Here is a 69,353-nt window from a genome sequence, read left to right on the forward strand (position 1 = left end):
AGGATCACCTCCTGTGCTGCTGTCTTGGGTGCAATCTTGAGCAGTCCCGTGGAGTAGAGATGTTGACGGATGGCAACACTTCACCCCTGGGTACCTGGTTTATCCTAGAGAGATTCTCAAACAGGCCCAGAAAGGACTTGGTTGCGAGTCTTCACCAGGGCTCGTGGAGCGACAGGCTGGGCAAGCATGCCCGGGAGGACAGGGCGCCCAGCCGATGCACACTGCTTACCAGCCCAAGCCGCGTGTGCACCACGACTGGGACCTGAGAGCCAGGAGCCATGGCTAAGGACAGGAAGAGGCCTATGCTGTGCAGGTCCAGCCTGCAACGTGGAGATGACTGTGGGTGTTTGCAAAGAGGGTCCCATGGGGCATAAGGGACACACACGTTAGAATCCCTGAGAAAGGAAGACTGGGAAGGGGAGGCCACCTGCGGGAGGAACCTGCCCCAGCACTCCCAGCTGCAGCTGCCACCAAGGCCACCACTGCTGCAGAGGGGCCATTAGCTGTCCCACCTAAGGCTCCTCCCACCCCCCCCACTTCCAATCCCACTAGAGCCTCATCCACAGAACAGTGTGTGGAGGGCAGTGGTCAGACTTGCAGCGTAGCCACGGGCAGGCTGGCATGAACAGCAAGGGAGAGACCACTGGCGACCCGTGCAGTCCGCCGCTTGGACTTCTGGATACCCACCGCCCATTCTTCCACTCGCTCTGACCCCGGCTCCTGCCCTGGAGGATGCAACAGCTGCTCACATGAACAGAGACACACCTGTCCATCAAGGACCAGCCACACATCCAACTGGCCCCTGCCTCTATCTCTGAGCAACGTGACTCCTCTTCTGATTCAGTGACCCTCCAGAACCTCCTGCTACCTAAAGACCGTGCAGCACACTAAACACCACCAGCGTTACAGGATTTGGGGACACACGGCAATGAGATGCAGCCTGCTCAGCCAGAAAGACATCATGTAGCTCCCACGACTCATACCTGCAGCTGCCCACACCTGAGTGGTATCAGAGGTGTCACAGGCTCGTAGGACACAGCATGGGGTCAGGACCGGGCACCCAGCGTCCTGCTTACCCATTCCTGTTGAGTCCCAAGTGGCCGGACAGGAGGGGCTGCTGAGGAGGCCACACTCACAGCACAGGGGTCCTGGAGCTGACCCCCTAAGGAAACCAAGCGTACAGGTGAGGGAAATGCCATCCCAACCCCAGGCCTCAACCTGGGCCGGGAACCAGGAGCCACAGACCACCCAGCCGGTTGACAGGGGAGCCCTGGAGTCAGAGCCAGCTCAGCCCCTTCACCCCTCCTGCTGCGCAGCTGGAGCAGGTCACTGTCTCCACTGTCCCCCGGCAATGGCAGGTGACCAGCATCCCTCACCACAGTGGAAGGCGAAATGAACTGTCAGATAAAGCTCACTGGAAGGTGACTGTGAGCATTAGTGGCTGACCCTGTGACCGTGTCCTCTGTCTGGGGGCTGTCCAGAGAGAACCACTGCAGCTACTCGGGCACAACCTGCCTGTCCTGAGTGATCCAAATCCCTGAGTGATTGTCGGGGAGCAGGCAGCGGGCCGGGGGAGGAGAAGAGGCTGGAGAGAACAGGGTATGGCCAGGGACAGCAGAGCTGGGGTAGGGGCAGCTGCTTTGGCCTTGGCAGGAAGCTGCCTGGGCTCCAGGAGGCTGGGACAGAGCACGCTGCAGATTTCCACCCTCGCCCACCTGCTGCAGCCTCTGGTCAGGCTCTGGAGCTCTTGCGCAGCCTCGGGAAGAGGGGCCGCCACTCCCCCTCCAGAAGCAAGGAAGAAGCACTTTCCTGCAGCCTGGTGCCAGGGCAGCTGGTGGAAGTTGACTTTGGGGAAGTTTTTGAAGTGCTCCTCCTGGCACCTCTGATCCTTTCTGGGGTGGAAGAGGCTGGCTCTGGCTTGGCCACTGGAGGGGACCTGAGCAGCTCCCTTCAATTCTCTGACCCTTGTTTTCTGGGGCTGCTGGGAGGGTCCCAGCGGGTGGAGGGTGCAGGGGAGCGGGTGTTGGGGCAGGGGAGAGATGGTTAGTCCTGGTTCTCTGCTGAGCCTTGGCCAGGCTCAGCCCAGCCTGGTCAGCAGAGGGCGCTGCCATGCCATATAGCTGCAGGCTCCAAGGCCACCATTCTTGAGAGCTGAGCAAGATGTGGCATTCAGCACCCATCCCCACTCCTAATGGTGAAGTCCAGACCCCTGGCCCTTGGGTCTACCCATGTGTAGGCATCAGTGACTCACTCCTGCCCCTCTGTCCCCTGGGGCTCCCACTCACAGGTCCTCAGCTCCCAGGATTGTGCCCTTTGGAAACCCCCCCCCCCACAGAGGTTGAATGTGGTCACAGGCCAGCAGCACCTCCAGATCCAGTGCAGTTCTGTCAGGCTTCCAGGGGTCCCACACAGCACCCCACACTCTCAGCGTCCTCCTGGGCCCTGCCCCTCCTCCAGGGGCCAAAACTACAAAAAGGTTGGGCAGAGAACACCCTGCTCTCCTGGAGGGGTACTCAGCCTGCAGCCTGCAGGGACCCTCACCATCCCCTCTTCTCACGCTGGGACCAAACTCCAAGTCACCTGCCACCTGGAGCACAGCTCCCCTGCCTGCTAGAGGGGCTGCACCCTGACCATGGAACCACCAACTCCCTGGCTGCCCAGGTACCAGGTGCCCCCTGGCCCCTCATGGCACCCCCATGGGGAAACCAAGGCTCAGGAGGGGTCAGGTGACTCTCCAGAGAACTTGTGGAGCCTAGTGCCAGGACTTGAACCCAGATCTCTGGTCCCAAGAGCTGTGTTATAACCATGACACTGTGAGCCTCTTGGTGGAGGCACTGGGGCTTCCAGCTGTGGGGTGGGGGACAGAATGGTGGCACTGCCCAGGGGAGTTGTCATGAGGACCATGGCAGCCTGGAGCCTTGCAATCCCAGAAGGGATGTCCATGGCAAAACACTGGTCTGGGCTGCCCGGCCAAGGAGCTTGGGGCCTGCAGGTGTCTGCCCTCCGCTGCGACAGAGGACAGCCTCCTGGGGGCCCTGATGAGGGGCGGGGCAGGCTGCTCACTTCATCTCCGCCTCCTGTGTGAGCCTGCCCTGCCCCTCTCTGCCACACCTGAGGGCAGAAACCCATCACAGACCGAGGCAAAGGGGCGGGGGGCTGGGGGCACCAGGCGGCCAGAGTCGGCCTCAGAGGGGAGCCAGGAAGGGGCTGGACAATGGCAGGCAGCAGAGGTGCTTTGGGCGGCCCATAGAGGAGGGATCCTGGCGGAGGTGCTTGGGGGTACTGGGGGGACATGTGGAGCTTCGCACCAGGCTGAGGGCAGGCAGCTCTGGCTACCGCTTCTCCAGTTACAGCTCCAGGGCCATCCACCTGGGCTGTGAAAAAGAGTATGGGTGTTTGTGCCGCGGACTATATCACTCACCTGGTGTGTGGCCTCCAGGGGTGGGGGGTCAGCTCTAAGGCCTCAGCGGGAGAGGACTGCCTCGCGGGTGCTGGGAGGAGAGCTGACAGTGGGACCCACAGAGCACCACGCCTTCCCTGAGCCACCGTGGTGCCGGCACTGAGCTGACCTTCTTGCAGGAAGCCCCCAAAGCCTCCATTTGGCCACTTCCCAGAGGAGGCAGTCGAGGCCCTGCTGCCATCACACCTGCAGGGCGCCCAGGGATCCGGGCCTCTGGACCAGAGCAGGAGAGGCCCAGGCCACAGGGTGTGTGGCTTAGGGACAGCACACCCAGCACACCTCAGGGCAGCTGGCTCAGCATGGCCAGCACACCCAGCGTGGGCTCCCCAGGCGTCCCAGGCAGGACACAGGCTGCCTGTCAAGCAGAGCGGGAGGGAGTCCTCCCGCCAGCTCCTGGAACCCGAGCACAGACAGAAGTTGTGTACACAGGATTTTAGTATTTCCTCTCCGGCTCCAGCCCCAATTTGAGGGCCTGTAAAAGCTTGAATGGCGTCCAGTGCCGAGTGGTCTGCCCGAGCCGCCCGGCTGAGTCAAAGCAGCCCACACAGGGATGGCGCCTGGGGCGGGAGGGGGCTGCAGGGAGGGGTAGGGAACCCCTGCGTGGGGGAGGGGAGGGGCCTGTTAGATGGGTGAGGGCGGGGCGGGAGACTGAGGAGAGGTGGGAGGAGAGCCAGGCGTCAGCTGTGGAGGGGGTGCTGGGACCATGGGACTCGGGGTACAGGAGCGTCAGGCGCCACACCCACATCCAGGCTGTGCCTGGCCTTCCAGTACCTTGGCCCAACTGTCCCTCTGCCACCACTGAGCCAACTTCAGGAACCAGGGTGCAATCCTGGGGAGGGGAGAAGGCGTCGTGGAGGGAACCTTCCTACCCTGAGCCTGGGAACCTCTCCCACTTCCTTGGGGTGGGGTGGGGTGGGGACACTCCCTGCAGCTGGGAGGTTGGTCCATATGCTCCCCTGAGGTCAGGAGGCTTCTAGCCCTGAGTTTGACTTACGCCCCCAGCACCACCCTCCCTGATGGAATCCTGGTTCAGTGAGCTGTGTGAGTCTGAGAGCTCCGTCACCCTCTCTGGTTTGTAAAACTCAGGATGCCCTGGGGCTGCATCTTTCCGCCTGCCAGTTCCAGCTCTTGGAGTCTGAGTTGCCAGAAGCCAGGCAGCTGCAGCAAGGTGCACAGCTGGGTGGAGGAAGGAAGGCCAGCCCTCTCTGGGACACAGCGGCCAGTTAAAGTGGAATGTCCCTCTCTGGGTCACTGCAGCCAGTGAAGGTGGAATGCTTCAGGGCTCACCTGAGCCGGGTTTGGGGGAGCTGGGTGTGAGGGATGGCCATGGGCCTCCAGGGGCTGCTCCGACTCAGCACAGAGGCCTCTGTGGACCTGGCCCAAGAGGCCCTGGGGCTCAGGTGGAGCCCCTGCAGCTGCTGGTCACACAGCTGCTCCTCAGCTTGGAAACCAGCTGTGTGTGCTTTCCTGCATGTGTGCCCCTGGGACCAGCTCTGACCCCCTCAACTCATCAGTGGCTTGAAGTGACACAGACATGTGAGCCTGTCTCTGTCCCCAGGAGAATGGATGTGCTTGAAGTTAATACTGATACTGGTGTGTTTAATGATGGAGGCGCCTGGTCCCTGCTGGAAGCGGGCTGTGTAATCAACCCACGGCCCAATGACTTTTCAACCTTCCTTAAGTAAAACCAAACTCCAGCATCCTGGCCCCAGGGGTCTCCAAAGACAGCTGTAAGCCAGCAGGAACCATGGAGTGGCGAAGCTCAGGAGGTCCTGCCTGCATCCCCCACAGGTAGGGGACCTGCAGCCTCTCAGCCCAGTTTCTGGAGGACTACCTGGGAGCACTGACCATGCTGGGAGCACTTGCAGGACCAAGACTGCAGCTGGTGTCTGGACATGTCTGCTGACATGCAGGCTGATGACCGGGCACATTTCTTTATGGGTGACCCGAGGGATTTGTTGTTGTCTTATTTTGAAATAATTATAGATTCACAGGAAGGTGCAAAGAAATGAGCAGGGAGGGCCCGGTGTGCTCCTCATTCCTCCTGGAGTCCTACAGCGCCAAGGCACAGGGTCAAAACCAGGGAAGGGGCGTGAGTGCAATCCTGGGGTTGCATCTTGATGTCCACTCTAAGGATCCAGGTTACCTGTGTTTCCTTTGTGGCTTGTGCTTTTGGAATCAAGCATAAGGGCTTTGCTGAGCACCAGGCTCCATAGACTTTCCTCTAATGCTTTTTCAAGTTGTTAGCTTTGCATCTAAGCCCATTTAAATCCCTGATTCATTTTGAGTGAATTTTGGTGTTGAGGTTTTGGGGTTTTCTTGCCTCTGAGTATCCCGTGGCTGCAGAGATTCTGAGCCATTTTTGCCCATTCCCAGTTTTGGCCCTTGGGTGCTGCTGGTGGAGGGAAAGGAGGCCTGCGGAACGGCCCCTTCCCCACAGTTACTGTGCTGTCCTCAGCGCCTTGCATGTCACATTTTGGGGTGGGGCATCTGGATGGCATAGTGAGATGCTCCAGGATTCTGTCACAACAGCAAGGGGCAGGGCGTCCCAGAGTAGGGAGGGAGGGAGAAGTATCTGTGCCCCCCTCCTGACTCAGGATGCATATTACAAGGAACAAGCACCTGGCATTAAAGCCATGGCCCTCTGAGGGCCTGTTTAGGATGGGAAAGCACCATGTGTCTCTCCTCCTCTCACAGCTGCTTCACAGAGCGCTTCTGACCCCAGACGTGGTGGTGCAGGGGCCCACACACGGACACCAGCTGGGTGCCACTTCAGCTGAGGTCTGCAGATGTCCCCACCTCAGGCGCCTGGCCCCACCCCGGGTGCTCTGCCTGGACTGCAAGCCCAATTCCCACCACGACTAATCTGGAGCTCAGGAAAGCACTTTGCCTACATCCACCCACCAGTTACAGGGCCACTAGGAAGGGTCTGGATGCACAGCCAGAGAGATCATAGGGCAAAGCCTGTGGAAGGGGCCAGCACTCTTGTGCCCAGCCTGGGCACCACACTTCAACCAGGGGCTCTACTACCTGAAGCTCTCTGAACTTTGAACCTGTCCTTTCAGGGTCCGGTGGAGGCTTCACCCTGCAGCATGACGGAGTCCATCATTGGCTGAGGCAATCAACTCAGCTTCAGAAACTGAGTGGGCTAAAGCCCCCACCCTCTCCTGCCTGGCCTTCCTAGTGGGCATCCTCATCCTGTGGCTCCAGGCTCCAGCTGTTAGTCCTCTCCTTAGCACACTTAAGACCCCCTACCACGGGGAGACCCCACAGTTTAGGAGCTGGTGCCAGGAAACAGCACCATTTGCTACCACAGAGTCCCCTGTCCTGACTGATGTAGACACCAAGTGGGATATTGGAAGAATCCAGGTCCCCAGGCTTGGATGGGCAGCACCATGCTAGACTCTTCCCATCACCTTCCTGCCTGTTCTCACTACCCTTGCCAAGAGAGCAGGACAGCAGGGGCCATAGCTGGCTCTACCTGAGCCCTCTGCTCCAGCAGCAGCTCGCCAGGCCCTGTACCCATGCATCTGGGAAAGGCCACCAAGGCCTGCATCAGTGCACCTGAGAGAGGCCACCAGGGCCTGCACCTGTGCCCTTGGGAAAGGCCATCAGGGCCTGCAGGCACACCTGGGAAAGGCCACCAGGGCCTGCAGGCCACCCTGAGCTGGTCTACAGGAGGTGGGCATCCCAGGCCACGGCACAGAGAGCCTGATGGCCAGCTCTGAGGCCTGTCACATGCAGGATGGCAGGAAGGCCAGGGCCAAGGCCAAGGCCAGGGCCAGAGCCTGGTCAGCAGGTCGAGCTGCAGGCCAGAGGAAGGGGACTCCAGGAAGCAGTTCTCGGTCTCAGGGTAGCCATGCAGAGAGCATTTCCCAGGGACCACAGGGCAGGGGCCACCCGTGTGCTACAACCCGGGGGCCTGGATGGCACCAGGCTGCCTGTGCTGGCTCCTGTCAGGAAGGGTGGCCGGGATCCGACCTTGAGTGGCATCTCCGACCTGTGAGTGGCAGCTCCCTGAAGACTGCACTTGCAGGGGACAGAGTGGTGTGTGGCCAGGCCCAGATGAGGGTGGCCCCTCGCCACTGGCCCCGCTGCCCTCCCACAGAGAGGGAGAATTGCCACAACCCCACCCTTCCTTGGCAGGTTGCAGCCATCTCCTAATGCGGCTGCAATCAGAAGAACTTCCTAACTCTAAGTGCTTTTCCACCTGGCATCCAGCACAAGGGTTTTCCTAAGATTGTTTCTCAATATCCTTAAAAAAAAAAAAAAAAAAGTCACACAATTTCATTGTAGAAAATACAGAAAACCAACCAGAAAAAGAAAGAAAAACTTTAATTCCAAAACCCACGGGGGACCCTGGAGCTCAGCAGCAGCAGACCGGGAGGGCACGGGTGCCGGCGCCACCGCACCAGCCTCGCCCTCAGAGCCAAAACAGCCTGGACGCTCTTGGAGACCACCCGCCTTGGTGCCCTCCGTGCCCTCGTGAGCTCATCAGGAGAGGTCAGCCCCCCTCCCACCCCAGGACCCAGGAGTGGCAGAGGCACTGAACGAGGCCATTCACAGAAACTCAGGGGCCAATAAAGGCGTGGAAAGTGCGCTCCATCCGCCAGGAAGATGGGAATCCAAACAATGACCCCCACCAGGAGGCTGGCAGAGAGTCAATAGAGACCATGGCAGGCAGGGAACCGGGCTGGGAACCGGGCAGGGTCTCCCGCGGCGGCTGACTAAAGTCAAAACGCTCCTGTCACTTGTGGCAGCCCCCCTTTCTGGCTCCCCCTACAGCACCAGGAGGTAAAGGGACACACAGGACATGTCCCCAGCACCCTCTCTGTTCATCCAATATTTAAGGGCCGTGGACCAGGCGTCCACACACAAGCCCTAAGTCCCCCTCCCAAAGGTGCCATCCAGAAGGAGGCAGAGGCCTAGCTGTTCACATGGTGATGAGGACCAGGAGAAGGTCAAGCAGAGGAGGGGACCCATGCAGGGGGCCTGTGGGGTTCAACTATGGGTGCTAGGGAGGGCCCCAGGGAAGGTGGCACTGGGTCAAATCAGGAAAGGTAAGGCTGAGAGCTCTGGGATGTTCCCGGAAGAGCGTCCCAGGCAGGAACAGCCGGGGCAGAGGCCCCGGGGCAGCTGGGTCAGAGGCATTGAAGAACCAGGAAAGGCTGCGGAGGCAGGGGTGGGCGGGGGGAAGGGGCAGGGACAGGAACGGGCAGGGGTAGGGGTGGGCAGGGCAGGGGCGGGGTTGGGCAAGGAGAAGGGCAGGAGCTGGGAGAGAAGGGCAGGGGCCAGGACAGGAGTGAGCAGGGGCAGAGTGGGCAGGGGCAGGGGCAGGGGCCTGGGGCCCCGGGGGCCTCTCCGAGGACTTGACAATACCCAGTCAGGTCCAGCTGCATGTGGGCAGCAGGTAGGCATTGGAGGCCATCATGCCGCAAGGGGTGTGGCCCCCAGGATACAGGCAGAGAACCCCCAGGACCTCAGGATAGCCAAGCAGCTAGGAGGAGCCGCAGGGTGTCCAAGGCAAAGCAGGGACAGGCCCCAGGGCCCAGGGTCCACGGACCCTAGGAGGTGCCTGTAACCACCATCTATGAGGACATGCTGAAGGAGAATGCCGAGCCCTGGCCCTGGAGAAGGACTTCCGATCCCTGAGGGTGGGCGTGCAGGACTCGAGGGCCAGGAGGAGCCAGAGGGTGTGATGGGCCCCAGCAGCTGCGATGGCAGCTGTTTCTCAGGGAACAATGGGCTGCCCTGACTCACACTCCCAAGCAGGCCTCTCACGGGGCTGGGAGAGCTGAGGGACCCCTGTGTTAATCGATTACTCCACAGCGTCCAGTCCTGCCAGGGCCTGCCTGCCTGAGGACGCCCAGGCCACAGGGCTGGAGTGGGCTCCTTGGAACAGCACTCGGCCCAGGGAGGAAGCCAGGCCTGGCCAAGGGCCCGGCCAGAGGAAGGCCACAGCCCTGGGAGGCGCCCAAGGGCCTGGGGAGAGGACAGGCCAGCTGAGGCCAGTGCGGAGCGAGAAAAGCAGATGGCACGGAGTGTCTCCTCCTGTGCCCTGTGCGGGTGACGCCTGGGAGGAGAGAGAGCATGTAGATTTCTGACTCGGCCTGCGGTGGGGACAGAGGCCTCTAGAGACAGAACCCTACAGCGGGGACCTGACACTCTCCCTTCCTCCCACAGCCTTACAGAAGGACAGACTGAGGCCCTGCCCCCTGGTCAGTGAGTGGCCTCGGCACCAGCGACAGCTGTGTCCATAGGGCTCCCAGGCTGTTCCCTGGAATCCACACGTGGAGGCCAGGCTGGGAGGGCAGGCAGGAGAGGTGAGGCAGGGTGGCCCAGGATGGAGGAGGAGGAGAATAGAGGGCTTGGGCAGAGGAGAAGACCAGCCAGGTGGGCCAGGAGGACGGCTCTATGGGAGGCAGGCCTCAGGTGGGCCCAGGACCCTATCACCTGTGCCTGGGACATTCTGCTGTAATGCTCCAAGGGCTGCAGCTGGAGGGCGCAGACCCAGGCCACATGGTGTGCTGAGCCAGCTCCAGCTCCTAGCTCCTGCCCCAGCCCGCTGCCCTCCTGGCTCCCTGTGCAGGACCACCCAGGAGTAGGAGGACAGGACCCTGGGGGCTTGCCCTGGGCAGAGGCTGGGAGGCCTCAGAGCCTAGGTATCAGATGCCAGGGTCCTACCCTGGGGGACAGGCTGAGCCCTGAGGGAGAAGGGGCACCCGGAGCCCTCGGGAATGGAGGTGAGGCCAGGGCCTGGGAAGTGGGCTTCGGGCAGATGTGAGGGAGCACTTGTCTGTGACTTCTCTGGGGATACTGTGTTGCTTTTGTTTTTTTAACGATTCTGGAATGTCCCTGCTCCTCAAATATTTCCCAGGCTCACAAGCCAGTCTCTCAGGAGGAGAGTGAGGCCCTCTCTGTGGGGACAAGGTGGCCTCGGGCTCAGTGGAGCAGTCTGCGCGCAGTTTTACTCTGAACTTGGGTGCTCAGGCAGCACAAGGCAGTCTGGGGACTCAGGGGGACACTGCCAGCCGGGGGCCTCGGGGTCACAGGGCCATTGCTTGTACTCCCAGGACTGACGCCCTCCCAGCTGAAGCCTAGTGGGGTCCCCTGCTTGCGTGACACTGGAGGCTCTGTCTGGGTGTTTCCTCGCCAGCCTGGGTTGGGCGTCCAGCCAGGGAGCATCACTTAGCCTGCTGCCCCTACCTGCCTGTCCCTAGGAAGGAGCTCTAAGGGAGGTTCGGAGGGTGGGTGGGGAGGGCTTCATCAGAACAGCCCGTCAGGTCCTCCTGGGACCAGGACCTCTGAGCCTGCCAGAAGGGGGCCAGGGCCTCCAGCCAGCTGCTGCCCTCAGGCTTGGCTCCCGTCCAGGTCTGTCCTCAAAGGCAGGGACGGCAGCCCCAACAGATGGCACCAGCGCAGAGCTGCGGGTCTGCCGGGGTGGGGGGGCATGCCTGGTGGGATTCGGAGGACGTCCTGCCCTGCTGCCCCGCGGGTGGCCACACAGCCCTTGCCCTCTCAGGGCACTAGCCTCCGCCTTGAGTTTGAAGACACCGCAGCCCTCTGTGAGCTGGGCAACCCCGAATCCAAACATGCTGCCGGCTCCAGGAGCCAGTGGTCCCACTGCGTGTTCCAGGAACCCCCTTGGTGGTCCACGAGAGGTCCGTGGTGACATTAAGAATAAGCACTGGCCATTTACAGGGTGAACAGACAAGGTTTGTCCACTCAGAAAAACACAGGCTGTAAAAGGGATGAATTTGTGATGCCTGCCACACCAGAGTGGACCTTGTCCTTGTGCCCAACAGAGAAGGACACACGCATCGCACAGTCCACGCACAGGTGTCTAGAAGAGGCACAATTAGGGGCAGAGGGCAGTGTGGCCTTGCTGGGGTGGAGGGAGAAGGGGACCACTATTGAGCGGGCACAGTTCTTGTTTCTGATGACCAGGGTTGGAGAGGAGATGATCACACGCCACGTGAATGTCCTGACTGCTCCTGAGACACAGTTACAGATGGCTGAATTGGGGCTGCTTGGAGCTCTGCGGTGAGCACTTGCCCAGCACTTGGGGGGCACTGGGATCCGTCCTCAGCACCACATAAAGGCAAAGAAATAAACAAAGGTGTTGTGTCCATCTACAACGAAAAATATATATTTTTTAAAACAAATGGCTCGACTGACATGTGTATTTATTTTACCATGATAGAAGTTTTTAAAAAAGACTATGCACCCTAATAAATTTGAGAGACACTGAGTCACAAAGTTAAGTAAGCGTCCTGTGGTGGGAATTTTTGGGGCCTTACAAAGGGGATGCTTTGCTCTGTGGGACCCCATGAGAGAGCGCGGAACCCTGTGTTCTCAGCAGGCGTCCCCCTCAGTGCTCCTCCCCAGAGCTCCGGGGGGCCTCCTGGGCACCTGGACGAGGCACCGAAACTTCATCCGACACTTGCACTGATTCTAAATGTTAGAATAAAGGTCATAGCTATCCCAAAGTGTTCCTAAAAACTTGCTTTTTTGTTCTGTCTTCTCCAAAAATAGGAATTTCTCCATTTGGGGACTTGGCAATATTTTTAGTTCTTTATTTAAAAAAAGAAAAAGTGTGTGATAATGTGTGTGTGTGTGTGTGTGTGTGTGTGTGTGTGTGTGAGTGAGAGAGAGAGAGAGAGAGAGAGAGAGAGAGAAAGAGAGTCTCTGTGTGTGTGTGAGCATACACATGTGTACAAGAGGACTTCTCCAGAAGCTTCTGGTTTCAAGGCTGGAGGTGAAGCCCGTCTGCTGCCTGCCCAGGGGCTGTGGAGGTGCCAGGCAGGGACCTGGCCTGCGGGTGTGGCCCGAGGCACACTCTGCTCCTCCTTCCCGAGGCTGCCCCTCTGCTGCTCTGGATCACTGCTGATGCTACTTGTTGCCCAGGACGCCCAACTTTCCCGGAGCCCCAGCAGCTTGCCCGGCTGGCCGTTCTGGCTGCTCCTCACCTGTCCACTGGCCACCACCGCTCTCAGGCCTGGATTCAGTGGTGACTAGGGAGGGTGTCAGAATGAAGGACAGGCTTTGAACACCAACTGGGGGCCAACTTGGGACTGGGTGCTGCCCAGAAGTGAGCTCAGGGATGGGAACATGCCACGAGCCCCAGGTTCCCTGCTCTGTGGGTGTGGACGCTTATCAAGTGTGTCAGAAGAACCCTCCACACACCTCTGTCCTGTGCTGGGTGCTTCGGCAGAGAGCTTCGGGTCCCCTCAAGTAGACAGGGCAGAGAGGGATGGTCACCAGCAGAGGGGCGGTGACACTCTGGAAGTCCAAGCCAGAGCTGTGGGAGGCCAGTCCCCAGTCCTGAGGGCTCTGGGTGGGTGCTCACCTGCTTCCCTCGGGAGTGGAGTGGGGTAGACATGTTTTTGTTTATATGAGAAAAGAAAGGATGATACTTAGGTCCTGGGCCTCGGTCACTGCTGTGGGGTCAGGCAGGGCTTTTCTGTCCTCCCCAGAGCCAGGGAGCTGGTTGGGCCGGAGGCTGAGGCACTGGGCCGGGCCAGGGGCCTCGTAAACAACTTGCCCTGGCCTGGGGGACCAGGGACAGAGACAGAAGGCAGCCCCATAGCTGCCCGTGGGCCTTTGACCACGTCCCTATGGTGGTACCTCAGGAGCCATGAGACCAGCTCAAGGCCACGCTGAGCAGCGGCCTACAGCATGGGAGGGTCCAGCAGCAGGGGCCCCTGGAAGAGCTACCGCAGGGAGCTGCAGGACACAGCTGCAGGGGCAGGGCCTGAGCCCATCCCGCACTCTGGATATCCAGGAGGCTCCTGAGCAGGGTGACTGTCCCCTGTAGAGATCAGTTCTCAAAGCCCAGCTGCGGGCGGAAAGCAGAGCGTCCCTCCCACACGTCTCCCTCCCACTTCTACAAGGCCACCTGCTGGGCTCCTCTCTCTCAGGGTCTGGATGAATGAAGCATTTGGTGATATTTGTGGAAGAAAGGAAACCCCCAAGTGAGTGAGCTCCATAGTTTCCATCCTTTAATTCACCATCCAAGAGCAAAAACCCAAGCCGCTTCCCAAGGTCCGCTGGAGGGCCGGGAATGCAGCTCAGTGGTCTCGTCCAAGTTCCAGCCCCAGTCCCCAGACAAAACCAGACACGAGGTCCTTCCGAGAACTTGGAGATGAATGGACCCATCTTTTCCCTTAGGACTTCTTACTACATCCGGGATCAGACCTGCGTCCATGGGTCTCTGAAAGTCAGTACTTGCCCATAGGGGTTCCCTGGGGAGGCTGGCTCAGGGGAGGCAGTCTGTTGGTTTCCAGGGACCAGCAGGGGGACCCAGAGGAGGGTGAGACCTGCAGGGCACTGGGCAGGGCCCTCTGTGCCTCCCTGGGGCCAGGCTGCAGAAGGCACCAGGATGTGGGCATGTGCGAGGACCTGGAAACAATCCCCTGGGTCTGGCTCTGAGAGACCAGGCTGCGGGTCACCTGGCTGCTGGCAATGGCCCTCTGTGGTCAGGAAGCTGCCTAGGAGGAGGGAGGCCGGTGGAGCCTTTGTCCAGCCCCTGGCAGGTGAGTGTGGCTGACCACTGCAGTCGCCTGTCCTGACCACTGCAGTCACCTGACTGGAGTCTGCCCAGGACCAGCCCAGCCCTGGGGCAAGAAGTGAGTGGCTACAGCTCCCTGAAAAGCCCTGTGGCCCCTGGGACTCACCCAGGAGCACCCCCCTCCCCGACCTGGGGGAGGGCAAACAGTGAGAGTGGAGTCACCTGGGTAAGACTGGGACACAGCGGGTGGCAAGGTACGGGCACAGAGCACGCAGAGACAGCCACCTGCTCCCAGACACAGCCCTCTCTCTAGGACCTCCCAAGGCCCAAGGTGAGAAGCAGCCCAGGGCAGCCCAGCATTGGGGGCTGTGAAGCTGGCCTTCAGGGGCAGCTCACTCCCAAGGCGCTCCTTCCTGGCCTTGGGGTTGGGGGCAGGAGGCTGGTGTGTACACAGGTGGGCTGCTCGTGGACATACCCACAAAGGCCCTGTGGGCTCCAGAGACGGCCCTCGACCCCATGGCCTGTGCCTGATGACCCAGAGCAAATGTGCACACACACACCACAGATGCTGAGGCCAAGTCCTCAGCCAACTGGAAATGCCCCTGGAGGCCCAGGGAGTAGCTGGACTTCAGTGAGGGTCAGCCAGCGTGGCTGCATGCCACTGCCCCTGGCCCCACCTCCCCTGGGCAGTCCTTTCCTATATCGCACCTGGTTCCCTCCTTGCGGTGGGCTTTCACTGTCCGGTCTCAGGCCACCCAAGGAGAGTGGACTGGGTCTGGCAATAGGACCAGGAACGGTTTTCGAGTACAGGGTCCTAAGTGAGGCCATCCTGATCTGAGGACGGGCACTGTCACGGATTGGCTGGTCTCCTGGGCTCAGTCTCTAGCAAAGGTCCCTCTGAAGGTTGCGAGGCAGAAGCGTGGGGCTCCTCACCCAGGTCAGGCCTCCTGCCCTCCTGACACTCCTGGCCAAGGCCACGTGGGTCCTCTGCCCTCATGCTCCCCACCCTCGGGCCCTCTGCCTTCAGGTGAGGCCACCCTGTCCCCAGCTTCCCAGCCACAGAATCCGCTGGGCACAGCAGGAGTGTGCTTTACACGTCGGGCTTTTACTTCAATTTGAAGCAGATGGTTGAACACATGTGAGCAGCTTTGGCCTGTGAGCTCAAGAGGGCGCTGGCCCCGGCCTAAGTGCCCTCTGCACGCGGCCATCGCCTGGTCCCGTTGTCCTCCCCCTCCCACCTGGCCTGCCACAGACCACCGGCCTCTGCAGGCCACCACTCGTTGCATCAGGGAAGCCTGGGGAGATGGCAGGGCCGCCAGCGTGCATGTCCCCTGGGCAGGTGGCCTTGGGCGAGTGCCCGGCTAGAGCATGCCACCTCTCCCCAGCCACTCCTCAGGGCCAGAGTCTGGGTGGCCAGGGTGGGGAAGCAAGGGAAGGGACCTTGGCCCCTTCCCTGCCTCCCTCCCAGGCCCAAGAAGGCTTCTCCTGAACTCGCCAGCCCAGGGCCCTGTGTGGACGGCACTGGCTCTGAGAGCCAAGTGCTCGCGAGGGTCACCCTGTCCCTCTGTTTCTCAGGCTCCCGGTGGAATTGCTGGCTCATCTTTGGCTTGAGACAGGTGGGCTCTGGCAACAGGAGGGACGAAGGCCACAGAGCCACGATGTGGCCTTTGGCTGCTGGGCTTCAGCCCCGTGTGCTCGGTGTCTCTGTTGAATCTTTGGCAATGAACTTCTGCAGCCGCGAAGAGCCTCCAGACTTGAGCGGGAGGAAGACTGGGCCTCCCACAGGCAGAGGGCAAAGTGCACTGTGACCACCAGGCAGAGGGCAGGAGGGCGGGGCAGGCTGCCCAGCCTGGACAGCCCCGAGGGGCGTGGGGGCCGACCCGGAGCATCCTGCAGAGGGACGAGGTTGGCTCGGTGTATCCACCTTCTCCTCACTCTGGGAAGAGGCCACCACGGTGTCCCAGCTGGTCTGCAGCCAGTCACTCCTGGAAAACACAACCAGCGGTCAGAAGCGCCTCCCTGACCCCACGCTAGGTGCTCAGGCCTCGGCTGACTGGGAACTCAGGCCTCCCGTGGCTGGGCCAGGGACTGCTCCATGGGGTAAATGGGGAGCCTCCAGCACCCACCTCGTGCTCTCTCCACTCTGGCCTGGCAGCCCTGAATGCAGCATGCTGGTCTGGGTGAAGGGAGTCAGAGCCCAGAGCCCCAGGGATCAGGCTGTGCTGACCAGGATCCCCAGGACACGCCTCCACGGTGCCTGAGTGGGGCCGTGCCTGCTGCCTGGTGGGGCTCCCCTGCAGGCCCCACGGGAATGGCCAGGGGCTCCTCCCACACTGATCATGCAGGAGCCCCCACAGGAGTCAGAAGATCCACCAGGGGTGGTCAGCTTATGACCTCACACACTTCCTATCTCAGAGCACGTCTCTCCCTCTGTCAGACGGCACAGCTGGGGCAGATCAATAGCCCCCAGCTTTCTTCTGAGCAGGAGAAATGAGGTCTAGCCTGTGGAGCCCTAACCCAGGGACAGGCCCAGAGCCCATGGGCCCTCCAGGGAGGAGCCAGGGGCACCTGAGAGCCGGCAGCCCTGACCTCCGGCTCTCCTCTCTGCAGCTGGACTTAGCACTGTCAGGTGCCTCATTACCAAGAAGGGACAGGAGGAGGGGTCCGGGCTGCAGGCCTCTGGGGAGGCCAGGGACAGCAGGAGGCTCTGCCAGGCTCCAAATCCACCCAGAACCCAGAAAGAACACCCTGTGTCCCTCAGGGCACAGCATGCCCAGGCAGAGCTGCACGGAGACGGCTTGCCACAGCCCTGAGCACAGGCCACATGCCTGTGGGCAGAGCCTCTGCACAGCCACGTGGCCACTTCTCAGGGCCCTCAGGTGGCACCGCAGGCTCTGGCGGAGGTGCCTGCCTGGCAGCACCAGGACTCGAACCTGATGGGTACTTGGGCTGCCCTGCTGCAAGAAGGCCGTGAGCACAGGAGTAGCCGCTTACCACAGACCCTGGACAGCCTCACGGAACCTGCAGGCCACAGCCAAGCCTGGGTCCAGGAGCCACGCGAGGCTGGGCCAGGCGAGAGCCAGCGGGTGGAGGGGCAGCGGGAGGGAAGCGGTGGCTGAGGCTCCTGGCTGGCCCCGCAGGACTCTGCTTTCTGATTCCCTGTCTGAGGGGGAGGATCAGGAAGTAGAAGGGAGACCCGTGGGGATGGCCCTGGTCTGTGCTCCACGGGAGATTCGCAGCTGGCTGCCTGGGCGGGCTCCCCTGCGTGCGGTTCCAGCTGCCTGTGGTCTGGGGAGGAGTGGAAGGCTGGCCGGCTGGAGCCGGGCGCCAGCCGCAAGCCCTGGTGGCGCAGACCCCGCTGCAGCCAGGCTCCACCCGTGAGGGAAGGCGGCCAGCCTCGGCTGTCCGCCCAGGGCCCACCCTCTCTCTGGTGTCTGCGTTGGACCTGCCTGGCCAGCTCCTGCTTCCACCAGGAACCAGCACAATGTCCACCCAGGGAGTCTGAGGTCAACTGAGGCATGACAGCAAGAGCACACGAGGCCTCAACCCCAGGACCTTCTCTGCAATTAACAATTAACCTGCTGCGTGACCTCGGGTAACCCACTCCCCTTCTCTGTGCATTAACGCCCTTCTTGCACAGCTAGAGCGGGTGGGAGGGTGAACTGCAGATCGCCAGCCAGGGGGCATCCCATGCGTCTGGGCACCACAGACGCTGGCCCATCTTGGGCGGTCACAGGCATAATATCACAGGGAAGGCTCTGGAAAGTCCTGCAGTGAGGACAGGCAGGAAGGTGCTCTTCAGGACACCGTCCTGCTGCTAAAGTCAACTGTCAGCCACCACATGGCTGAGCATGGACCCCGGCCAGCCAAGCGATGGGTCTTCACCCGGGAAGCCTGGACCCGCCTGTGCACTGGAGCATTCTGCACGTTGTGCGCTGTCCCTGTCCTGCTGATCCCTCTCCACCGTGGGCTCGCTCAGGTGGGGCGTAGATGTGCTGCTCCCCTCCACCTGGTCTGTGCATCGCAGGCAATTCCACCATTTTGTGGGCATTTAAAAACTAGTTGTCCTGTCTCCCATGTGATGTGACCTGTCCCCTGTCCGCTCCACCCACCTCAATCTAGAGTCAACCTGTGTATGCTGGAAAATACCCGGGGCCAGAAACCCTGAGTCGTCTTCTTCTTTTTAATTGGTCTATCCCAAAAGAGCAGTCAGATCTCAAAGGAGGTCTTACAACTAAAACCCAATAGAAAAGCAGAGAGGGCGTGGGGACAGCTCGGGAGCACTGAAGGTCCTTCCACCTCCACCTCAGCACAGCCACAAGTGGGCCACAGAGAGGTTCAGGTTGGTGCTGAATGCCGCTCTGGTCCACGAGGCAGCTGCGGGGCCCTGGGCAGGCTGCTGGCCTCTCCAACCAAGCCTGGTTTCTCATGTTTAAAACAGGCCGGCAGGAGTGCTCCCCAGTCAGCGGCAAATACATCTACGATGGTCAAGTCACACCCTGGTGTGACTTGGTGTGGGGGCCTGGTGTGCCGTGAAGCAGAGAACTGGACCCTCCTCCACCAGTTGGCTTTCAACCAAGTCTTTTTAAAAACAGGAATACAGCTTTAACCCAGGTGCGGTGGCCACACCTTTAATCCCAGCAGCTCAGGAGGCTGAGGCAGGAGGATTGAGAGTTCAAAGCCAGCCTTGGCAACTCAGCGAGGAGACCCTGTCTCAAAATAAAAATATAAAAAGGGCCAGGGACGTGGCTCAGTGATTAAGCACCTCTGAGTTCAATCCCAAGTACCAAATAAATAAAACACAGTTTTAAAAAGGACGCAGGTGGTACCCAGGAACCCACAAGTGGGTAAGCAAGATGTGGCACGGTCACCCCAGGGAAGTGCTGAGATGCACCTCAGCGTGGGTGAGCTGTAAACAGTGTGCAGAGCAGAGGCAGCCCCGTTCCCATGGAGGGTCCCCACCCGGGATGTGCCCAGCAGTGAAACTCCTCACTTACTGAGGCCAAGGCATGTGGCCAAAGCTCAGGGTCAGGTGACAGAGGAGCAACCCTAGCTGGAGGTCCAAATGCCACTCAGATGGGGCTGGGGCTGAGGGTCAGTAGCTGCAACCTCCTGTGCTGAGATGTGGCCACTGAGCACCCACACTTCCCATGCTGTCCCTGAGCCTGACTGGAGGCCCTGCCCACAGGCATGTGATGAGGTCTCTGCTGTTCCCAGCCAGGATGGTGAGGGCCTGCTCCAGCCCAACCCCCAGCTCCTGCTGGAGAGCACTGTCCTGGTCCCTCCCATGGTCCCCCCTGCTGAAGTACTGTGCTGTGACTAGCGGTCCTCCCGCCTGCCCCCCACCACCCCGTGCCCCCAAGGTCCTCCCAGGGCCCAGGGACAGAGCGAGTGGGTAGTGCTCAGAATTGCCACTTCTTGAGGACGCCACGCTCACTTGCTGGCTCACGCTGACCTACAGGGTCCCTTGGCAGGCTGCAGAGGCAGGCCCTGCCCTCTGCTGGCCACATAGGCAGCCAAGGGGTGAGGGCAAGTCTGGTATCTGCTGTGTAGGTCACCAGGGGGGAGGGTACGTCCCCCCACCCCCACAACCCCTCTCCAGGGCTGGCCAGCAGCTGTTCCTGGAACCTCCTCTACCCGGAAGGCTGCACCTGAGGCCACCAGACCCCGACAAGACAGCCCAGAGGCTCGGGCGGGGCCTTCAAGAGAGGAGACAAGGGGTGGCCATGCCCAGCCTTGTGACTCTGGTGACCTCAACACTTCTCCTGCCCCTGGTAACTAGCATGCCCAGGAAGTGTTGCCCGAGAAAAAGACAGGCGTGGGCACTCTGCAGTCTGTAAAGCACAGTGCAGAGGCCAGACCTGGCCACCTGATCCTGTGACCTTGACACAGGCAATGAGAGAAGGCTGGTGGGGTCTGAGCGGCTGGCAGAGGGGAAAGATCACCACCTGTTGTATCAGGGCCACCTCGGGGGTGAGCTTCGTGGCTGCTTTACCTGCTCTCCTGGGCTGTTTCTCTCAGGTTCAAGGGCAGCATCCCTTCTTCAGGGAAGACCAGGAATATCTGTGGAGGACTCATGCCCTGGAGAAAGGAAATGCTCCTCCCAGCAAGGCCCCACCCTGACTCTGGATGTCCCTGGAGGACGAAGGCCCCAGTGTGCAGTCACGAGGCAGAGCAGGAGAGGCCTGAGGCCTCAGAGCTCAGGGTGAAGCCTCTCCCTTCAGGTTTCTGAACTATGAGGACTGTGGGCCCCCAGTAGTTTCAGGTGGTGCTCTGGGTTTGTTATTTGAAACATAGGCTTTTCTTGCTAATTCAAAGGAACAAGGGACAAGCAGGGGGCCTGGGGACTTTTCGGCTGGGTGACCCCCCTAACAATCCCCTACAGCCTTGCCTTCAGCACAGGGACTGGGCTGCAGTGGGAGGACAGGGGTCACTGGTGCACTGAGCCACCAGCAGGCAGTACCGTGGAACAGGCCACAAGAGGATCCCAGGACAACGTCAGGACCCACAGCGAGCTCCGGGAGAGAGGGTCTCATAGCACACACACGTCACCCCACACGTCCCTCCTACTGGGGCCCGCCGGACCCTGTGCCCATCCCAGGTCCCCCCACTGGACGCCTGTGCTGACCTCAAGTCCCCCTGCTGGACCCTGCACACCCCTGTGCCAACCCCAAGTCCCCCTGCTGGACCCCTGTGCCAACCCCAAGTTCCCCCACTGAACCCTGTGCCAACCCCAAGTCCTCCTGCTGGATGCCTGTGCTAACCCCAAGTCCTCCCTAGTGGACCCACACACCCATGTGCTGACCCTAAATCCCCCTGTTGGACCCCTGTGCTGACCCCAAGTCCCCCTGTTGGACCCCATACACCCTTATGATGACCCCAAGTCCCCCCTGATGGACCCCTGTGATGACCCCAAGTCCCCCCTGCTGGACCCCTCCGCTGACCCTAAGTCCCCCCAGCTGGACTCACACACCCTTGTGCTGACCCCATGTCCCCTCTACTGGACCCCTGTGCCAACCCCAAGTCTCCCTGCTGGACCCACACACCCCTGTGCTGATCCCAAGTCCCCCTGCTGGACCTCATACACCCCTGTGCTGACCCCAAGGCCCCTGGCTGGAGCCCTGTGCTGCCCCCTGGCCCCCGCTAGGCCCGCACACCGCTGTGCTGAGGCCCGCTGGTCCTGTGCGGCCAGGGAGGGAGCCGCAGGGTCAGGGAGGGCTTCCAGGAGGAGCTGCACCTCCCAGGAGGAGCAGGAATTCACAGACAGATGGGGCGACGAGCACAGAGGCCCAAAATAGCCCCTCTGGGCAAGGACCTCGGAGTGGCCGGAGGGTAAACTGGGACACAGGAGTGACCAGCTGGGGCAGGTCGCTCAGGGGACTGTCAGGTGTCCCAAAGAGTCTGGCCTCATTGTGGGCTGTGGAGAACCCTGGGGTCCCTGAGCAGGCGCATGGGGCGGGAGCCCCTCAGCAGAACTTCAGGTGGGGGTCAGGGGGGTCAGTGGCCTGTGTCCTGGGAAGAGTGGGAGGGCCCTGCAAGGGGATGCACAGCTACTTGGCCTCTAGGGTGCTCCCCAGTGGGCTGGGGCAGGCTATAGGAGAGGCCAGCTGGAAGACTGGGCAGTAGGGCCTCCCACCACCAGGCAGGGGCTCCAGGCTCCAGGGGAGGCAGCCCTGTCCTTTCACCACGCCATATCCCTGAAAACCTCAGGACTGGAATGCGACTTTGTGTCACCAGGCCAGCACTATGCTGTCCCAGGGTCTGGAGGCCATGGCCACTCCTCTCCCAGGTCCTCCTCCCTGAGACCCGTGGAGACCAGCTTCTTAGGGAGCAGGCGTAGACAGCCCAGTGAGCTCACAGTCCACGCTTTGAGCCACTGGTCCCTGGGCAACCCCAGGAGCTGGCTGGACAACCCTCAAGGAGTGAACAGGGCCCCTGAGGTTAGGACCCTGGGGTCAGGCACCTGCCCCGGGCACTGCTGAGAGCCACTGCAGACTAAGCCCAGAGGCTACTTGGGTCCACGGCAGCAAGACCCTCAGCCTGAGGTTGTGCTAAACATAATCATTTGGACATGCAGGGCTGCTGGGCCCCCAGGTGGACCTGGGAGCAGAGAGCAGGCAGGAGTGGGCATGGGCCTGAGCACCGGGCGCTTCCTGCACTCCTGGGGTAGGGGGAGCGGATGGTGGGGAGCGGACAAGGGCAGAGAGGGGCAGGGGCTGGGGAGGAGGGGAGCCCGACCATGCCCCGCCTGTGCCCACCCACCTCCAGCACCAGGAGCCTCCCCCTGCACTGGACCTGGACCCCCAGGCCAGCTCCCAACTGCCAGCCCTGCCCAGGACCCTGGAGCCAGGACAGACAGCTCATGGCTGCCCGGGAGGTGCCCAGACTCCAGGCCAGGTTCCCAGGAGTGCTGGCGACAGTGGCAGAGCCGGGTCTTAAAAAAGGCTCCGTGTCATGCCGCAATCAGCTGTGGCCTCTGTATCTGTGCTGGCGGCCACTCTCTGGGGGCCGGTGGGGGCCGTGCCTCCCCACCCCAGCCCCCCTGTGTGTGGGTGGTCAGGGTGCTGGGTGGACACGTCTGCCACCATGCTGCCCACCATAGTGGGCAGCCTCACCGTGGCCATCGGCAGGCACATTCTGATCTGCCCCGTCCCCTCCAGCCCAGCTCTGAGGACACCCAGCCCTTCCACCAGCTCTGAGGAAAAGGAGGGGGAGCCAGGCATCAAGCAGCAGAACGACAAGGTGGCCCTGCCACCAGGGAGGAGGGAGTCACACCTGGCGTGAGAGAGGAAGAAGAGGGTTGGAGCAGAAATCAGAGCCAGCGCAGGGGAGCAGGCGCCCGGAGGCTGCCGCCCGCGGCTCCCCAGCAGCCTCGGCTCACAAAGGACCTTTTGCACGGTTTTCCCTGCTGCTCCAAACCAGCTGCTCGCGCTGCTGGACGCTGAGTGACGACGGCTCTGAACGGCTTTCTGGGAACAGATGGCCGGGGAGAGCTGGGGAATGTGCCAGCGCAGGCCGGGCGGGCTGCCAAGGCCGCGGTGACGGAGGGCCTGGGCTTCCAGCTCGCGTGCTTTCCCCTGCCCTCTGCCCTCCGTGGCGCCAGCAGGCCTTCCCAGCCAGCGCTGGAACATCTGGAGTCTGGGCTGCGGGGGGCGGGGGACCCGCTGTTCCCAGCTCCCCGCCCGGCAGCCGCCTCGCAGCCCCGCTAATCAAAACCACAGGCCCAGCCAAGCCAGGCCCCAGCTGCAGCCCAGGCCGCCCGCCCGGCGACCGACCCGGTGTCAGGCCTCGCTGGCGGCCCAGCCCTGGGGGGTGCCGATCAGGGATGCCTCGCCCACCCCTCCGCCGCCTGGGGCTGCAGGCTCCGGCTCCGGCGCCTAGCCACCGTGTCTCCTTGCCGCCTGGGGCTGCTTACATAAGGGTGGGCATGTGCTGAGACCTCCCGGGGACAGGCCCCGGAGCAGAGGAGCTGGATCTTGGAGCCCAGGAGACCCGGGGCCTCCAGGACACACTGGAACCCAGGCCCTTGCAGTCAGGGCCTTGAGAACACCGCACATTAGCCCCACTTACAGGGCAGCGCAGCTTAGTACTGCAGTGCTAGAGAAGATGCAGCCTCCACTCAGAACCTCAGTCCTCATTGCCTCCTGGCTGGTCAGCACCTGTCCCCCTCCAGGCCTACCCTCCTGGGCTCTGCCTGAATTTCCAGAAATTCACTGAGCCTTCCCAGCCCTTCCTTGTGTGGACCTCCTTCAATCCTCTCATAGTGTGGCAAGGAAGGTGTATGTGTGCACTCCCACTTCACTGATGAGAGCCGGGTCAGAGAGGTCACTAACAGGCCCAAGGTCACACAGCAAAAAGTGCCAGTGCTGAGACTGCAGTGCAGCTGTCTGGACCCATGGCTCTGCGGTTCCTTTGTCTCCCGATTCTGCAGAGGGCCTCCTGGTGTAGGCTCATGTCCCTTGAGTGCTCCGGAGATCTGAAGAACCCCAGGGCTCTCTGGAACCAGCACCCACCCCATAGGCAGCCCTCTCCAGCATACCGAGCCCAGTGCTACCAAGCCTGTGGCCTCCAGAGGGGAACCTGGCTCACAGAGGTGCCCGAGCTCCAGGCTCCTGAGAGTGGTACAGGGGCAGCAGAGGGGCCTCCCACGCCCAATGGGCTTCCACTCTCACCCAGCGCTGGGGAGACGGTGGGGACCTGACTGCAGCAGGGGCAGCACCCCAGCCTCCATCCCGGGGCGGCCCCGGAGAGGGCCCCGCTCACCTGAGCTCTAGGCTGACACCCCGCCCAGGCTGAGCAGGCCCTGCTGAGCGTCCAGGTTTTATGACCAGAGGGCGCGGGACAGGGTCTCCCACCCTCCTTGCCGCACAGCCTGGTGGGCATCGCGAGCAAATGGGGTTCAGCTCAATCCCTCCCCACAGGACTTGGGAAGGAGACCCTCCCACCCACCGCATCCACGTGGGAGGCAGGCCCGCACCTGCTGGCTGGGTGACCCAGGCACATTCCCAGGCTCCCGGCTTCGGTCCACCATCTCCACTGGGAGGCTGGAGGGGTCAGTGAGGCACACGGGGAGCCTGGCTGGTCCTGGTCCTGGATATCAGTTGTCACTGCACCCACAGGGCAGTGGACCCCATATGTAGCACCCGTGGTGCCAGAAGGAAGTGACAGGGGCCTGTCCCTAAGGCAGAAAGAGGGGCTGAGCCCCAGCAAGAGGCAGCGCAGGAAGGCCACTCACGAAAGGGCCAGAGACAGCACCAGGAGCATTCCTTACCCCACAGAAGCAGAGGCCACGCTGGCCGGTGGTGGTTCTGCCTTCCACCCTCAGGGCCAGGGACAGTACAGAAAGGACAGGCCTTCAGGCACCCCCGACTCTGACCCTTGGCTCCATGACCAATGTGCCCTGATGCAGCACCTGGCCTGTCCCCAGACGTTCTCCAAACACTCATGCTACCTCTCCAGTCACCAAGGAGAGCAGCAGGGAGCAGAGGGGAGACTTAGTGTGACCAAGCTGACCCGCTGGCCACCAGCTGCAGATGCCACGGGCTGAGTACACACCTCCGGCCCCCGGACCCCAGGCTGGTAGGCACCCGAGTCCCTCGCCGTTCAGCCCTGGCACAACCTTCGTCTCATGGCTCGTCCTGCCCCCACCCTGCCCAGGCCCATGGGCAACTCCAGGGCAGGGACGTGGTGACAGTTCGTGGCCAGGGCTCAACGCGTGCATGCCAGGAGGCCAGCAGCAACGCTGTGGTTCTGTAGTAGCCTCAGCACGTGGACAGGGATGTCCTGGGCAGCAGGATACTGGTCCCCTCCCATCCTAAGTCTGGGCAGCCCAGATATGGGGAGCAAGTCTTGCCTGCCGCCCTCATCCTCAGACGCCCCAGGAGTGGCTGCGGGGACCTGCCCAGGGCCTGTGCAAGCTGCATGTCTCTGGACACCCCTGCTCTCCAGGCCACCTCTCCTCCCACCATCTCTGCTGGGAAGTCTCTGACCACAGGGGCCTCCAACAGGGTTCTGACCCAAGTCGGCGTCCTGGGAGGTCCAGAGGGAGAGCCCCCTCCCCAGGGGGAAGACACGCCCCATCCCCACACTCGTGGGTGTGGATTTGCAGCTATGAGGTCATCAGGGTGGCCAGCAATGGTGTCAGTGGCTTCTGAGGGAAGCAGGGCCATGTGGCAGGCTTGGGATCTTGCTTTGGTGACCCTGGCCAGGTTAGGCGGTGGCCTGAGGCCTCACAGCTGCAAGCACTGCCTCCTGAACACCTGGCTGCAGAGCCTGAGCTCAGTAAACCTCAGTTCTCTATAAATCACCCAGCCCACGGCATTCCGTCACAGCCTCAGAAAGCAGATTGAGACAGGCTGTCGCCCTCCTCAAGCACTCTCAGATGCACTGTGGGCCCCCGGCTCATGGCGCGGCTCTGGAGGGAAGGGACAGGGATAAGCCAGCCCGTGGGAGTCTCCAGGGAAATATAGGAGATGCCCTTGCAGCTCCAGGAGGCCATGAAGACAGCCTCACAGAGAAGCTGGAGCTCAGTGTCAACAGCCGGCAGGGCCAGGACTTTGTCCCAGGGCCTGCCCAAGGCCAGGGTGACGGGAGACCCCAGGCTGATCCAGACCAGAGAGGCAGAGCAGGCCCCTGGAGGAAGGGTCTCATCTGGCTCCCCTTCCCCTGCAGGCCCAGCAGGGCGCCAGGGACCTCCCCTTCCTCCGGCCACCTGGGCCACCCTGTCACCTTTCCCGACAGCCCTGACCGCCTGTGTGAGGAGCAGCAACTCTCCCGGTGGCTTTCCCTTTCTCTCACCCCGGCCACTCCTGGTTCCCAGACACACCAGGCCCGAGTGTCCACAGCCACTGGGTGGCACAGAGCATGTGGCAAACTCCCATCCCCACTGTGCCTGGCATAGGAGGGTCCTCTTGGCTGCCACGGGAGAGAGGGAGGTGCCTGGGGAGCTGGAAGACCCGCACATCTTGCCCTCTGGGGGTGGACACCAGCTGAGAGGGTGCCGGGCAGGATGAGGGTGCCAGGCCTCCCTGGGGCATGGCCTGATGGCACCTTATCCTGCCTCCAGGTGCTCCGCCCCTCACCCCACCTCTGCACAGCTTCCCACAGAAGCCGCCCCTCACATGAGGGGGAAAGACCCCTTGGCTCCCCACACAGGGCAGGGGTCGGCTGGGTGGCCACAGAGGAGGGAAATGAAGCCACTCACACCCAGGACACAGACGATGGGCTCCTGTCAGGCCACAGCAGCCCCGTGTGGGGAGGCCAGGGTCACCGGGACAGAACGCTCTCCACAGCTCCAGGTCCCTTGCTCCGAGTCCTCCACCCAGAGCAGACCTCTGCCCAGAGAGGCTCTCCAGTGAGCCTGGGGCTTCAGAGTGGTACACATGTCCCCAAGGCGCAGGGAGAAGGGGACAGCAAGCCAGCCCAGGGACATAGAGGGAGGCAGAGAGGGTGACAACTGGCAGTTGGGACTTCGGTACCCAGAAGGTGGTCATGGGCCTGAAATGGTGGCTGAGAGCCCAAAGGCTCCAGGGGCTACCAGGGTCCTCTGGGAAGGAATCCGACTCTGGACACAGAAACGGCCACCCTGGGAGGGCTGTGGGGTCAGATCTCAACTGTGAGAGGATGGGGTCTGGGAAGGCACCCGTTACAGTCAGCAGCCCCGAGGGGGGCCAGGTCAGCAGGGGGCCCTGGGGTCTTTCACAGAGGAGATGTGTCACTGTGGACGCAATCTCAGCCTGGGACCTCAAAGGCCAGGGCCAAGACAGTCGCACCCCTCCCCACAGTCAGCCAGCACCTCCTCAGAGCCAAGAGACCCACCAGGAGGCAGGAGGACCTCAGGCCTGGTGCAGCTCCAGCCCCCAAGCCAGGGTTGGGGAGGCAAAGGAGACAGAGGGGAAGAGATCCTGCTGGGACCCAAGGGCAGCAGGGCCAAGGCCAGAGGGTGGAGGGAGCATGTGCACTGGCCCCCTCCTGCCAGACACCCGGCACGTGGGAAGGCCGACCTCATCTGCAACGTGGCCGCAGGCGAGCATTCCCAACATCCCCGTGGAGAACAGGGGAGAACAGGGACGCTGGCAGGGCCAGGAAACAAATCCAACTGCTAGGACCAGAGCCAGGACTTCCAGGTGCACTGAACCGTCACCTGCCACCTCAATCTCCCAGTGGGCAGCATGGGGGTCTCTGGGGGTCTTAGAGCTGAGGTGATTCCAGGGGCAACCATGCCCAGCTCTGCTGGGCATCTTCCCTCATCCCTGGGCATCCAGCCTCCACCTGCCCAGGACCCCATGGCTCCAGGTGAGGGGCCAGGGGAGAGAGGGCCCGCTGCGCTGCCTGTGCTGCCCATCCACAGCTCTGGGATGTCTGAATGCCAGGGCCGTGCACTCAGAGCTCACAGCGCCTATGCCGCCTGCTTCCCCAGGGGAGAGGCTCTGGGCTTCCTCCCTCACGCCCTCAAGGGCTCCTTTCTAATCAGCCCATGTGAAATCAACTCGGGATGCAGCCTACAATCACCTGGGGGACAGCTGGGGGCTTGGGAGTCCTTGAGGACTTTCTGCTGGGCCCAGAAGCCTCTGGAAACCTGGGGGATCCAGAGGGGCCTGCCTGCAGGGCCTGGGGGAGGCACGGGCCAGCAGAAGGGCATCTCCTCGCAGACACACTGGGTCCACTCTCTGACCTCCTCCAGCACAGGGGACAGGACCCAGATGGGGGAGGGTCCAGGCCATCTGGGAAACTAGAGCTGTGCCAGTGGCTCACCTCCTGCAGATCTCCCAACACGTCAAGCCCCACACAGGCACTCCCTCTGCCCCAGTCCTGTTCCCCACTGCATCCGCCTGGTGGCCTCCGAGTTGTCCCCACGACCCCAGCTCAAACGCCACTTCCACTGGGATGTCCTCTGGAGCTCCCTTGGGAAGGGCTCCTCTCTCCCTGGTCTTCCTGGGCCCCCAGGACAGGCCACACTGTGCCGCCCTCGCCCACTTGCAGCAGGTCTACCAGCTGTCCTGTGAGCTGCATGGGAACCAGGACCCCACACTGGTCACCCTGGTACCCTCCCAGCTTGGTAAACACAGTAAACCTCCCCAGAACACGTGGATGAGTATCGCTGGCCCACATGCACAGCCTCAGAGCACCCTCAGGCCAGTCCCACTCCCGAGGTCAGCAGAGGGTCCCTGGGCTGTGACCTGCTCGGGGGATCTCCTCCCAGTACAACTGGCATCTAGCAGGACTGCCGGAAACTCAGGACACATGTCACAGGGGCTCCAGGACAAACAGTCTTCCTCAAGTGAGGAACGAGAACTCAAGCCCAGACACTCCAGGTGATAGTCCAAGGCCACCTGGCATCTCCATCACCAGAGGATGGTCCCACCCACAGTCCCAGGTAGAGGATCCCTGGATCCGGCGTGATCGTCTGCCCCACGGGAACCCTGGGCACGCGTGGGGCCCCCGAGTTCTTGATCCTGGGCCCACCCTCCCCGGGGGCTGTGCCCCACGCCTGGCGCCTACCTTGCGCTTCTTGGCACGTCCCTCGGCCTGCAGGGTGCGGGTGCAGCGCTGCACACACTCAGAGAAGCTGAGGTTGCTGTGGTCGGCGCTGTAGTCGAGGTCTGCCAGGCGGGCCAAGGACAGGATGTAGTTACAGGCAATCCTCAGGATGGCCAGCTTGGACAGCTTCTGACCATAGGAGTAGCATGGCACCTGGGGGCAGGGGAAGAATGAGGAGGGCTGCAGGATGGCGCCCCCCACCCCTTGGCCTGGCAGCACAGCAGGGTGGCCATAGAAGATGCGGCTGAGCCTCCACCCAACTCCACAGCTGTGCTAAGCTATGTCCACATACCATGTTGTGGGGGGACACTGAGGCTCAGCTCACGCCTTGTCAGTCTGAACAGAAGCACAGTGGTGTCCCCGAGGCATGGCACCACCTGACTGAGGAGCTGGGGATGGCAGCACAGGAACACAGGGCAGCGCTGCGGGGGTCCCACAGCAAGACCCTCTGGTCCACACTCTCAGTAGTGCCAAGGACAAAAGTCCCTCTGCCAGGCCCCGAGGATTAAGCTTGACCATGACAGTGGCCTCACTGTGATCCATCTCAACCCTGCTTTGTCCAGCAGCGTTCCTGGACCTCGTCACGTCCGCCATACACCAAGAGGGGCCCCTGCCCTCCACAGTGTGCTGACAGCACCAGCTGTCCTCGGCTCCGGGGCTCTAGTGCTCGCCGCCCTGTGACCTGGGGAGGCCCTTGTCTGCAAAGCTCAAGGTCCTGGATGAGGGAGTAGGGGACACATGAGTGGCCCTTCCACCTTCACCAGATGGCTCCAGGAAGTTTGGAACCAGGTTCAAAAGTCTTTTGTCACCGATGATGCCACCATACATGCATCTCTGTCACTAGGGTCAACTCTTGGCTCTCCCTCAGTCAAGTGGCATGCTCTGGGCAAGGGGCATGATCTCTTGGAGCTTCGGCTCTGCGTCACACCATGAGCAGGTCTGCCCTCGCAGGGCATGAAAGATTCAGTTCTCAGGGAGGCCTGGCAGCGGTCAGCAGAATCACCACAGCCGGCGCTACAGAGGTCCCCAAGGCAGCGGCGCCAAGAGGGCGCGCAGCAACAGCCCTGAGCCTGGACATGACACTTGCCCAGCCTGATCCCTGGGGAACCTGCGACTAGGAAGCCAGGGCGGGGAGCAAGGCGACAGAGAGAAGCCAACTCTCCTGCGTCCCCCTCCCAGCCCTGGACGCAGCTCCAAACCCATCCAAGAAAAGCTGGCAGAACAATGTGCTTTGCTTGTCCCCGGCCCGAGTCCAGAAAATCCGACTTTATCAGCTTGAACAAACAAACAACACCACAGTCCTGGGCAGGGAAGGGGTCCCCGGGGCCAGCCCGGCACCTCTGCCTGCTCCTTACCCGGGAGGTGGTGTCTGCATGTGCGTGGTGTCAGAGGGGAGCAGGAGTGTCCAAGGACCAGGCGTGGCCCTGTTGTCACCCAGAGGCCACTCTGGGAGCTGCCACTGTGCAGCCTGCTCTGTGCCCTGGGACCCAGAGCAACTGGGCTCTACCCAGAGTCACTGCTGGACTACAGAGCAACAGGTGAGGTCAAGGTCAATGCAGGCAGGGCCCATGCTGGTTCTGGGCCACTTGTACCCCAGATTTGTCACTCTGTCACCTTGCCCTGTCAAGCTCCAGGTCTAACCAGGAGAAAACAAGGATTGAGTCCTGGTGGACCTGGCAGCTATTCGAAGGTACAGTGACCATTTAAAACCTGCCCGGGGGCTGGGACTGCAGGTCAGTGGTGAGCGCTTGCCTAGCACGTGTGGGGCACCGGGTTCCATCCTCAGCACCACATAAAAATGAATTTGAGAAAAGGTATCATGTCCATCTACAAAAAAAAAAAAAATGCCCCCAGATGAAGACAGAAGTCCTATCTGCACACAGGAAACAGATGACATGTGGGGCCCAGGTCATCAGATGAGGCTGGCAGGGTCCCGAAGTTTGTCTGACCTGAACCCAGAGCAGGGACCTGCCCAGGGCGGCAACATTCCCAGAGTGCTACGCCCCCGGACACTAGGCGACCTAGGACACCACCAGTGCCTAGTGTCCCCGCACATCAGTCCCTGGGGTGAAGTGCCCTACTCAGAACCCTCGAGGTCCCTGTCTGTGAAAGTCCTTTAGCATGTCTGTCGTCAACCTCTCCCATGGCCACAAGGCCACAACAACAGCCACTAACCCAGGGCATCCTGGTTGAGGGCCACAGACGGGGCCAGACCGCCCTGGGGCCAGATGCTGGTCACTCGTGTCTGCTCTGTAAGTGTCCCTCCAGACAGAGGACAGGCAGCTGTTGACAGGCAATAATAATCCTGGAGGGCACTCATGGAGAGAGGCTCGGCAAGACCCACTGGCAAGCAGACACGGACGGGGGGACCCCGTCTCTCACTCACCTGTGGAGCCCCTGCAAGCAGGCCTGTCCCCCACTGCCTGAAGTGGTGTTCCCCTTCCCCCTGTGGGACTGAGAAGTGAGGGAGGTGCTAAGCGGGGGCCACTCTCCTCAGGCCCCCTGTGGTCCCACCCTGCATCCACTCGGTGAGAACCCCTGGAGACTCCAGGAGCACAGGGGAGGTCACCCGGGCCCTGGCTCGGCTCCTCCTTAGTGACAGAGGCACCTCCTGAGGGTCCTGGCTGTCAGCCTTTGCTGTCATTCCTCTGTGAGGGAGAATGGACATCCACACGCAGGCCAGGTGCTCAGGAATGGGCATAGGTGGGAGCCTGAGGTCTGGCCAGGAGGCTCAGGCCCTGGCCCTCCCGCCCCTGCCCAGTAAGGTAGCCTTTCCTCCACTGTCCCACTTGGGAGGAGCACTGCACCAGCCCAGCTGTGCACACATGGCCTTCACGGGGGCATGGACTGGCCACACATGCCTGCCACCTGCCACCCTGGCCACCCCCTCCTACAGTCTACCTGCAGCCCCCGCACAGGCGCTCTTCCTGTTGGATGAGAAGCAAATCCTGTCCGGCCTCCTTGGGCTGAGGGTGGACAGCACCCAGGCCTCGGGCAGACGGAGGAGCAAGAGCAGGATGCTGGAGCAGCTCAGGGGCCGAGGTGGATCCCCCTGCAGGCCAGTAGCACGGGCTCTGCAGGCCGCCCTGTGTGGTGCCATGGAGGCCCCACATTGGAGTGTGAAAAGTGGCATGTCAAGGTGGGGCCAGGTCACTGCAGAGGCCAAAGGCTCACAGAAGCTTACTGGCCTCAGGTCGCCAGGTGAGAGAAGGCACAGGGTGGGGTGCAGGACAGCGGGGCAAGTGACTTAAGTGACTCGCACAGTAAGGCGCTCACCAGGGCAGTGGGGCAAGCATCTCAGGATGGGTGGTCTCCACTGCTGTCAGCAAGGTGACTGAGGGACTCCCGCTGCAGGGTGACACCAGCCCTGCCAGCCCGGAGCTTGCAAACGTGGAGGAATGTGCTCTCCCTGCCCCTCTGCCCCTCCTGACTTCACCTGCTCTTTGCAGAAAAGCTGTGGATGAGGTAAATCTTTGCACCATTCAGCAAATGAGGCTCAGAGAGGGAAAGCAACTTTCCCTCAGCGGAGAGAGCAGCGGAGGCCAGCTCCAAGCCCACCTGGACTCCCAGACCAGTGCTCTTTCCACTGTTCCAGGAAACCATGCCGGGAAAGGGAGTCCCAACCCAAGCCCACGGAGGCCCTCGTCAGCCAACGCCCCAGTTCCAGCAGAGCCATCTCCAGCCTTCCCAGCTTCCCACGTCCATTTCCAATCACTGGGACCTGGGCCTACATCCAAGGACCCTGCCCACTGGACAGGCAGGGTGGTGAATGCCCAAGTGCCCTTATAGGTGGAAGACTGAGGCCACTTGAGGAAGGAGCTCCTCTGAGCCCAGGGCCCCCCTCATCAGGCTGGTGCTAGCATGGTAGGGACATGCCCTCCTCAGACCATGGGCAGGTGTCCACTGCTGCTGAGCAGCCTTTCTAGGGAAGGGACAGAATGGTGGCAGCAAACAGCAAAGGGCTGGAGCAGGCGCTGCCGCCGCTGTCGGCATATGCTTTGGACTCGTGATGAATTGTGCACAGGGTGTGCTGGACTATAATGTGTGCACACACTCCCTCGCCCTGAGAGGGCATGGCTGGCCTGCTGACACCCTGAAACTGACCCTCCCACAGAGCCTCCCCACGAGGGCTGGAGTGAGAGGCCAGGCTCACACTGTCGGTCAGCCGAGCACCGTCCGCCCATGCCACGATGCCACGGCACTGAGAGCTGGCCCCGGAGGCATTCCAGAGACCACTGCTGTCTCCTCTAACCCACCAGGTGGCCTCGGACAAGTCTCCTCCCTTCTCCTGGCCTCAGCTTTCCTTTACATAAAATGGGTTGATCCGAGCCTGACAGGAATGGTGAGATCAAACAAGATGGTAGCCATGGATAATGGCCCACGCCTGGGATCCCAGCAACTCAGGAGGCTGAGGCAGGAGGATCACAAGTTCAAGGTCAGCCTCAGCACCTTAGTGAGACCCTGACTCAAAAATAAAAAATATAAAGGACTGAGTAAGTAGCTCGGTGGTAGAGCGCCCCTGGGTTCAATCCCCAGTACAAAAAAAAAAAAAAAAAATCAAATAAGATGGAATTCACTGTTGAAAGATGTGAAAGCACAGGTCGGATGAGGTGCAGCAGGCACCCGAGAGCATCTGTCCTCTCCTGGAAAGCAGAAGGCGGTGGGGGGCGGGAGGGCCTCGGAGCACCCACTCACTTTCCCCCAGGGATGAGATTCTGGACACACAGCGTCTGGCTGGGGGGGGGTCCTAGCCGCAAGGGGGGCAGCTGAGCAGGGGGCAGCCCCCCCCAGGGAGATGGACCGCAGGCCACCCCAAGCTGCTATTCTACCCAGGCACTCAGGCACGGAGCCCAGGACTGGGCTGACAGCTCCACTGGCCATTGCCCAGGGTCCCAGCTGGTGTGCTACAGGCACTGGCCCCGCCTGGTCTGTGACAGCCACCTGACTCCCACCCAACTCACTGACCAAACATCTCCTGTGAACTCAAACAAGACTCTCTGGTTCAGAAACCACAGAGCCTCCTTTCTCTGGGAAGGTTCAGTGTCCTTCCCATGGACCAACGCAGGCACCACTGCCCCATCCTACCCACAGAAGGAAGAGGAGAGTGTGACCCCAAAAGATGTTTCTGAAATGTTTTGTGGTTGGCTGAAGTCCAGAGAGGTTGAATAACTTTCCCAGAATCAAACAGCACATCAGATTCAGAGCAAACAAAAAACCTCACACATCAAGCCCACCACGTCCACCCCAGCACTTCCCAGGACCACGGTGGTATGGGGGCGACTTAACCCCTTTTGTACATCCCTCTTCTCGCTAAGAAAGTGAGAAGCCTGGAGGCCCAGGGCAGTATCTGCTTGGTCCAAAGTGGAAATGTGGGATTACAAACCGTCCTCCTCTGTGGGCAATGCTGGGTTAAGATCTCCTCGCCTCTTAAGAATGCTGTCCACTGAGGATGGCCCCCACGCCCTAGACTTACCCCTAGCTAGCTCCCAAGATCCCCGGAGAGAACCTGCAGCCAGCCAGTGCCTCCGGGGGAAGCCCAGCTCCTCCAGGAGATGCAGGGCAGCCGAAGGAGGAAACTCCTGGAAGGTTCCCCCCAGCAGTGCCTGAAGCTGCCCCTGGGGAGGGTCCTAGGGGTGCCAGGCAAAGGTGCCAGGCCCTGTCGCAAGCCCTGGGCACAGGGGATTTCTGCTGAGAGCTGGGGATTGAAGCAGGGCTAGCAAGTTCCTCAGCAACCCAGGACCATACCCCACACTGCTCTGGGCCTCGTGGCCACCAACCAAGGACCAAGATCCCAACCACCCAGCTTCCAGAGGGAAAGGGTCCTCCTCCACTGCCCAGCAGAGAAAGATTCTGGTATTCCCCAACTCTGTTCCCCAGAGCCGGGTGATTCCAGGAGACACATATTCGCTCATGTAAGTGATCACACTGAGTGGGCTGAAATCAGCCACAGAGATAGGGTCTCCAGGGAGCCAGGACCTGCAGGGCCAGAGATCTCCAACCTCCACTTTTGTGAACTAAGATCCACACAAACGCTGATTGCCCAAGCCTGTCTGGGCTCCGGAACAGCTGTCGTTCAAACACACCCCTCCCTGCCAGCACACTCGGCCCCCCACCGGCCCACTCCCGCAAGGGTCCCCAGGGTCCCCGGCGCCCTGCGGCGTGAGGAAGAGCGGGTACCTGCTTCCTGAGCGCTTCGAAGGCTGCGCTGATGGTGTGCACCCGCGTCCGCTCCCGGGCGTTCGCCAGGAGCCTCCGGGTCTGCTGCAGGGCTTTGATCTCCGAGGAGGCGGCGGTCGCTTCGCCCGGCCGTTTCCTAGGCGACGCAGAAGAATCTGGGTGGTTATTGTAAATTACGTGTGAAATTGACGAGTAGGAACTTTCCCCCGGGCGCGTGGGGGGCGCAGGACGCACCGAAGAGTCCGCGGGCGCCGAGGGCACTGGGGGCGCTGGGGGTGCAGACAGTGCCGGGCGCGCAGGAGGTGCGCAGAGTAAGATGCGGGGACGCAGGCCGGGCTCCCGAAAAGGTTGTGCCTCGGGACCCCCAGGTGCCTGGCCCTGGGGCGCTGGAGGCGGCGGCGGCGTGGGGAGTCCCGGCCCCACTGCGCCCAGAGCGAAGCCGCGTTTCCGCGCGTCAGAGACCTCCAGCGCTCGGGCGCCCCCGCGGTCCCCGCCAGTATCCGCGCCCCCACCTGGGGGAACAGCCGGCGCCACTGGGGCTGGCACCGGGGCCGGGACCGGCTGCAGCCTCTGGGTCCTGTCCCGAAGCCCGAGGGTGGCGGCGGCGCGAGGCTCGGGAGCTTCCAAGTCCAATCGGAAAGTTTTACAGCCATTCGCGCGCCGCGCCGGCTCCTTGCCTTTCCGCTTCAGCTTCTTGAGGCCGTTCAGCTCCTTCACGCACACGGTTTTCCACGGCCCGTCCTCGAGGACCGGGATGTGCTTCATGGTGCGGACAGCGCGGGAGACAGGGCGTGGGGTGCCCGGGACGCGTGCCCACTGCGCTCGCCTGCACGCCGCGCGGCTCTGCCCGGCGCCGCTCCGCGCCGCGGAGTCGGTCCCGCTCCCCTCCCCCTCCCCCGCCCCCGCCCCCTCGCCGGGCAGCTGCGCCGCCGGCTCCGCGGGGCCGCCGCGCCGTGCGCTCTCGAGCGCTCGGGGTGTCCTCCCGAGCCGCTGCCGCCTGGCCGGCCTTCTGCGGAACGCCCGCTGCGCTCCGTCTGTGTTTGTTTAGCCTCGGTTTATACAGAAGCCAGTTCGCGAGATCAGTGAGCGCCGCCCGGAGAGGAGGCAGCTCCCGCCGCCGCCCCAGCCCGCCGCGGGGCCGCGAGCGCCTCTAAAGAAACAGGAAGCATTTTCAAAACAGCTGGGCTGCCGGCCGCCTCCTTTGTCCGCGCGCTCTCGGCCTCCCCCACCCCAGCCCTCCTGCCAGACCTGCCTCCCCCGGCGCGCCCTCCCTGCCCCCGCCCCGGGCGGGCGCTCCCCTTGTCCCGGAGGCTCCCGCACAACTACCCGGAGCACGTGGTCCTTCCCCAGCCACCGCAGGGCTTCGCCACCCTGCGGCGCTGGCCTCGCGGTAGACCGAGACGCAGCACTGACCCTCCCCACGCAGCATCCACCTCCCGCTGAACTTCAAGGGCGTCACTCTGGAGGGAGGGAGGGAGAGGGCTCCGGCGTTGCCAACGACCCCTCACCCCACAGCGACCCCTCCGCCCTCCCACTTGCGAGAGCAGGGGAGCCAGCAGGGCAGAGGCCAAGGCATTGGGAAACTGAGGCCCAGAACGGCGCGGGAATCGGGGAGGGGGGGGAAGCTTGGTTCTGGCTCTCTAGGGTTGGAGAGAATCTGAAGAACTCCCACCCCGTTCCTGCTGCACCCAGGTCTACTCCTCTGTGAGGAGTGACTGGAGAGCACCCAAGTCTGTGGCCACCATGCTGTGCCGGGGTAAAGCGCTACTTAGGTGATAGCTCTGGTAGGTGTGTTGGTCCTAACAACGGGCAGATTTCCTGGGCTTAAACCCCAGCCCTACCACCTAACCGAGTGACCTTGGGAGAGCCACTTGACCTCTCTGTGCCTCCCTCTTCCTATCCATAGTCAGGGGTCACAGTTGCACTTGGTGTTGAGCATGTACATGCCGAGCAGGCAGCAGAGCCTGGCACCAGGTGAGCCTCACACATGCCCTGCAAGGGGCAGACGTCAACCTCCCAGAACCCCAAGCCCCCACTAAGAAGAAATCAAACTGGGGAACCCTCACAAGGCACACCAAAAGCCGTCTCCTCACTGTGTCCTGCAGGACCAGCACAGGGCTCTCCCCTTGCTGGTCCTTTCTCTGGGCTACTTCCTCCTGTAGGAAGCTGGGTTTGGGAAGAGACAGACAGGGTGTGCTCCATCCTCTGGAGGATGTTGGGGGTGGGAGGTGGACAGCAGGGGGACACAGCTTATGGGTCCTGCATGTGCCAGGGCCTGGGCAGGTTTGGAGGCAGGACCATGGAGCTGGACTAAGACCCAGGCCAGGCCTTGCTTCTCCACACAAGCGATGACCAAGTAGGGTGTTTCATTCAGAGGCCCTTCTGCCTCTGAAGACCTTATTTCTGCAAAGCCGAGTTCTCAGGGTAGCTGGGAGAGAAGCCACACCAAGGCAAGGCGACTTTCACATGAGCCTTGGAACACACGCTGTTGCCCTTGGTTTCTTTCTACTCGCATCACACCCCATGCGTCTCAGGAGGCACCCCTTCCCTGGACACCCACATCTTCCTGTACCTCCGGTCTGTCCCAGGGAGGAGCCCTCACCCCTGCTGTTTCCAACCTTTGCTACCAGTGTGCTCTGGCCCTTGGTGAGGGCTCCTTGCCCCCTCCTCCTGCACATCCTTCCTTGCTGCCCTTGCTGGCCTCTGCAAGGCTTGCTCACGAGTGTGCCTGTCACTTTCCCTGCTCTGCAAAATTGCTGGATTCCTGCTGTGAGCCCTGTTGTGGCAGGTCTTTTTTTCTCCCTGTCTCTAAGAGTAGGTGCCTGGGAAACCTTCGCTAAAAGACAAGCCCGCACTGTGTCCTCACCCTCCTCTGTCTGGAGAGCCAAATTCCAGCTTGTGCTCTCCCTGTTCATTCAGTCACACAGCACACATAGGAGAAGCCAAGCCCCCTTTCCAGAGCCACTGAGGTCCTCTCTGAGCCTCAGCTTCCTTCTCTGTCGATGTGGACATGATAGAGTGCCCTGCAGAGCTAGTATAAGGACTAAATGAGGCCACGAGGACAGCATTTAGAACGGTGCCTGAGGTCAAGTGCAGGTGGCCGGTTGTGTCCTGGGTTGGTGCAGCAGTCCAGGCCCCTTGCAGCCCAGACTTGGGGGTGCAGTTATAGACTGGAACGCCCAGCTCTTTGGGGGCGTGTGTGAGAAGCTTTCCTAGGACTGGATACCATTCCTCGAGAGGCCAGCCATGTTTAGGAAAGTCCCATCTCAGTTGACTGAGGGCTCCACCCAAGCTCCTTTCTAACTCCCCCTAGATGGAAATGACAGTGGCCTCCAGAGGCCAGAAGGAGGGGATAGGATGGCCAGCCATGCTGGGCAGGGGGAGAGGGGGCTCTGGCCCCCCACCTGTGCCACCCCTCTGCTGGTCAATTGTAGGGCCTCACGATGGCCCAGGGGAGCCTGGTGAGGTCCTCACTCCCCCTTGCCAGTTGTGAGGCTGTGCAGCCTGGCCTCTCTGCACCGCCTCTTGTCTGGGTGTTGTCCCCTTAGTCATGAGGTATGTGAGGGAACAAGGACAAGGGCAGATGGCCCAGCTGACGGGAAGGGCCCTGTCATTGCCACTGTCACCTGCAGGACACACCCCTCCAGGTGCCCTTAGCTCTGCTCACACCTGCAGCAAGCTCAGCCTGGCCCCTCCCTTAGTAGCAGATTCTGTCTCTCTCGGCCTACTTGAGAAATGGAGCTGCGCCCCCTGGTGGTGGGTGCTGCGGGACCACACACACTGTTGTCCCCACTGGGAGCCTTTTGCTGGTTCTGGACCCAGGGGTGGCCCTGTAGTGATATGGATTCACAAACTCATAGAACTGCAGGATAAGGAGGCTCCAAGGCTCCTGGTGGCCCCCTAGGCCTCTGGATGGTACAATGCAGACATCCTAAGAAAACCTATGCCCTTCATTAAGGTGTCCCCCAGTGAATTCGTTTTTTGCAGTTACTCTGAAGAACACAGTGGTATCACCACTGGAAGATTCCGTGTCCCCTAAACACTGGCCCAGGGAAAAGGAATGAATTGAGAACAGGAAGGGAGCTAAAGTCTGTGTGCCTGGCCCACAGCGTTGCTAGAAGCCAGTTGCTAGCCATCACTGCCAGGCGGGGAGGGAGGCCAGCTCTCTCATCCTCAGGGCCACCAGGGCAACCCATTCTACAGACAGGACAACTGCATCTCCTGGAGAAAAAAGCACCCACAGAGAGAAAGTGACAGAAATGAGGTTTGGACCCAGAACAAAGCCTAAGCCCAGGCTTTGAACCCTTATGCTTCCCTGTCTCCCAAGAACCCAGCAAGGGCCACCTGTGGGCTGGCCTCTTTGGCTGCAATCCTGGGTGGGCTTCTTGCTATCAGGTCTCTATCGAAGCCACTAGCCAGCCCAGTGCCTCTCTGGCTCCCTCCAGGTCAGCCTCAGATGTCAGGGCACCCAGGACAGTTGGCTTCTCAGGCACATGGAGCCTGGGTCTTAGCCTCCAGATGCCAGTGCCCTCCCTGTGCTGCAGGGTGGAACTGGGCGCACCCCAGGAACCAGGACAGCTCTCCATGGCATCCTGGGACCACCGTCTCCTTGGCTGGGTGGATGAACCTCAAGGACTTGCTCCGTGAAGCTTTGCTTCCTCCATCCAACCTCTGTTTCAGGCTGTTCAGATGGATCCAGAATGGGTGTCCACTAGAGAAGCCCCGAGGAGTGGGATAGAGGCAGGGGGGCTCTCCCTGGGAGCTGTGCTCAGACAGCCTCAGGAGTGAGGAGGAAGGAGCCCATTGACCTGGTGGGGCCTAAAGTGCCACTCTCCTCCTGCCCTGTGCCAGCACTGCCACTAGCCAGCAGGACCCTGTGCCCCAGAATGAGACCATCCAGGCTTGCTCTCCAGCCTTCCCTCTCTTTCACCCAAGTGGCCATCCCCATGGGAATGGCCATCCCCATCTGCATGGGAAATCAAGTCCCAGGGCTGGGACAGAGGCTGAGTGAGGGGCCTGCAGGAGGAAGGGAGGGAGCCCCGGTGCCTCCTCCCTGAGACTGCTGGGTCGGCAATGAACACGTGCTGTGCCCCTGGAGGAGCAGGTCCCTGGGTAGGGGCGGTGCCTGGGGTGGGGCTCCATCCCAATCGGCCATCAAGAGGTCAGCAAGGAGGAGGCCGAGTGATTTCTCCACGCAGTTGGCTGGGGTCCTGTCACTCCTCTGATGACGCCTCCCAGGGACTCGCTCCTCTCAGCAGTGGCAGGAGCTGCCAAGGACTCCTCACCTCCTTGCATGCATGGGAGGAGGGACAGTGACTCTGGGATCCCGACAGCTGCCTCAGCCAGTGGGGCCTGTGGAAGTCGTGTCCTGCCCCAGGCTCCTGCCGGCTGGAGCTCAGCTGCCATGTGAGGGTCCAGGGGAGGCTGCTGGAGAGAGCAGCCAGGTGGAGGACCATGAGCTGGACATGTCTCCAATGTCTCCTGGCCTGATGATTGAGCAGGGCAGAGGGCTCAATGCACAGTCACTCGTGGGTTGGATGGATCTCATCGGGCCAGAGGGGCTGGTCAGCGTGAGCTTCCTGCCACCGGGAGCCACCTGGGAAGGACAGGCAGTTCCCACCCCTTCCTCATGCGCCGTGACTCTTCAGTACCACTTGCAGAACACCTGCTGACACAGGGGACAAGCGGTGAACAGAGTGAGCCCTGCCCTGGTGGAGCGGGCATTCTGGTAGGAGAAGACCCAGATGGAGCCCACCTCCAGGAGGTGCAAGTCCCCTCAGAAGGACAACACACGCCCAACCTTGTGCAGAGTGAGAGGTGCCACAGGAGGGATGTGGGGCCAGCAGGCAGCAGAACAGCTCTGTGGCCTTCCTGGGGCATTCGAGTCAGGCGGGGAGGAGCGGGCCCTGCCAGGCAGGCTGATGCTTTGGCTGTTCCCCTCCAGGCCTTCGCTGTCATGTCACCTCCTCACTGAGGCAGCTTGAAAACCCCCTCGGTGCAGGCTTCCCCTGGACAATGGGCTGTGTGGTTCCCCTGAGGAGGCGGGTAGGCAGGAGCCGTGCCTGGGTGGGTGGAGCCAGCCAGCTCCACAGGTGGGAGGCACAGAGCTGCCCTGTGTCCAGGGTGGGGTGACCCCAGCGCAGGGAGCCCTGCCCAAGGAGGAAACCCTGGCAGCCAGCCCTTGCTGGGGAGAACCCCCAGAAGGCCCTCGTTGCAGGCCGTCAGCTGCCTCTAACCACCCTCTCCTGGTCTCCGTCCCTCCCAGACCTGCACTGTCCTCCTCGCACCAGCCTCTGCCAGCCAGGCAGGATGGCTTTCAGGTGTCTCCCAGTGCTCATTAAGTTCTGTTTCATCAACCTAACAAAAGAGGTGAAAGACTTATACAATGAAAACTACAGAACCCTAAAGAGAGAAATAGAAGAAGATCTTAGAAGATGGAAAAATATACCCTGTTCATGGATAGGCAGAACTAACATCATCAAAATGGCGATATTACCAAAAGTGCTCTATAGGTTTAATGCAATGCCAATCAAAATCCCAACGGCATTTCTTGTAGAAATAGAGAAAGCAATCATGAAATCCATATGGAAAAATAAAAGACCCAGAATAGCAAAAACAATGCTAAGCAGGAAGTGTGAATCAGGCAATATAGCTATACCAGACTTCAAACTATACTACAGAGCAATAGTAAAAAACAGCATGGTACTGGTACCAAAACAGGCGGGTGGACCAATGGTACAGAATAGAGGACACAGAAACCAATCCACAAAATTACAACTATCTTATATTTGATAAAGGGGCTAAAAGCATGCAATGGAGGAAGGATAGCATCTTCAACAAATGGTGCTGGGAAAACTGGAAATCCATATGCAACAAAATGAAACTGAATCCCTTTCTCTCGCCATGCACAAAAGTTAACTCAAAGTGGATCAAGGAACTTGATATCAAATCAGAGACATGGCGTCTGATAGAAGAAAAAGTTGGCTACGATCTACATACTGTGGGGTCGGGCTCCAAATTCCTCAATAGGACACCCATAGCACAAGAGTTAATAACTAGAATCAACAAATGGGACTTACTCAAACTAAAAAGTTTTTTCTCAGCAAAAGAAACAATAAGAGAGGTAAATAGGGAGCCTACATCCTGGGAACAAATCTTTGCTCCTCACACTTCAGACAGAGCCCTAATATCCAGAATATACAAAGAACTAAAAAAATTAGACAATAAGATAACAAATAACCCAATCAACAAATGGGCCAAGGACCTGAACAGACATTTCTCAGAGGAGGACATACAATCAATCAACAAGTACATGAAAAAATGCTCACCATCTCTAGCAGTCAGAGAAATGCAAATCAAAACCACCCTAAGATACCATCTCACTCCAGTAAGATTGGCAGCCATTAGGAAGTCAAACAACAAGTGCTGGCGAGGATGTGGGGAAAAGGGTTCACTTGTACATTGCTGATGGGACTGCAAATTGGTGTGGCCAATTTGGAAAGCAGTATGGAGATTTCTTGGAAAGCTCAGAATGGAACCACCATTTGACCCAGCTATTCCCCTACTCTGTCTATTCCCTAAAGACCTAAAAAGAGCACACTATAGGGACACTGCTACATCCATGTTCATAGCAGCACAATTCACAATAGCAAGACTGTGGAACCAACCTAGATGCCCTTCAATAGACGAATGGATAAAAAAAAATGTGGCATTTATACACAATGGAGTATTACTCTGCATTAAAAAATGACAAGATCATAGAATTTGCAGGGAAATGGATGGCATTAGAGCAGATTATGCTAAGTGAAGCTAGCCAATCCCTTAAAAACAAATGCCAAATGTCTTCTTTGATATAAGGAGAGTAACTAAGAACAGAGTAGGGACGAAGAGCATGAGAAGAAGATTAACATTAAACAGGGATGAGAGGTGGGAGGGAAAGGGAGGGAGAAGGGAAATTGCATGGAAATGGAAGGAGACCCTCAGGGGTATACAAAATTACATACAAGAGGAAGTGAGGGGAAAGGGGGAAAAATATAAGGGGGAGAAATGAATTACAGTAGAGGGGGTAGAGAGAGAAGAGGGGAGGGGAGAGGGGGAGGGGGGATAGTAGAGGATAGGAAAGGCAGCAGAATACAACAGACACTAGTATGGCAATATGTAAATCAATGGATGTGCAACTGATGTGATTCTGCAATCTGTATACGGGGTAAAAATGGGAGTTCATATCCCACTTGAATCAAAGTGTGAAATATGATATATCAAGAACTATGTAATGTTTTGAACAACCAACAATAAAAATTAATTAAAAAAAAAAGTTCTGTTTCAGCCAAACAGTATTATAATCCATTATAACAGCATAATGTTGTTCATGGAAATTTTGTTCGTGTTCCTTTATTAGCTTATTTTGAGTTTATAGTTTTATAAGAATTAAAAGCATGAACCCTAAGAGTGTAATTCAAGCTGGGCACAGTGGCGCAGGCCTATCATCCCACAACCTCAGAGGCTGAAATGGGAGGATCGCAAGTTCAAAACCTAACTTCGCAAGACCCTGTCTCAAAATAAAAAATGAAAAGAGTTGGGGAGACGTAACTCAGTGGTAGAGGGCCCATGGGTGATTGAGCCAGCACAGAGAGAGAGAGAGAGAGAGAGAGAGAGAGAGCACAATTTCCAGGGCTGTGGGCAATGGTTTCCTTTCGGGACAAGGACGCGCATTACCAGAGCCCTGGGAGCTCTGGGCCAGACCCTGCCTTGTGCGGCTCTGACTTGGTGATCTAGGGGCAGGGACGCATGCTCTTCCCAGGCCCAGCTCCTACCCTCAGCTCTGCTCCACCCAACCTGGCACCCCTACCCTTCCTGAGCCCTGCCAGCCTGGGCTCCTCTTCTGTAAGTGGAGAAAAGAGGGGAAGAGTGGAGCCCTCAGACTCAAGTCAATCCCAGCCCTGGCAAATTACTGTTTGTCATAAGCCTCCTCCAACCCAGAGCACTGCAGTGGGCAGGAAACACCACGTGAGAAGGAAGCCTCCCACTGCCCAGCCTCCCTGCGGGCAGGGAAGCCCCCCAGACAGGACAGACAGAGCCCTTGGAGCCCCAGAGCGGGTCAGCGGGAAGGGGGAGCTGGGGAGCAAGCCAGGACTCATTAGCTGTGCTCACGAGGACCCAGAAGTCAACAGCTTGAGAGCCGAGCTTAGGCTGCTGTCCCCGGGGAACGCCTCCCGATCCCACAGATACAGATGCGGTGTGGCGAGATGCGCCTGTGTGAGAACTTCTTCATCTTCTTTCTTAAGGACAGCGCCTTGGGCTCCCCGAGGAGCGCATTCCTTCACTGTGAGGTCTTCCTTGCCATCTCCTGCAGGCCCCAGAAAAGAGGAAACACAAACCCTTGGCTGCTTCTTCAGAGCAGCTTCTCAAAAAAACCTATTTTTACAGCTCTCTGAAAAAGTCCCATCAATGGCAGCAGCCAGAGAACATGAAGGGGCAGGACCAGCCGACGCCAGGCACATTTATCAGCACAGGGAGAAGTCACTGGGCCCCAGCAAAGCCTGGGACAGCTGTGGACCTGGTGGGCTCCAGGCCTGCAGGCACCTCCCTGCAGCCCGAGCTCAGCACAGCTGGAGCAAGGCCCCAGCACCATGCTGTTTATCACGCAGGCCTTGTCTGAGTGGTTGGTGGAGCTGCCTGGAACCCTGGATGAAAGGGATGCCAGGTGGCATGGGGTCCCTTGGGGTTAGGGTTTTAACACCCTCTGTGGCCGCTCTGTCCAGCCCTACCCTCCCATTCTGTGGACGGGAAGACTGCGTCCCCACACCCCTTGTTTGTGGATCTTGGCAGCCTCTCAGGAACCTGGTTTCTGTTGGTAGATGGCATGGGTTTGATGTCTTAGGATGAAGATGTCCCAGCTAAAGACTGTCCTTAGAAGGCAAGGCACCGAGCTTCCGGAGTGGTAACTTGGTTAATAGCCCATGCCCTCTAAGTACCTGGTAGTCCCAGTGGTCTCTTAACCTGCACCAGTCAGCTCAGCTAATGCAGATGATGCAGGCCCGGGACCCCCCGCCTGTCTCCCCAACTCTAGTGATCAGTTGGTCAGAAAGGATCCATGGGTGCAGCTAACCATTTGAGCATAGGACAATTAGACACCCACGTGGTCAATGGAGTTGTCCTAGATGAATCCCTGGCCACCTGGTTTCTGCCCAGCAAGCTGCGGGGAGTGTGGGGCTGTTCTCGCCACCCTGGTGTCCCCCATCTCCTGCCCCCCCTCCCCGGCGGCTGTCCTCTGGCAGAGTCCTTCTGTGTGTGCCAACACCTGGGACAGCTTTCCTGCCCACAGGCCTCCCTCCATCTGCAATAGTTCAAGGGCTACCAAAGCCTCTCCTCCTCTTTCAGCTGGGTACGCTGAGGCCTTAACAGAGCAAAGGTCACTTGACCTCATGCTGGGAGGGACTCCTGACCCTGCCTCTCAGGCTGTGCTAGGTGCCCTGGGCAAGTCCATTCTGGGTGGCTGACCCTGGTCTCATGCACTGATCAGAGTAGCTCAGACAACCTCTGAGGACCCCAGAAGTGGGGCAGTCCCCAGGGCAAGGCTGGCAAAGAACTTGCAGGGGCGAGTGGGAGAGGCTGGGGGCCATGGAGAAGAGGGCCAGGCTGTGGGAGAGGATTACTGTGGGGTGAAGCATGGGAGCACTAACCAGGGGCCCAGCCACTTCCCGGGGACAGTACAACAAAGTAGGTCATCTCTCTGGTGTCCCAACACTTGCCACACTGACCCCTGGGAAGTGCACCCTGACCGCACAGGCTCCACTGTGAATTTACTCTCCTTCTGGGAGGACAACCATTACCCGAGGAGTCCATAACAAATGACCTGGAGGAGCAGAGACAGCACAGGCTGTACACTGGACAGCCCTGGGGTGGACCCTGGCTGAGCTCCACCAAGGTTCCTGTTCTCTCTGGGCCTCAGTTTCCCTGTTTTCCAAATCAGAGCTAGAAGGCCTAGTCCTCCTGGTGTGAGGAGGGAAAGGGACTCTGCCCGGAAAGGTCTCAGCACAGGGCTCCATGACGTAGGCTCCACAAGGCCATGAGCGACACCACACCAGCCTCTGGCCTCAGCCTCCAGGTCTCTCCCAGGGAGCCTCCCCTGACTGCCCAGCCCTGGGGGGGGGGGGCCTGCCTGTGCTCTGCAGGGACAGCCAATTCTCCAAGGGGCCAGGAGCCCCTGAGGGTCAGGTGTTTACAGCCCCCAGCATCCTCCAGCAAGCCAAAACCAATCCTTCACGAAGCCAAACACTGGCTACTCAGGTCTTGGCGACCTCCTCCCCACCCACCCACCCCCACCTCCCCCAGGCCCATTGAGTCTTGGTCTGGTTTGTTCCTGATGCTGTCTCCACATCCCCGAGCGCTGTTTGCAGGAGGGAAAAGTCGAACACACACAGCCCAGAAAGCATGCAGTTGCTCCGGGCTGGCTGCCAGGGATTGAGTGACCTGCAGCTTCCTCCCCAAATCACATTCCGCTGGCACAGATCTGGCCCCGCCTGACGCCAGCCTCCGAACTCGCCCCCAGAGCAAACATTTCCAGTTGGCAGCTGGGCCTTGTTTTTCTGAGGCTCTAATTCAGTCTCCCTTTTACAAAACAGAAAACAAAATGCACGGGACCCAAAACGAGGCAAAATAAATTTTGAAAGGAGGGGGTGTAGGGAGGCGTTTGCTCTAAGGCACATGGGAAAATCGGAGCTGGGGGCCAGCAGGGGCTTTAAGACGCAAACACATGCTGCCTGCCACCCCCCTCTGCCGGCGCTGGGGCTGGGGCTGCTGCGATTCATTCAGGTCGCTCTGAAAGGCCCACTCTGTTCCCATTCACAGCTGCCGGGAGGGGCGGGGGAGGCTGGGAAGAGAGGCTCTTACAAAAAGAGGGTGGTCGGGGTTATGGGGTCCGTGTCTGTTCCAAAGGGGAAGTTAGAGGAAGAAAAACATGGCCATCTAGATTTCAAGCCCAGTGCGAAGGCATCCGGCACTGGACAGGCTGCGTGTGTGGGTGCTAGCGGGTGTGTGTGCTAGCATGTGCACATGCCTGGGCAGCAGGGTCCAGGCCAGCCAGGGAGGGCCATGGCTGGCGCCCAGGCCTGCCATGGGGTTGGGCAGAGGCCAGGTGTCAGGACAGGGGAGTGTGGCCAGGGCGTGTGGGGACAGGACTCTGAAGGTCACTCAATCCTGGGGAGGAGGTGGGCTCCAGAGCCTCTCTAAGGACGATAAGAGGATGGTGCAAATGTAGAGTCTCTGTCCATCTCAGCCCTCAGGAGAGCCATGAAGCCGGAGGGGAGAGGGGAGGGGCTGTGGGTTAGGAAGGGCTGGGTGGGGAAGAGGACAGAGTGGCGGTCAGCAGGCCCCAGAGTGAGGGCAGCCAGCCAGCCTGGCGGACAGGGAGCCTGTGGGCAGGGCTGTAGGAACCTCCTGCTCAGGAACAAGGGCCAGGAGGTGGCGTGGGGAGGAGCCTGGAGCACAGGGCCAGGGCTGAGTGGGTCCCCAGCCTGGCAACACCCTGGGGGCGACATCCACCTCAGGATCCAGAAGTGAGAGGCCAGGACAGGCCGGGCAGGTCAGCACAGCTGGGAGCTGGCACTGGGAGCTCACGTGGAGATCACGACCAGTCCCCACCGCACCCTCCTGATACAGGGGAGACCCTGACAGCTAAGGGACTCCAGAATTAATGAGTTTCCAGGAAGAGGCGCCTGGTAGATCCACCGTGTCCCTAGTGCCTGGCAGGGACCGTGGAGGGTGAGGGAACAGGAGGTCGCGCAGGCCTAGAGGAAAGTCCAGCGACCCCTGGGGTGGTGCACCGCCTGTGACCATGTCCCCTGGGTATGGACTACAATGAGCCTGCTGCCTTCTGTCTGTGAGGTCAGGCTCTAGCTGGCCAGGCTACTGAGTAGGTTGCCTCTGGGACGTGTTCCTGGGGATTCTCATGGGTTCGAGTTTAGGGGTTCCTGCCCTGGACAAAGGGGCCGTGTTCTTTGCCCTTCCTGGTCTCCCCACTTGGCTGCAGCCCATCTGTGCAGTCCCCAGGAACCACAGGGCTACCCACTTTCCCTCTATCGTCAAGGAAAGCGGTTAGCAAACCTTTCCAAGGATGTGTTGGCTTTGATTCAGGACATTTCTTAACCCAAAGAAATTCTGGCCCAGAGGGCGCCACAGGGAAAGGTTTGGAGAGTAGTTGGAAAGCTTTCCAGTTAATCTTTTCAAATTCACTATATCATTGGGCTGCCCCAAGGGCAGTTAAAAAAAAAAAAAAAAAAGTTGTTCCTTTATCCCCTCTATTCAGGGTTCTCGAGCACCCTGCAAATGTCCCTGTAAGCTGACACTTGGAGCTCCTGGGTTTTCACCATGTTTGATGTGTGTGGATTCCTCACAGGGATTTTGCTTGTTCGTTCTGGGTTGCTTTTGACTTCCAGATGGCCCCTCTCTACCCAGCAGGAGCTCCTCTGACACCTGAGCAGCCCTTGCCCCGGGGCCTGGTGGGGCCCAGTCACTTGCTGGCTCATGGTACAGAATGTCCCCACTCCTCCTGTGCATCTGCCACTCTGGACCTGGGCACAGACTCCCCAAGAAGGCCTTGTCCTCCTCAGTGAGGAAGAGACTTAGAGGCCACATTCAGGGCACTCCCTGCGCTCAGACAGCTGCTCTCTTCTAAGCCGTCCCCAGAAGGATCTGAGAGTAGCAGCCGCCCATGATGGACAGAGCCGGCTCTCTCGGCCCTTCTCCCTCCCCAAACACTGACCTCTGTGTCCACTCCCAGGGCCGGCCTGACCCGGCAGCCCCAGCGCCACTCACCACCTCTCTTGGAGGAGGACTAGGACGTCGGCAGGGACAGGGGCCACGCCCGCTGAGCTGCCTGCCCTGCCCAAGGTTCCCCGTCTACCCGAGGAGACTGAAGCACCCTGAGGAGGCCATGTCCTTGGCACAGAGCGCCTGGATCTGTTACTGCCTGCTGACGGAGCCATGTCACCTTGCATACTCCCAAGGGTCCCCTGCTACACACCAGAGACCAGAGGTGGCTCCTGCTGGCCTTCAGAGGACCACAGAAGGCTGCCTGGGTGGAAGGGACACGCAGTTGTGAGTGTGGAGGGTGGCCATGCGACGCGGGTAGGGGACAAGGAGCACCTGGGACCACCACAGCAGGGCCTCTCGGGAATCCAGCCGCGAGCTGGGCACACATGCTCCTGCTCTCCTCTGCACGCGCTGCACCCCACCTTCAGAATCAGGCCCGCTGAGACCTGCCTCAGCCGGCTGTAAAGAGAAGGGTGCACATCACCCTGGACAGAGCTGTAGGACAGACCTGCAGTGGGCCCAACTGCTTGCCCCTGCCCTTTCCCTGGACCACAGCATGGCTCTTTTCTCACGGCCTTCGCCTGTGCTTCCTGCCTGCTGGCCAAGCATTCTGCAGGAACGCCCTTCCGCACCAGCACCACGGAGAATAGCTTTGTTCCTCGGGCCCTCGAAGCCCAGGGGACAAGGCCGCTGCTCCTGCTCACCCTCCATGCCAGCCGCATGACTCTGCTGCCCATCTCTGGGCCCACTCTCAGGCCCACATACAGAGGAAGGGGACAGGCAAGGGGCACGCTACGCAACCCAAACATAGCACCTGTTCCAGAGCAGAGGTGGGGCGTGGCCACCTGCAGGGGGCTGGGAGTGCAAACCCCAGACCCACGGCAGAGGGAAGCACTAAACCATGTTACCTCCGGGGTGCTGAACATCTGGCTGACCAGAGCCTGTGCAGAACATCTGGATGTGTGAGCAGCGGGGCCTTGGCACCCACTACGTGAGAAGCTGCTTGGGTCTCCTGGAGTGTCTGTCTCACACTGGAGCTTTCCTCTGCCTGTGGCAGAAAACCAGATGCCAACTGGCTCAGCTTTTAGCAGGAGACTCATAGCCCATCAAGCCGTGGGGTCCCGAGACAGGGCTGCTCAGCAGCTGCTAACCCAGCAGCCGCACAGCCTCACCCAGGACCCCATTTCTTGGTTCCCTGTTGTCAGCTTGACTGGCACCCTGGCTCCCCTGGGGGGTCCCAAGAGGGCCAGCATGACTCCACTTTCCTCATCCATGTCAGGAAAGTGGGGTCCCATCTGTCCCTGCATTCCTAGCAAAAGGCTTGCATCTGCTCTAGTGGGAGAGAAAGGACTGGGTCACGGGCCACACCAGAAGCAGTTCTGTGACCAGAGGATCCTCTAACTTCGTCACCCACACCGTCCAGCACCAGAGGTGGAGCCTTCCTGGACACGAGCTGGAGCGTGGGCAAAGAGGAAGGAGGGTCACCGGTGTATTGCCACAGCTGCAGTGAGCAAGAGTCCCGAGGCACAGCACTGAGGCATCCCCTCGGGGTCATGGTGACCTGTACCTCTGTGGCCCTGAGAGTGAGCACCTCCTTCAGTTTTGCACCTTAACTCTCCTCATCTACCTCACCCTGGGGCTAGCCCCACTGCACAAGGAGTTACCCCAAAACAAGGCGGCTGCAACCAGTAAGCGTCTCACAGCTTCTGCGGGGGATCTGAGAGTGGCCAGCTGGGGCCAGGGCCTGGGTCTTTCCAGGCCAGGGTGAGTGGGGCTTCAGGAGGGTCCTCTTCCCAGATGGCTGCTGGCAGAAGGCCATGGGCCAGCAGGGTGGGCTTCCGCCCACAGCAGATACATTTTGTGACATTGTCCCCCGCGACACATGCCAGGGCTCTGCTGCTTCTGCTGCTCCTCCGCCAGCCACACTCACGGGGGGGGGGGGGGGCAGCCACTACCCACAGACAGAGGGATCAGAGAGCTGGCAGACACCTCCAGAGGCGCAGTAAAACAGGGGAGGTGACACGTGTGCCGGCCCTGTGATGGGTGCCCACGGAGAAGTCAGTAAGACTGACCACTAACATCACCCAGCCAACAGCAGCCTCCGCCCTGTGAAGTGGGTCCCTCTCAGGATCCCGCTGGGACACCTCAGAGATGGGTCCAGGTGGTGAAAGGTGGCTGGCCACCTCCTGTTCTGGGAGGGGTGGTCCCTTCCCTCACACCAGTGACTGGCTTAGGGTGGCAGTGTGCCCAGAATGGCCAGGACCAGTGGCCTCCCATGGAGCAGGCTGGGGAAGGCTTGCCTGGACAAGCCCACGCTGAGGGCGTCCCTTTGAGAGCAGTCCAGGGGGACATGATTCTTGAGGACTGAATGGCACCTTACAACCCAAAGGAGGAGCTGGGAGACCCTCTGGGAGACGGAGCTGGAGTCTGGACATGGTACAGCCGTTGAATGAGGGGTCCTGGGACTGCTGTCCTCTGGACTCCTCACTTTTGGAGATGAAAAGTGCCCTTCTGAACACTCTGGTGGCTTTCCCATAGCGTGTGGCCCTATGGCCCTGGCTGCTGTGTGAGGTGGCCCAAAGGTTCTATGCCCCTTTGTATCCCTTTGTAAAAGCCAGCCACCTTCCTTCTCTGCATTCTGAAGGAACATGGCCCACAGGGCCATCACATTCCTGGTGACCACGGTCTCTCAGGAGCCTGCTCCTGCCTTGCAGAGGTAGGACCTGCTCTTGTCCTCAGCCCTGAGGTCAGAGGCTGACCTCCCCAGAGCTGCCTCGGGTCCTCTGCCCACCTCTACACCTCAGGAGCTAGTCATCTGTCTCTGGAAGGGAAGGACTCCGCTGCCGAGGTCGCCCTGCACTGGGCCCAGGAGCGTAGGGTCAGTGGGCAAGGCTGCCTCTTGTTCCCCCACTCTCTTCATTCCCCTCTGCCCAATGCCCATCGTCCCCTCCTTTCCCTTGAGACTTGTGTCCTGCACAGGTGAGGTCAGGACACAGCCCGTGGTCCCCAGGCTCCCTGGCAGCTAGACATCGCTGTGGTGAGAACATCCCTCTGTGAGGTGGCAGGGGAGGTGCCAGGCTGTGCCCCTCCCATGCCCCTCCCCCCTGCAACTGAAGCAGGCAGTTGTGTTTGGGGTGGGCATTTGGGTTGCGGCCAACACCCCAGGAACAGCAGAGAGGAGGAGCCTGGATCCCCACACTGCCCCGGGCCTCCTGCTCGAGGCACTCAGGCAAGTGAAGCTTCCCTCTCGGGGAGCCACTGTTATTTGGGGGGTTCACCGTAGCCTGCCCGTTTCTCCAAAGCTCCTCCCGGCCCCTCTCTCCTGCTGTGCCCTCTCTTCCTCTTCTTCCTCCAACACTCTTGTCCTTCCAACCCTCAAGTCCCCTCCTCTGTCCTTTCTCTCTCCCTCTCCAGCCCACTGGCCCTTCCTAGTCTTCCTGCTCCCACACACTGTGAACGTGCTCCTGTCCTCCAGCCCCCTTCCAGGGAGGTGTCCGCCCAGGCAGCCCCGTCATGTCCAGCTCTGTACCCTGAGAATGGCTTCCTGCAGGGAGTGGGCAGACAGCCAGCCAGGGCACCAACCCCAGGCCGCCTGTCCTGTGGCCGGACGCCCAGGGCCTGGCTCCTGTCTCATGATCCTGCAGTGACCGTGGTGCTGCGTGGCTCTGGACGCTGGCCTGGCTGGCACTCATCTGGCTGTGCCCTTGGCTTCCCCAGGGGAGGATGCGCTTAGCCATCAGGGCAGCTGAGGCCAGCCTGACTCTACCTTCCTTCCACAGCCCAGGTCAAGCCAGAAGAGGGGCTGAGAGGGCGGCCACCGTGCAGCCCGTGACTCCCCTCAGCCCTGCTCTCTGAGCCCTGTGCCAGCTTCCACCCCGATGGCCCTCCCGGGTGACAGGTGGTGCTTTGCCGACAGGCCCTGGCCCAGGCCCGGGGCGTGTCAGCTGCTCAGGGCTCCCTGTCACCCTGCAGCCCGGTCAGGGGCAGCCCCAGCTCTTCACCTGGCTCAAGGGGGCTTAGCGGGCTCAAGGCTGAGCTCACATAGCCACAATGGGCTTGGCGGCCCCGTGGGCGTGAGGCCTGGCTGTGACAGGAGAGGTGACCGGGCCGGGCGGGTGGCAGAGCACAGAGCTGCCACACTGGGCCTTGCTCCCACCCAGCAAGGAGAGCGCAGGAACTCTGTCGGACACAGGCTGGCCTCAGCCTGCTCCCAGGAAGGGCCCTGCCTGCCCCGCCACCAAGCCAGGCTCCCTGGTCTGAGCGGCTCCATGGCAGGAAGGTGGGTGACTCCAGGCCACCTACGGCCTGTGATGTCACGTGTGCCATGTCAGGGCAGATCCTCCCAAGGCCTCCCATCTGGAGTCAAGCCGACCTCCTCGCCAGCCACCAGGACGGGGAGGGATCAGTGTCTGTCCTGCTGGAGGCCAGGCTGAGGGCAAGCTGAGGGAAACCGGTTCACAGGCAGCAAACTCAGAGTGGGAGCTGCTGAGGGGACAGGGAACTGGTGGGGCCCAGGTGCCGCTCTCTGAGCCAGCAGGGCCAGGAGAGGCCCTCAGCCAGGCTGGGTCGAGTGCACTGTGAAGACATCAGGGAGATGCCAGAGAAAAGGGGCAGGCAGAGACCACACCCCACCTCCACCTCCTGTGCTTCCCAAGTCTGTCCCTCTCCCGGGAGTGCCCTCTGGACGCCTGGTGAGGCCCTGCCAGAGGACAGGCCACACGCCCCCACCAGCAGTCCCCAGGCCCTCCTCAGAGCTCCAGCCCCTCCACGCCCACCTGGCCCCCACTGCTGTGCCAACAGATGTCCTAAAGCCTGCTGCCATCACCCCACCAGCTGGGACGGCCGCAGGGGCAAGCTGAGGTGGCAGGGCTGGGCCTGGCTTGCTCTCCATGGGCAGGTGGCTGTGGACCTGAGGGCCTCTCTGGACCTGTGGGCCTGGCCTGGTGGCTGGCTTCTTCATGGGAGTGGTTGTTGAGTGAACACCTAACAGGCCTCCTTCATGGACCACCACCCGCCACCGCAGGGCCTCCGTTCCCTGGCTCCTCAGTGTCTCAGAGCAGAGTTACAGGGCTGGCCTTCAGCGTGGGGAGAAGGAGGCAAAGAAGTACAGAGTGTTTCTGGTCCCTTTGGAACAAATAAATGGAACAAAAGCACCCAGCAGGAGGCCAACCGAGAGAGCGGCCCTGGGCCACCCGGTGCCAGGAGGTATTGCGAGCTGCTCTCCAGTCAGAGCCAGAGTCCCCTGCTCCAGCACCACCTCTCACTGTGTCACTTCCAGTTCCAGAAGCTGGTGAGGGTCACAGAGCCCCCAAGGAGCCAAGACCCGCCCACCGTGAGAGCATTAGTGTTCTGGAGGCTACATGAAGGTGGAGACACGGTCCCCCTTAGGTCTGGCCTGACTGTGGGTGGCCTTCTGAGACCTCTCACCTAGGTCTGCACATGCTCAGTGTGCAGAGTGCACGTCAAAGTGATGCTCAGTCCACAGGAGCCTGAGCTCCTGGGCCTTCCAGATGATCAGGACGAGTTCTCGGGAAACCCAGGACTTCGCCCTGTGCTACCAACTGCTTCACACAGGGCCGAGACAAACATGGCCGATTTCCAGGAGAGCCAATTACACCCCGAGACTTTTTTCTGAGGATCAAAATTACCAACAAGAGAGTCCCTTGTTTGCGGCTGGGGACACAGCTCAGCTGGTAGAGTGCTTCCCTCGCATGCACAAGGCCCTGGGTTCAATCCTTAGCACCACACACACACAAACTTTCCCTCGTTCTGAGATAAGCGTTTCTTCCCTATTTTAATATCTCTAAAAACTGAATGTGTTGATGTAGTTGTTTAATGTGGCTGTGTTTCTTGCTCCTCAAACAATGATGATAATTAAATGTCACTAAATCCTGGGTGCCCCATGAGGTGCAGAGCTGGTGGGTCACACCAGCCATTGGCCCCTGTAATGGAAACCTAAGCCTGAAGACGTGTTCTCATGCTGACACGTACTGAGTCTCAGAGGGCCAGATGCACAGGGTCTTTTAAGAAAAAGAATGAGAGGGTGGCAGGTCACTGCGAGTCTCCCACCCCTCTGGGCCAGACTTGGAGGAGGACACATTCCAGAGACCGCCCAGCCAGGCCCATTCAAACCTCCTCTTTGGGGAAGCACCTGGAGTCCTGCTGGGATAACCCCGATGAGGAGGAGCCCGGGAACCCCCTCCATCTCCGAGGAAGGAAGCCTCCAGGCTGGGCCAAGCCTCCTCCACCCTTAGGGATAAGGACCAGGCTGCCATGAGGCCAGCCCAAGAAGCTTGGCAGGATGACTGTCTCCCCCAACTTTGCTGTGCCCCCAGACCCTGACACTGGGTCCTAAAATAGCCTCCCGACCCTTCCTTCACTGTCTTCCTAGCCTAGGTAAGGTCTGCTTCAGTCACTCACCACACCTGACCCAGGACCCAAAGTAGACCTCCCGCCCTCCAGAGGAGCTGGCCTGCGGACCTCCAGAGGAGCAGACCTGGGCTTCCTCTGAGCCTCTGGTTTGCATGCTCCAGGCCCCTCCTCCCACTCTGCTGCCCCAGCCTCAAACATCTGTCCAGGTGGCCCTTCACACAGTGCTCCTTGGTCGATGACCAAGAAGCCAGTCTCCCTTGGGGGCAAGACTGGGTTTCCTGGTGGCTCTTTTCAGGTCTCCACTGCCAAGGGCCTGACAGCATCCAGCACACCACCAGCAGGAGGCCATGCGCCCAATCTGGATGCCTGCAGGAGATGGGGTTGGGCTCTGGAGCAGGGCTATAAGGTGGCAGGGGTGACACCTGGGAGCCACACCCAGGTGAATCTGCCCCTTGCTATTCTGGGCCACCAGGGTTTCCAGTTTGGGCCGGGCCAGCCTGGCAGCAGGGACACACCAGCCTTACGCAGACCTCTGCTGCCCCCTGGTGGCCCTGGCCGAGGCTGAATAGAGTCTGCAGGGTCCTGGCCTCTGTGGCTGGGCAGGCTCCCAGCTCCCTGGGAGCACTCTGCAGCAGGCTCACAGCCCCACAGCTGCTCGCACCAGGTGGCCTTCAGCGACCTCCCCTCCACGACCATAATACGAACCATACTTCATAAGGACTTTGTGTGGATTAAATAGTGCATGAAACTTGTTCAGCAAGTGGCAAAGAACTGGCCCATAGGAATGTCCCAAAGCAGGCTGGGCACAGTGGCGCTCCCCTGCCATCTCAGCAACTCAGAGGCAGAGGCAGGAGGATCACAGGTTCAAGGCCAGCCTGGGCAACTTAATGAGGCCCTATCTCAAAATAAAAAATAAAAAGTGCTGGGGGTGTAACTCAGTGGTAGAGTACCCCTGTGTTCAATCCCCAGTACCAAAAAAAAAAAAAAAAAGTCCCCCAAAGTCATATTGCTATCACTATAAAAAAGAGATGCTTGCTGAGCACAGTGGCACACACCACTGTAATCCCAGTGAATTGGGAGGCTGAGGCAGGAGGATCGTGAGTTCAAAGCCAGCCTCAGTAATTTAGCAAGGCCCTAAGCAACTTAGTAAGACCCTGTCTCTAAATAAAAATATAAAAAGAGCTGGGATGTGGCCCAATGGTAGAGCACCTCTGGGCTCAATATCCAGTACCCGCCCAAAAAGACTCCCAAAGCTGTAGCTATTTGTGGGGAGCCACATTGAGTGACCATGCCTTCCAGTCCTGGTGCACCACAGGGATCTGAAAGATCACCGTAATCTGGCGCGGTAGTGCCAAGACTCGTGACTCGGAGAGCAAGGAGGTCCTCTGTGGGGGCGTGTCCCTGGGGTTAAGTTACATTCACCTGTCTCTTGTCCTGCCCTTTCTGGATTTTTTTGGATAGAACTTTCTAAGAACAAGAGTCCCACCAATAAAAGCCCACTTCCAAACGTGCTCACTCTCTCTCGACAGCCTCTTGTGTCTTTCTCTTGCTCTCCCTCTTGGGGAGCCTGAGGCCGAGAGCCGGGGAAGCCATCCTGAAGCTTGTGTAAAGGTAAAGGGTGTCTGTGTTTTATTTCATGTCCCTGGAGATTCACACGAGTTCAGCTGCAGGTCGGGGGCGGCAGCTATTGCTACTACGATTCCTATAAAAAAGAGACTCTTGTTCACCCTCTTGTTCCTCACTCCTGCCACTGGAGGCCTGGCTGAGCAAAACCTCTGGGAGGGTTGAGGTGGGGTCTCTGTCCACCATGCCCTCCCCAGGCCCCAGGCTACTCCCTAGGCCACAGTGGTTCTGACCTCCTCCACACACTTTCCTGTGTATCCTAAGACTCCCTCAGGAAGCGGGTGTACTTGTGGTCACAGAAGTGACAGACCCAGAGAGGTGGTGATGCCCAACCGTATCCTTTTCTGACTGGGCTGGTTCTCCTTCTCCAGTTGTGGTGGCCATGAGGGACAGGAGCTAGCCTTCTCCATGAGTGGCTCCTCCACCCCACCACAACCACGGTGCTGTCCAGGAGACTTGCCCCGGGATGTGCTAGGAGGCCTCGACCTCTGCAGAGCAGAGCCTGCCCAGGGAGGCCACTGGAGGCCCACGCTCCCCACGCCACCCTCTCCAGGGCACTGGCCAGGCGCGGGGGCTCTGCTCCTTGGTTGATTTGGGAAGGTGGAGAGGTGCTCAGAGCAAAGCCTTGGCCCACGTCCCTGGTGCCACCACCATCCAGAGCAGGACGGAGTCCACCCAGGAAGGCTGGTTTTTCTGCACCGTCTCCCCCTCCTGTTGACGATTTCCTTGCTAAATTTTTTAGGGTTGTTTGTGATTATAAAAGACTCCATGTTTATTGTAGAGACTTGAGATAATACAAGAGCGTGTCAGAGGGAGACAGAGCCACTCCAGCACATTCACTCGCTCAGAGACGCTGCTGAGCAGCTGTGTGCTGGGAGAGGACAGGGACAGAGGCCTCTCTGCACCTCCTACCAGCGCCCAGGGCCCGGGCCTCCCCCAGATAAGCACTCACTGTCTTTGGATCAGCTTCCCTCAGGCGTTTTCTGAATATATCTAAATCTGCACCTAGTTATTGTAAACACTGAGGTCATACTATCAAAAATATTCCATTGTGTGTATTTTATTGACTATTCTAATATGTAACTGTAAAATTATCCATTTAATCTCAGGCTGTTGATTCTTAGCTCATTTCCAATCTTCCTGTGATTGTAAATAACAGTATGTCTAAAATGCTTTGATTATTTTTTCTGACCAACTGTGATTATTTCTTTAGGATATTTTCTTAGAGAATGAATCACTGAGCTGGGTGTGGTGGCGCACACCTGTAATCTCATTTGCTCAGGGGGCTGAAGCAGGAAGATCACAAGTTCAAGTCCAGACTTGAGTTTAACAAGTCTCAAAATTTTAAAAATAAAAATAAAATAGGGACTGGGAAGGTGGCTCTGTGATAAAACACCCGGATTCAATCTCTAGTACCATAGAAAACACCCGGATTCAATCCCTAGTACCATAGAAAGAAAATAACAAAGTACAGTCTGCCTAGGGTTCGGGCGTCTGCTGGGGATCCTGGAACCATGCCCTGTGGATAAGCATGGACTTCCTGCCATTAGAAAGTGTGCTTCCCTGGGTGCCACAGCCTCCCATACCCATGGCTACTCGGAGGCTGAGGCAGGAGTTTGGGGCCAGCCTGGGCAACACATCCAGATTCTACCTAAAAAAAAATGAAAAAATTATGTTGTGATGCGCATTCCTGTGTATGCATCTTTAAGAGTTTTTACTCTTTTTTTTTTTTTTTTGGTACTAGGGATTGAATCTAGGTCACTTAACCACTGACCCACATCTCCAGTCCTTTTTATATTTTGGACAAGGCCAAGCTATGTTGCCAAGGCTGGCCTTGAACTTGTGATTCCCCTGCCTCAGCCTCCCAGGTCACTGGGATTACAGACGTGGCCACCACACCCTGTAGTTTTTACATTTTTAAGATGTTACTTGTCTCTCAAGCTCTCTAGTTCTCCACTTCGAGAATAAGAGCCACATGCACAGACTCTGTCCGAGTTCATGGTGGAGTTCCATCTTCTGGAAATTTCCTCTGTCCCCCTTGGTCTTCACCTCCCATGAGCTCACTCCTCCCTGCGCTCCATGTGGCTTTCTCTCATGGCCGTAGTTTCCCTCCATCCTTTGCGTCTTTGGTCCTGTTCCGGCTTCGGAGGGCGATACTGAGAAGCCGACTGGGGGCTCAGGGTGAGCGCCAGGTTGAGCCCCCCCTCAACTCTCTCTGTCCTGCAAGGCCACCAACACTACAGGGAGAGGTGGTGCTGGGGATGTATCTGCCAGGCAAGCTAAGGCCCTGGGCTTCCCCGGCACCGAATAAATAAGAGAGTGTGTGTGTGTGCACTCACATGTGTGTGCATGTGTGCATGTGTGCATGTGTGTGTGGGTGTGTGTGTGTGGGGGTGAGTGTGGGCATGCATGTGTATGAGTGTGTGTGCGTCTGTGTGTACGTGTGTGCACACGTGTGTGCATGTGTATGTGCGTGTGTGGGGGGGTGTATGTGTGTGAGTGTGTGTGCGCGTGTGTGTGTGCACGTGTGTGGGTGTGGGTGTGTGGGTGTGTGTCCCACACAATGACAGGGGAGTCATTCGAGGGACCACCACAACCTGCCTCTGGAGGATGGAAACCAGAAACGAGAGGGACAAGCTGGGATGGCCATCTCACAGGCAGAGCTGACACTCCGGGTGAGGAAAGCTGACCACCAACGGGAATTCTCAGGCAGCCCCGGGGGCCCCAGGGTTAAGGCCAGGGCTCCCCAGACCCCTTTCCTCTGCAGCACCAACTGCCCCCCTAGGGCTTGGACGGGCTCTCTGGAAGGGTCCAGGCCTTGGGGCTGAGCCCGCTGGTGCAGGAGGTGTGGGCTCCGAGAGAATGAGAGGCTCCTCCTGAAGCTGGTCACTGAGCTCAAAGTCCTTCCCTACTGGACCCCAGAGGGACAGAAGCAGACCTCCACCTCCACATGGAAATTAGAAAACAGCTCTGGGGAAGCCAGAGGAAAAGAGCAAATGTCTTAGACATTGGGCTTTCTCACCCTGGGCCAGCATTGTCCTGCCTGGACTTCAGGTGGCCAAGCCCCACCCCACAGCCCCACTGTGAGAGCCAGCTGCCCAGGGGCATGGGACACATGCAGAGCACCTGTCACAGTCGGGACAAGCACTGTGCGTGAGAGAGAAGCCTACCCCCAAAGCTCAGCACTAACCTGACACCTCCAGAGACCTGAGAAAAGGTGCTGTACATCAAACAGAAACAAGATGCTGTAGAAATAACTTGGAAAAGTTTTTAGCCAAGAGTGGCACACGACTATCATCCCAGCTGTTCTGGAAACTGAGGCAGGAGGATGGCGAGTTCAAAGCCAGCCTCAGCAACTCAGCAAGGCCCTAAGAAATTCAGCAAGGCCCTAAGCAACTCAGTGAGACTGTCTCAAAATAAAAAATAATAAGGGCTGGGGATGTGGCTTAGTAGATTCAATCCCCAGTATCAGGGCAGGGGGAACTTTTAAAGGTGAAAAAAGAATAATAACAGCAATGAATAACTCAACAGGGAATGTGGAAGATAAAATTGAGGAAATTTCCCTAGAGGTAGGAAAAATAAAAACAACGGAAAGTCGAAGAAATGAGAACAGGAAGGGCAATATCCCAATCACTCTTTTGGCAATCTGGAAAGATTAGAGATGGAAAAAAAAAAATGAAACAACAGCATCGACAAAAAGAAGGAACAAATCAACAGTTAAACAGGTCTGGTGCAGTGGCCCACACCTGTAATCCCAGTGGCTCGGGAGGCTGAAGCAGGAGGATCAAGAATTCAAAGTCAGCCTCAGCAAAATCGAGGTGCTAAGCAATTCAGTGAGACCCTGTCTCTAAGTAAAATACAAAATAGGGCTAGGGATGTGGCTCAGTGGTTAAGCACCCCTAGGTTCAATCCTGGTACCAAAAAAGAAAAGAAACAAATAAATGGCTCAGAACAGAAGGCTGCACATTTCCACCTGTGCCCAGGAAAATGGTAAAAACATACCCATGTCACTGTGAGCACACCATTGAGATTTCAGAGCCCTGGAGAGTAACAAAGAGCTGACAAGCTTTGAAAGGAGAAGCAGAACCCATAAGAAAGATCTAGACCAGAATGGTGTCTGACTGCTCAACCCTGAGAGCAAGACACAGAAGCAATTCCACACCGAAACTTGTCTCCTATCTGGATTTATAAGCCCAGCCAACCGTCAACAAGCAGGAAGGCCAAAAGAGGTTGCCAGACAGGCATGTGCACCCTTCTCCCCAAGATACCGAAGGGTGTGCGCTACCAAAGCAAGAGAAAAATCCAGAAAGAGGGAGCTGGGCTCTAATACACGGGCGCTCTGGGCCAGGAGAGTGGCAGGAGCTGTCACCTGGTGGTCCTCCCTGTAGACAGGCGTGGCCCACAGTCTCCACCTGTTCCACCTGGGGATAGGACAGAGCTGGAGTGTGGCCCAGGCCCCTCATGCTCTCGCCCATGTGCTGCCAGGACAGAGGGTCCTGGACAGGCGGGCCTCAGGTGGGATGGTGACCTGGGGAGTAAACGCAGAGGAAGTGAGCAGGTGGTCAGAGGAGGTCGGAGTGACCTGGCTTCCCCCTCCCCCTCCCCTCTGATGGCCGCTGGGCTGCCACTGCCTGCCTGGCTTCCCCTGGTGCTCTCCTCCAGCGGTGTCCGGGGTGGCTCAGCTGGGGCGTGCTGAGGAGGTGGACCCTGGCATGACTGGAATCACCACGATGCTTCCTTCAACTCCCCTCCCCTGCCCCCCAAAATGGATTTCCTCACTCTCTCAACCACAGAAGAGCCTCCTTCTCCCAAGGCCCACTCCTGGGCACCCTGGGCCAGCCAGGTGCCCGTCACTGGCTTGGTCCTGGTCAGAAGGAACAGGGTTGACCCCAGGGAGGGTCTGGATACTGAGCCCACCTCCTGTCTCCAGCTCCTGACACCACCTGCTGCTGGCTAGGAGGCTCTGCCAGGCTCCTTCTGGACAGCTCAGGGCAGGCTCCGGCCGTAGCAGGCTCCATTCCAGGACGGGCCTTCAGGGTAGGCTGTTTGTATGATTCAGGAGGTTGGGGTTTGTTCCATTTTAGGAGAGAGGAAGGGGAAAGAGGAGGGAGAGGAGGAGGATGGGAGGAAGAAAAGGAGGAGAAGGAGAAGGGGAGGAGGAAGGAGAGGAGGAAGAGGGAGAGGAAGGGGAAATAGAAGGGAGAGGAGGAGGATGGGAGGAAGAAAAGGAGAAGGAGAAATGGAGGAGAAAGAGGGAGACGGCTTGCTCCTCGCCCACCCTGGGCAGTGGGGGAGGCAGAGAGCAGGACAGAGACCCAGCAGCCACAGGCCTGGCACCATGGGGCTGCCTTAGCTTAGCTCGGAAGCCAGCAGCCCTGTGGTGTTGTGAACTGTGGGGACTCGCACCGTGAACAAGGGGACTACCAGCAAGACAGGTGTCTCCGAAACCCAACCTGGAGAGGTCTTGAAGAGCAGGTGGCATGCCAGTGAGGAGGCGGCGACTGCTACACACTGTGACATGTCAGGAGACCTGTAGCTGCCAACAGGTAGGCTGCAGCCCTCTGCTCACCTCCCCGTTCGTTCAGGGCTCCAGGTGCCATTCGCAGGATTGGCACCTGCCAGCAGACCTTGGGCTCTGCGGGGACTTGTGGAAGGCACTCTGAAGGGCCTGGACTGTGTCCACTCTCAGACCCACCCTCCGGTGTCAGAGTGCTCCACAGCCATCTCCTCTCCTGCCCAGGGCCTGACTTGCTCTCCTAAGCTTCCTGGACCCCTGGGACCCATCTGGATGCACCTCGGCCAATCTGTGGCCCTAGTATGGGAGAGAGACCTCCACAAGGACCACTAGCCTGAATCTCAGAGCTGTGACAAAATCCGATATCTGAACACATCTCCAGCAACTATTTATAAAGAACGCATAGTGGTGCGTGATCTGCACTCAGACGCTTTGCACGTGAGCTCAGATTAACCTCCACAACATCCTGGTTAGGTGGTAGCTCACTCTCCAGGAGGGCTCAGCTCAGGAGGCCACCTTCTCAGGGATTGTGCTCCAACACATAGGGATCGGCCTGTCAAGGTTCATGCCTGAAGACAGCAGAATCCTCTCAAGCTAGGAGGAAGGGCTGGCTCAAGAATTTCTAGAAAGGTGGAGAAACAGGTTTTAGGTGGCTTCCAGAAAACTCCTAGGGTCCAGCTGCTGAGCTGGCCTGGTGTGGAGCTGGCCCTCCTGCCAACTCCCCAGACTCAATGTCCTGGTGTCCCTATATAGCAAAACTACTTCCCCCCGGCCCAGCTGCTCCACTGCTCACTGGACTCAGATCTCCATAAACCTAAATCCCAAGAGGCCAGAGAGGCTGGGATTTCCAGGTCCCTCCTAGGGAGAGCCAGAGCCACAACATGGGAACTGGTTTTAGGCAGCTTTTTTGCTGCGTAACCAAAAGACCTGATAGAACAATTTTAGGAGGATAAGTTTATTTGGGGCTCCTGGATTCAGAGGTCTCAGTCCGTAGACGGCCAGCTCTATTCCCTGGGACCCGGGGGGAGGCAGAACACCCTGGGGTAGGTGTGCTGGAGGAAAGAGGCTCAGGACGCGGAACCAGGAGGCAGAAAGAGCCCTGCTCATCAGATACAAAGACATACCCGAAGGGCACCCCAGGACCCTACTCCAGCCACGCCTGCCTGCCCTCAGTCACACTGTTGATTCCATCAGGGGTCAGGCACTGATTGGATAAGGGCTCTCACGGTCTTCGTCTCACCCCTAAAGGTTCTTCATTCACTCCTACATCTAAACCACAACAGAGCTGAATGGGTGTTCAGTAGGCATGGCCAGCCCCAAATGACAGGCCTTCCAAGAGTGACAATGTGCTCAAGGGCTGGTCCCCTGACTGCCTGAGTCCAAGAGGTGCCCTTGGGAATGCGGCATGCTGACCTGAAGGGGAAGACTGGAGGTCCTTGGCAGTGAGCCTGCTTTGGGGACGCTCTGGGGCAGGCAGTGCTACTCCCTGGGAGCTGTGGTCCCAGCGGCTGTGAGCACCCCCTTCAGTCCCCAGCCAGGTGAGCACAGAAGCTGCACCGGCTTCCAGAAGCTCAGACACAAGTTGGTGCAGTAACTGTCTGTGAACGTTAATAATAGAACAGGGGCTTCTGCCGTCAAGCCCTCCACTCCATTTACTCCTGGTTTGACTTCATCACACTTTCTGAAGCACTGAACTAGGACGTCACGAAATTTTTAAGAACTGGTCCTTCAACCACAGAGCTTGAGTAGCTGCACCACCAGGATCATTTCCCCTGCTGACTACCCTGGACCTGTCCTTCCTGGCCCTGCCTCAGAAGTCAGGAGCCACTCACAGCCCTTCTATCGTCACTTGTCCGCTAAAGCTAGCCAGAGGCAGTCCTGACATTTGCCACTATGAGGACTTTAACACAGTCACTTCCACTCTGTAGATATCAAGAACAAGCCTCAGAGATGTCAAGATATTTGCCCTCAGCCTGAAACTAGCAACCTGCGCAGCCAGGCTGCTCCCTGGCCCCGGCCCGTCCACTGCGTTGGGCCGAGACGTAGAACAGCAGGCACGGGGACTCAGAAAGGGTTTTGGGTATTGCTGAGGGATGGGGAAAGAGGTGCATTAAATAATGTTGCTGGACAGGTAAACAGGTAAAAAAAAAAAAACCCAAAATGTCTGGGGAGAGAATATTCTCCAAAGAAACAGGACCAATGGGACTCACGTGGGAGGGGACTCATTATAGGACTTGGCTCCCATGATCGTGGTGGCTAAGAAGTCCCACCACTGGCCATTGGAGGCCAGAGGGTCTGAAGGCCTGAGAACCAGGGATCCAAACCCACAGGCTGAGAGTCATCCATTTCCAAGGTATTGATCACGATCTGTACTTGGTGACACCCAAGCTTGTCTCTCCAGCCAGACCTCTTTACCGAACTTCAGATTGGCATGTCCACCCCAAGCCTGCCCCTGCAGCACCACTCTCCACTCATCTCACAGCTGGGACCCCCAGCCACCCGATGCACATGACCCTGGAGTCAGCCTCACCCTCCCTCTCCTCCCTTCTCTGCATGGGACTCCTCCGTACTACCTCCCCTCCACTCCTTCCAAACGGACCTCCAGTTCATCCATTCCTCTCCATCTTCACACTCACAGCCTCTGGTGGTCATTAACGGGGTCCGGCCTTCCTTGGGACACAGTGGGATGAAGTCAGGCACACCTGCAGGGCTGGTTTGGTCAACAGCACATAAGAGGAAACGACTCCTGTCCCTTCTGGTGGGGAATCATAAGAGCCAGGACACTCACCTCCTTTTCTCCTGCCATGGAGATTAGAAATCCTGTCCAAAAGATGCCCTGCTGCCCGGATCCCTGATGCTTAATACAGCAGAGCCCCTCTGCCAACCCAGGAAAGAGAGCTAACGTTTGCTAAGTTAGGCCATTGAGATCAGGGGCTGCTTTGTTACTGCAGCGCACCCTGCCCGTCCTGTCCAAAAGCTCAGCTCCACAACAGCCTGCTACTTCCACTCTCCCCCTCCACACAGCAGGCAGCAACAGGTATAATCGGATCCCAGCATTCCCTCCCGAAAACCCCAAGCACTTTGTGCTGGATTTGGGTATCCAAGCTCCCTTCTGTGACCCCAAAGGCCATGCCATATGGGCCTGCCAGCCACCCTTGGTCTCACCCCCTCCTCACTCATTCAGCCCGCCCTCCCTACCTCAGGGCTCAGCACCAGCTAGTGCCCATGCCCAGGTCACATGCGCCTGCTCCAAGGCCCTCAACGTGGTGTCACCGTTTAATTGTTTCCTGGTTGCTGTCACCATGAATCGGGACCACATTTTTTGTGTGTTTTTCACTAAAGAGAGCTCCTAAGGCCATGCCAGCCCCTGAATACTTTGTGTATTGGGGATTGGCTGAGCAGGTGGGGGTACTGTGAGAACAACTGTAGGTGGAGGTTGGGAGGCCAGGACACACTGACCACTCCCTTCAGGCCACCAGCCCAGGCTCCTCTTCAGGTGCCTGTGAGACACTGGGGGCCCTTGGACAGCCCAGCCTGGGGCGAGAACCGCCAGGCTGAGGAGTGGGCAGCCCACCCTGGCGGAAGAGAGCACTTGGCCGCTGTCCAGAATGGTCCAAGGTCGAGGTGGGGCACAGGAGCCCTGCAGAGGGATAGCCTTGGGGAGACTCCACAGCTGGCTTCCCTTGCACTTCCTTCAGGGTGGCCAATGCAGGCCTGGCGCTCCCAGACCCCAGCCACCCCTCTGCAGCCCCTCTGCAGCCCTGCTCAGGAGCTGGCCGTCCAGCCCTCTCCCTGACAGCTCCTGGGCAGGAGCAGAGGACAGCATCCCTCCTCTCACAGACCAGACTCCACAGCCCAGGGTGCTGAGGCCTCTCCCAAGGTCACATGGAGAATGGAATTCCCATCGGGGCCCATCCCAGATTCAGGCCCTCCCCCAGGGCCTACCCCAGGGGGGTCACACAGCTCTCCCCACAGCACTCCAACCCCAGCTCTGGGCTTCGACCTTGGCCCTGGACTCCGAGGCCTGGGCAGCCTCTTAAGGGGCCTCCTGTGGCCTCCCTGGAGAGGGCACTCACCTGCCTCTGTCCTGGCTACTCGGAGGCCTGGCTTACTCTCCAGACCCCACCGCTGGCCCCTCGGGCTAGGCCACTGCGTTCACCCCACCTGAGGACCTCAGGAGCCTCCCTCTACTTGGAGGTTCCTGCAGCCCAGGAAGGAGCAAGGCGGGAGCTACCTTGAAGACCAGGGACTCCTGTCTTCCTGTTGTTAGCAGCCCAAGGGGGCACGAGAATGCGTAGAGATGAAAGGCAGGGTGCTCCCTGAGAAACGGCACTGTCTCTAAAGGACACTCCACAGGGCCAAGTGACAGCTGGTGGCACATCCTCCATACAGCCCGGACGTCCTGGCCTGGGGCCCGTGCCACGCTGGACCCAGCAGCCCTCCCACTGCGGCCACAGTGAATGCCAGTGTCTATTCCTCTCTGGGAAGGGTGGACGTGTTCTCTGATTCTGTAGGAAAGCAGGAAACTCTGGGAAGTCTGAACGTCTCCCATGGCACTTGCCCCTCGTCCCATTAGCTTGGCAGCCCCTTCCTCCTGGAGTCCTCAAGGTGGGGAAGATTCGCTGGGTCCTTAATTACAGAGGCCAGACGGAGGGGGGGGCACCCTCCCGAGCAGGGGTGTATTCAGCACCAGCCTGCAGTCAGGCCTGGCCTTATTTTAAGCAACCTGTTAATTTGGAAACCCCACCACCCTGTCTTGCTCCCCCAGACGGCGCTCACAGACCTCTCCAGGACTGTTCTCAAGCGCTGCCCTGGGCCTGTGCTTTGCCCTCCCTGCTTAGCTGCATCAGAATTCCAAAAGGATCCTTCCTGCTTCTCCGGTTTAATTGGATACAGGCCTTTGAGAACTCACTCCTAATGCAGCCGGCTGTTAATTAACATGCTGGGAAACCTTCTCCAGCGCTAATAGCTCCTGCACACTGAGGTCTCCAAAACTAGGGAGGGCGCGGGGATAGTGCCCAAGTGGGTTTGTGGGGGTTTTTTTTTGGGGGGGGTACTAAGGATTGAACTCATCCCCAGGCCTGTTTTGTATTTTATTTACAGACAGGGTCTCCCTGAGTTGCTAAGCGCCTCACCACTGTTGAGGCTGGCTTTGAACTCATGATTCTCCTGACTCAGCCTCCGGAGCCACTGGGGTTACAGGTGTGCCCAGGTTGTGTTCTGTTTTGTTTCTTTATCAGTGCGGGGGACTGAACCCAGGTGTACTCTACCATTGAGGTACACCTCCAGCCCTTTTTATTTTATTTTAAGACAGGGTCTCATTAAGTTGCACAGTCTGGCCTTAAACTTGCAATCCTCCTGCCTCAGCCTCCTGCGTCGCTAGGATCACAGGTGTGTGCCACCACACCTGACTTCCAAGTGTATTTGACCACCTCAAAGATCCATGTTCAGTAGATAGGACACATCTCCGGTGGCCCCCCCATTCAGCTACAGCTCCCTGGCCAAGGCTGGCCCCAGCATCAACTCGTCCCCACCACTGTCACTCCCCTGTTGAACTGGATCTGACCTTGGACAGCAGGTTTGCACAGCTGAGCTGAGAAGCCCAGCTCTGGCCTGAGCAGCCATGACTTAGGCACCTTTTGAAAGCGCTCTGCCTGCTGCGATGGCCACAGGCACCTTCCTCGGACACCTGGCCCTTGGAGGGAACTTGCACGGTGAGGAAGGCGCTTAATCATCAGTTCATTGCATTTGGGGTCTGATGGCTTGAGAAAGTACTGGAGTGAGCCAAGAACTCTGGGAACACTCCAGGCCAGGGCAGAACTTCCACAGAGCGCCTTCCCTGCTCGGCTTCTCACGGGGATGGACTCTGTGGGAAAGAGTGGCCCGGGTTTTATCTTTTGACTTACACCACCTTTTCCTACAATATGACCTAAGTTTGAACAATACCTGCTTCTTTGTTTTCTTTGCTTGTGAATGTACATGTGTGGGTGTGAGAAAAAACAACACTCTCCAGGACAGGGCAGGGCAGAGCCTGTGCGGGGCCTGGGAAGGCCTGGGAAGGCGGGAAGAGAAGGTGCTGGAAGGCCCTGGGGGGCTGGGTCAGTGCTGGTCCTCTGACCCTCCAACTCTGCCCTCCCACCTGTGCCCACCTCAGTAGGCTCTCATGCACCGTGCCCACGGCCCCAGCTTGCCCAGGACCAAGGTATCTCCTGTGGGCAGAAAAGGGACCAAGACACAGGTGGGTCTGTAAGCAACGCCGCATCCTCACCTGTACACCTGGTGCAGGTAGGGCCAGCGCTGCCTGCTGAGAGGTCAGCCAGCTCCACTGATGGACATGGAGCACCCCACCTCTCTGCACTGTGAGCCCCTCAGAGGCCCGAGGCCCAGGGACCAACGGGCTGTGCCACGTTAGCTTCCACCCGCACTCTGCAGATCCCTGAGCGCCTGGTGGGGAGAGGGGCATGGCCGCAAGGGTCCCACAGCCCTGGTGCCCATGGCAGTGAGCTGTCCTACCCTGGAGACTCTGGGGCAGGTGCCTGGGCAGGGCCCAGGAGCGAGCGCGCTCTCTCTCTCTCTCTCTCTCTCTCTCTCTCTCTCCCTCCCTCCCTCCCTCCCCTAGACCTTTCCTTCATGGTTTCTTTCTAGGCAGGAAATTTTGTCCTGGCCATGAAAATTTTCATCCCTCTGAAGTACTCTATTGTCTCTGAGATTATCTAGATCAAAATGGCCTCCTGGGAACATCACACATCACTTGGCAGACTGTCTTCATAGAAAATTCTAATTTATGAAATGCCACTCTAAGTGTGAATGAGTGGTACAGCTCCTGGGTGGGATATGCTTTGTCC

The 69,353-nt window shown here is 59.3% G+C and overlaps 1 protein-coding gene across 2 annotated transcripts; it reads right to left on the reverse strand.

The window, feature by feature from the left end:
- Positions 1–13,349: 13,349 nt before the first annotated feature.
- Atoh8 (atonal bHLH transcription factor 8) lies at positions 13,350–36,057 on the reverse strand. Of its 2 annotated transcripts, XM_076832919.2 has the most exons (3): positions 35,187–36,057; positions 28,971–29,162; positions 13,350–15,955 (listed from the first exon to the last, which is right to left on the reverse strand). In XM_076832919.2, exons 1-3 carry the CDS (start codon positions 35,949–35,951, stop codon positions 15,950–15,952), a joined length of 963 nt encoding a protein of 320 aa, XP_076689034.2. In that variant the 5' UTR covers positions 35,952–36,057; the 3' UTR covers positions 13,350–15,949. The 2 variants fall into 2 exon arrangements, with proteins under 2 accessions (XP_076689034.2, XP_076689035.2); XM_076832920.2 differs by lacking the exon at positions 28,971–29,162.
- Positions 36,058–69,353: the final 33,296 nt, after the last annotated feature.

This window comes from Callospermophilus lateralis, chromosome 14 (assembly GCF_048772815.1).
Source record: "Callospermophilus lateralis isolate mCalLat2 chromosome 14, mCalLat2.hap1, whole genome shotgun sequence".
NCBI classification, from domain to species: Eukaryota; Metazoa; Chordata; class Mammalia; order Rodentia; family Sciuridae; genus Callospermophilus; species Callospermophilus lateralis.

Excerpts from the sequence above, each read along its gene's own strand:
- Atoh8 (XM_076832919.2), bottom strand. The coding sequence starts at position 35,951 with ATGAAGCACATCCCGGTCCTCGAGGACGGGCCGTGGAAAACCGTGTGC. Across the intron at positions 29,163-35,186 it reads TCGAAGCGCTCAGGAAGCAG|GTGCCATGCTACTCCTATGG; the intron begins GTACCCGCTCTT and ends CCCTGCCCCCAG.